General features: G+C 56.0%; 4 protein-coding genes across 4 annotated transcripts in view; 2 read left to right on the forward strand and 2 right to left on the reverse strand.

Annotated features, from left to right (window-relative positions):
• KRT80 (keratin 80) overlaps window positions 1–7,100 on the reverse strand; it is a 14,508-nt gene extending 7,408 nt beyond the window's left edge. Inside the window, exons 1-2 of the mRNA XM_040988846.1 lie at window positions 6,807–7,100; window positions 2,105–2,313 (exon numbers count right to left, since the gene is read on the reverse strand). Coding sequence (XP_040844780.1) covers window positions 2,105–2,313; window positions 6,807–7,100 — 503 coding nt within the window. The remainder of the gene's footprint in view (window positions 1–2,104; window positions 2,314–6,806) is intronic.
• Window positions 7,101–40,209: 33,109 nt separating this feature from the next.
• On the forward strand, window positions 40,210–52,477 carry LOC121162043 (keratin, type II cytoskeletal 7-like). Its single transcript, XM_040988831.1, has 9 exons — window positions 40,210–40,512; window positions 41,533–41,744; window positions 43,703–43,763; window positions 44,642–44,737; window positions 46,765–46,929; window positions 47,844–47,969; window positions 49,738–49,958; window positions 51,962–51,996; window positions 52,221–52,477. Exons 1-9 carry the CDS (start codon window positions 40,210–40,212, stop codon window positions 52,355–52,357), a joined length of 1,356 nt encoding a protein of 451 aa, XP_040844765.1. The 3' UTR covers window positions 52,358–52,477.
• Window positions 52,478–54,138: 1,661 nt separating this feature from the next.
• LOC121154774 (keratin, type II microfibrillar, component 7C-like) lies at window positions 54,139–60,536 on the reverse strand. Its single transcript, XM_040977812.1, has 9 exons — window positions 60,153–60,536; window positions 57,729–57,937; window positions 57,138–57,198; window positions 56,400–56,495; window positions 55,922–56,086; window positions 55,457–55,582; window positions 54,992–55,212; window positions 54,796–54,827; window positions 54,139–54,314 (listed from the first exon to the last, which is right to left on the reverse strand). The coding sequence occupies exons 1-9, from the start codon at window positions 60,534–60,536 to the stop codon at window positions 54,139–54,141; spliced, it is 1,470 nt and encodes a 489-aa protein (XP_040833746.1).
• A 6,490-nt stretch (window positions 60,537–67,026) lies between these two features.
• Window positions 67,027–67,278, forward strand: part of LOC121154783 (keratin, type II cuticular Hb6-like) — a 4,658-nt gene continuing 4,406 nt past the window's right edge. Inside the window, exon 1 of the mRNA XM_040977821.1 lies at window positions 67,027–67,278. This exon is cut by the window's right edge and continues 96 nt beyond it. Within this exon, the coding sequence (XP_040833755.1) occupies window positions 67,027–67,278 (252 nt within the window).

Consider the following 67,278-nt stretch of genomic DNA (forward strand, 5'->3'; position numbering starts at 1 on the left):
CCTGGGTGCCATCTTCTTCTGTCTTCCTGTCTGAACGGCAGAGTCCCACCAAGTGCCCAGCCCCCTCCTCGCCCTTCGCTGTCTGTCCGCTCTGATCTCAGGTTGGCACTCTTCCTGCCTTCCTCATCAGATGCCCTCATTTTTTTACTTGTGTGGGGGCCTGCTGCCCCTTGAAAAGCCTTAGGAGGGGAACCCCTGGCCTGGGACTGGGGCTCCCCACCCCCCTCAACCTGCAGGGGGGGAAGGTGGAGAACAGTGGGGGGGCTGGGCCAGGGTGTGGAACCACAGGACCCCTCACCCCACACCAGCCCCCATCATCACAGCAGCCTGCCCAGGGGTGGTGGTGGGAGTGGGCTGCGGACAGCTAGGCCTTGAACCTCTCTGACCATGCTGTAACTCACTGAATGGCTTGCACAACTGCCAGTGGCATGCCTGAGTCATTTGCTGTGTGACTTTAGGCAAACAGCCTGCCCTGGCTGGGCATCTGTATTGGCCTTGCTCCACTGTGGGGTTAGGCCAGCCCATTCATGGGGTCCCTGCTACCCACACGATGCCCCACCCTTCCAATACCATCCTTGGCTCTGCCAGCTATGGCGGCTACGGGGTACTCCGACAGCCTTGAGGCCTCTTTGGGTTCCTCCAATGCCCTCCCAGGGACTCCCTTCCCCACTTTGTTTATTTCTGGGAGACTGATCTCATCCACCCTCCCTGTGGGGGGCCTGGCAGTCCCTCCTTGGCAGGGCTCCGCCCTGGGGCGTCTCCCAGCCCCTGGGGGGGGCCCAGCTGGGGGCGGTGGTAGGGGAGATGGTGGAGCCTCCAGCCTAGCCAGAGAAGGGGAAGAGGGGAAGAGAGGCCCCCAGCCTCTGGCAAGTGAAGCCAACCAGCAGGCAGGCAGCAAGCCAGGCGAATGGGCGGAGCCAGGTGAGAACAATGTGTGGCATTTGCACAGAGCTAGCAGTGGCAAAGTGATCTGGCTGGGCGGGTGGCTGGCCGAGGAGGTTCGGGGTGGGACGTAGCGTGCCTGGCTGTGTGACTAAGGACCAGCCCTACCCTCTCTGGGCTCGGTTACTTCTCCATAAAAGGACGACCCAGGAGTCCCCGTTCCCCCCCCCCCCCCCGCCCCATTCAGCCCTTTGATGGCCAAAGACCTTTAAGGGATGAGGAATCAGGTGAGCTGACTTGATTTTCCTTGTCCGGGTCATGGTCAGGCACTGGGGAACTTGAGATCAGGGCGGGCAGGGCTCCCAGAGAGGGGATGTGCAAACTGAGCTACGGCCCCAGCCCTCACACACCTGCCCAGCCTGTCCCAGTCAGTGCCGCAAACCTGTGGCAAGGCCCTGCCGTGCGCTGGGAACACCAGTCCTCCAGGGTGGGAGAAGGCTGCTACTTGACATCTCCAGGCCCCGAGCGGGAGCTGCCCACTTTCTCCTTGGAACCCAGCCACCACTGCCCTTCTTGTGGGAGCAGTGCGGACATGAAGCACCTGGTGCAAGGTGTGTGTGAGGGCCAGGACTCAGCCGTATGCTGCCCTTGCCCCCGCCCGCCCCACTTCTCTGCCTGCCCCCCAGAGCTGTCTTTTCCTTTTCTCTTTAATTGCTGGTTCCCTTCATGTCCAGGCATGTGGTCACCTCAAGAGGACACTTCTTTATTCCCATGAAATCTACCTCTTCTGGACCTTCATGGCACCCTGGATGTCTCTCTGCCTTCCAGCTCAATCAAGATGAAAATTGCAAGCCACGTCCCCAGCAAGGATCCTCTGTGTTGTTCCAGCTGCGGTGACATAATTTCCCTGCCAGGCAGGCGTGTGGGCAGGACCCAGCGTGTTTACAAGTTCGCGAGGAAGGGGATGCAGCTTGCAGAGCACGGAGACCGACTGTGCTAAAGGGGTCTCTTGGAGGCTGTGGCCGCGGGTTCATGGCCATGTGCCTTCCACCATGGTGTTGTGCCTGTACGCAGCATCTGGCGTATGCCTAGGTCTTGATAGAATTACTTTGATTGGGCGTCTTTCTTTCTCAGGCTTGGGTGCCTTCTGCCCCAGGACTGCTGGGTGCCCCTGCTTACACCCTCAGGCTCCCAGTCTCGCCCTACCCCCAGATGCCCCTACCTGATTCGAAACTCCTCGACCTTTTCCAGCACCTGCAGCAGATTGGCCTCCAGCTGGACCCGCTCTTGGCTCACCGCACGCAGCTCGTCCTGCAGCCGGCCCTGGTACTCCTCGTAGTGGTGGCCAAGATCGAACGTGGTGGGGTCCTGGCCCTGTAGAAAGCTCCAGCGTGTTTCCAGCAGCTGGTTGCGCTGCTCCAGGGCCTGCACCTGGGAGAGTAGGAGGGCGTTGAGTGGGTCAGATGGGGACCCGCAGGTGTGCCCCGCTGGGGGCCTTCCTGGGAGTGGGCAGCTCATCTGTGCACGTCCACCCGGGACTCTGTGCTGGGAGTGCACCTCCCGTGACACACCGATCCTCTACAGGTGCCAAACTAGCAGAGGCTCTGACAGGCAGAGCCAATCAGCAGGGCTTTCTAGGGGAAGGCCCGGCCTGCGGGCTGAGGGAGGGGGGCCCAGGGTGCAGGAGTGCCTGGCAGGCTCTCCATGGCTCCATGGCTCCACGGCTGTTTGTCTGGGCTGAGTAAGGATGGGGGACTCCAGGGACAAGGGCTGTCGCAGGTGCATCTGCTCGCTTCTGGCCTCAACAAATCTGATCTCGCGCTGCCTTTGGAGAACTCGGGGTCCACTTAGCACTCAAGTGAGGAGTTTTCCTCCCCAAACCCCCGTTTTCACCACTGGAGCCTCAGTTTACATAGCTAGAACAAGCCCTGAAGTCTGTCAGGGGGAAGAACCTGTGAGCTGCTTTGGTGCAGTGACGGTAGGTAGCAAACACTCATGTGACGCCAACTGTGTGCGGGCCTGGCTGTACATGCTTGTCACCTTTAGCTCCAGTCAATCCCTGCAGCCACTCGTGTCAACATCAACCCGTGTTTTATACACGACCAAGTCGCGCGAGCAGCAGCAAAGAACTTGCCCACAGTGGTAAAATTAGCATGAGGCAGAGCCAGGCCTAGGACGCAGGCAACTGGCCCCTGGAATCTGGGGTGCTCCGTGGGCTCCGTATCTGGGGTTGGGCCCCTTGTGGGACTCCCAGTGGCCCAACCTGGGCTTGCTTTGCCTTTTGGGTACTGCCTCTCTCCTGCTCTGTCTCCCCCATACGCCTCTCCTTGTGCAGGGGCTCCTGTGGCAGTCAGGGTCCCCCATGCACCCCAGCCTCCCTCAGCAGTTCTTCCTCACACCATCCCTCTGTCCCCACCTGTAACTCCTAGCACCGCCCGCTATAGGAAGCCCTGTTGGCGCATTCAGAGCCTGAGATTCACCCCCACCTCTTTGGTACCAAGGTGCCCTCTGTGTGTCCCGAGCCACAGACAGGCTGAGTCCTCTGCCCCTTGGCTCCCCAGGCCGTGGTAGCCGCTGCAGTAAGAAGGGAGGGCTGGGGCTTGTCGTTAGGATGCTAGGCCACTGAGCCACAGGTGTTCCCTGCAGCCACAGCGGAGCGATTGCGCCTCTTTCCCGCCCTGGCCAGGCTTCCAGTGGGCATCTGTGCCTGGAGCAGCAGCTGGAATGGCAGCCTTCTGGGCTAGTGCCCTGTGCATTGGCAATGGGGGTGAGTGACACGGTGGGCAGATGACCTGCCCGGGGCCTCCTGCTGGCCAAGCTTCCCACATGGGCCCCTGTTTACTTTGTGCCTCCTCAAGTGGGTGCCGGGAAGGGGGTCTCCCCCCAGATAGGTTGTTGAACCTGGGAAGCCCCCTGTGATATTCATAGCAAGGATGCTGGCATCTGTCTGTGGGCCTGCCAGCCCCCTTAGGGCTTCCTGTTGGCTGCCATCACTTGCAGCCAGGCGGGTTCAGTAGGAAGGGAAGTCCGAAGGAAGGGTGCCCTGCTTTGTGTTCAAGAGGGAGCGTTGCAGGGGGAGGCCTCCGCTCACCCCACCTCGCCCCTGTTTTGACAAGCAGAACCCCATGTTTACACTGAGGGTGGGGTGAGAAGAGAGATGGGAGGTTCCTTCCTCAACTAAGAGCAACAGCAAAGCCTTCACACTGGGAAGTTCTTCCCATAGTCTAACCTCGATTCTGTGTGTGTGTGCTACAGCGCTTAACCTGATGATGTGGCTTTGGGCAGCTGGTCCAGTCGCATGGCACTTATGGTCTTGGGACACTAGGAGCAGCGCCCCCTTCAGGTTCCTCCCTCTTGGAACAAAAACCCAGTGAATCCTGTACCCGGAGAGGTGCAGAATGGTTGCTAAGCTGCCGTTCCTCTCCCCTTCTCCTCCTCTCTGCTCTGGCCGGAGCCCCTGCCTTAGATGCTGCAACCGCCACTGGACGAGGAGCCCATGTCTGCCTCATCTGTCTCCCCATTTTACAGATGAATAAACTGAGGCCTGGAGGCCCAGGACTGACTTGGTGGTATTGGCCTGCCCAGGCCAGAGTCCTGTGGGAGTGACAGAGTTTTTGTAGGACAAACTGAGTGGGCCAAACCGCAACCCCTGGCCACTGAGGCAAGGAGGAAGCCGTCCTTCTGGGAGGGTCCAGGCCCCTAGGTCTCCAGGGCGCCCCTCTGGGCCATGCAAGGTAGATTCCCTGGGGAGGGGCCTCAGCTCCGTTCCCTAGGGAGCCCCCTAGGCTGGCCTGCAAGGGCTGGTGTTTCCCCCCGCCCCCCCCCTCTTCTTCAAGGCTCCCCTGCTACAGTCTGCCCTGCCCCACCTTGTACTGTCCTTCCTCTTGTCAGCCCTGCAGCCGCCCTGGGCACGGCCCTCTCCCAGTCCTGCTTGCCTTCCTTTGCAGTTCCCCATCCCTCACTCCGAGTCCTGGCACCACAGAGCATAGCAGAGTGGTGGAAACCAAGGCACAGAGAGGGTGTCTTGCCCAAGGAGGCACAGCTGCTGGGGGGAGGAACTGCTTCAGAGTCTCCCTCCTCTTGAATCTCTCCCCATGTCCCTTCCTGCGTCTTCCTCCCCTCCTCCTGGGTGTTCCCTGATGTCTCCAAGCCCAGAGGAGGGTATGCTGGAGCTGGGTCACCCTGTCCCTCGGCTCTCTTAGTCCAGAACCCGCTCCCTGCACTGGCCATGCATCTCACACCTGTGCTGTGCGCCCACCCACCAGGGACCTCCCCTCCCAGGTTCCTGCTTGGAGGTGGCTAATGGGGTTTAAGGAGGATTTCCCTGAGTTGCTGTCTAATTATTTTGATGTATTCAGTAGCCAAGGAGTGCCACAAGACACCACAGACCAGCAGTGTCCTAGCTGCTTTTCCCAAACGACCCCATTCCATTCCCACAAGCACATTCCAGCCAAATGTGTTCAGGCCCAGAGAGGTTGGGTGGTTTCCTTGAGGTTGCTCAGCTATGGAGCAGCCATCATGCTGCTGCAGATTTCACATTGGCTGCTGGCTGTCTGCCCGCTCCCCCTTCCCTTCCTGCTCCCCACCTCCTATCCCTTAGGGCTCTCACAGCCTAGATGCAGAGGGATAGGGGCTAACAAAGCCCCCCCCCCCCCATGGAGTTGGGGCTCTGTGGAGCTCCTGGGGCTATGGCCCCTAACAGGCTGGTAACCATGGCTCCCTGAGTCCCGCCCTGAGGGTCTCCTCCCTGTGCCTGCTCCGGGGCCCCAGCACCGGGCCCCAGCACTGGGCCCCAGCACTGGGCCCCAGTACCGTGGCAAGTGGCCCAGACTGATACCAACATTGGCAGCGTAGGGAGCAAAGCCACCCACCACCTGAGCTGGAAGACACGGCAGGTCTCCCTTGGAGTGAATCAAAGCCAGGTGTGTTCTCTGCACACACTCATTTTCCCACTCTGCCTGCCTCCTCCACCCCAGCCTGGGCACCCTCAGCATGGAGACAAAGATTCCCATCTTGGCATAGGCAGAGGGCAGTGTCCACCTCAGAGATGCAAGTTCAGATCCAGACCGTGCTGCTTGCTGGGCGGCTAACCTCTGTGGGCCTGGGTTTTCTCACGTGCACAGGGGTTGGTGGTGGTGGTGGTAGGGGAAGTAAGAGTTATGGCAGTGTTGCCCTGCGGGTTGCTACCTGCCACAGAGGCTAGGGCCTGTTGCCCTCCTCCTCCCACTGCCCTGCATAAGTCTCTCCTCCCCACCCCCTCCAGGAGGAACAGGCACACTGGCTGAGATGCAGGAAGCTGTCTGCTTTCGTAGCAGTGCCTGCATAAGGCTTGGCATGAAGCAGGCAGGCAGCAGCAGTGGCGACCCTTGGTCGGGGAAAGAGATGGACATAGGTGCCCTGTGGCTGGTTGCAGGCCCCGGATAGGAGGGAGTGCAGGACATGTAAGGGTTGGGGTGCCGGGACTCGGTCCCTATGCTTCAAGGGGGAGTTTGAGACAGCCTAACGTGGACCAGAAGCTTCTCCACTCTCCCACCCTCCCTGCCTCCACTGCAGCCCCACACCTCCTGGGGCCCCACTGCGACTTCTGAGCAGGGCTGCTTTGAGTTCCAAACCTTAGCAGGTCATGGGCACACAGGTTCCTCCTTGGTCCTCACATTGGGGGTGGTGGGTGGGCGATCTCCCCCCTCTCACGCCTCCAGCTCACACTGGCGCGTTCTTACCCAAACAGCCTCTGAGGCTGGCCAGTTGCCCCCTGCCTGGCATCTTCACGCTGCCCAGGTTAGCAGCTTTGTCATTGGCTGCGGGCAGGGGCGGGGCCCCCGACTCAAGCTTTGGAAGGCAGAGCCTAGCCACCTGCCTCCGGGGGTGCCAGGCAGCCCTGGGCTGAGGCTCCGGACCCCACTCCAGTCCTTGCTGCAGCTCACCTTGCCAATGAGGGAGGCGAATTTGTCATTAAGCACTTTCATCTCCTCCTTTTCCTGGTTCTTCTGCTGCTGGACGGCTGGGTCGACCTTGAGGTCCAGGGGCACCAGCAGGCTGGGGTTCACGGTCACCTGCGGCATGGTGCCGGTTGGCCAGCAGCCCGTGAGGCTGCGGGAGCTGAACCCCAGCCCGGAGTCCCCGTATCGGCTCCATCCTGAGGTTCCAGGCCGGGGGCTGCCTGCCGAGGTCACCTCACAGTCGCTGTTGAAACCAACGACGCAGGAGCGGCAGGCCATGGCGCACCCCGGCCCGGCAAGCGGCAGGGCCCAGGGGCGAGCGAGCGAGACTCAGACGGGTGGTGGCGGTGGGCTGTGGGCTCCTGTCGCTGCCAGGGCAGGTTGGCGACTGAAAAGCAAACACCTGTCGCACAGTGCTCATTACTGCGGGAGGGCGGGGCGCCTCGCAGCCTGACCAACCTGCTGGATGCTGTGGCGTGCCTGCCCCGCCCCCAGCACCTCGCGGCATCTCCCGCCCCGAAGCTGCCTGCCCCGGGGGAAGCTACCTGTCCAAGGGGGTGCTGGTTGCAAACCCCGACCTCGTCGGGCTGGGCCCAGGGAGGGGGCCTGAGGCTGAGCTGACTGGATGTTTTCGGGGATGGGGAACTCCAAGAAGAAGAGGAGAGCGCGTGAGCGCGTGCCTCTGGCCGCAGACCTTGCCACATACCTGCAAGGTGACGCATCCGGGCTTGCATACTTCTGGAAAAGATGAGGCCAGCCCTGAGCTCTTAGTGTAGGGCAGCTGTTACGGGGCACTGTGCCAGCCTGGCCCTGGAAAACAGCACCTTTATTCTCCCTGCCCGAGTCTCCTTGGCTTATCTCCCCCGACCACACACACACACACACACACACACACACACACACACACACACCCACCTTCTTTTCCCTCTTCCTGACTTCTCGCTGTTGTTTGTTGAGAACCCACTGTGTGTTCCCCTCAGTCTCAGAAGCGGCTGGGAAATGGGTGGTGGAGGCTTGGAGTCCTTGACTTTGGAAAAGAGAGGGGTCCAGGTTCCAGCTTGGCCGATTGTCTCTGGCGTGACCTTGGACAGGCCAGTTGATGTTTCAAAAACATTTTTTATTTATTCTCATTTAAAAAAATATATATATTTTTTAAATTGGAAAGGCAGTTTTACAGAGAGATTTTCCAGTTGCTGGTTCATTTTCCAAGTGGCTGTAATGGCAGAAGCTGAGCCAATCTGAGGCCAGGAGACAGGAGCTTCTTCTGGATCTCCCACATGTGTGCAGGGTCATCCGCTGTTGCTGTCCCAGGTTATAAGCGGGAAGATGGATTGGAAATGGAGCAGCTGGGATTTGAACCAGTGGCCATATGGGACACCAACACCATGGGTGGAAGTTTAACTTGCTACTCCATGGTGCCAATCCTATTTATTTTCATAGTGAAAGGCAGAGAGAGAGAGAGAGAGAGAGAGAGCGAGAGAGAGAGAGAGACACTGTCCATCTGGTGGTTTACTTCCCAAATGACTGCAGTGGCCAGGGCTGCTCAGACCAGAGCCAGGAACCAGGAGCTTCATTTGGGTCTCCCCTACTGGTGGCAGAAGCCCTCGGGCCATCTTCTGCTGTTTTCCCAGGTGCCTGGCAGGAGGTTGGGTGGGAAGTGGAGCAGCTGGGACTGGAAACAGCACTGTATTTGATATCACAGGTGGTGGCTTAACCTGTAACACCTCGTGCCAGTCCGACCTAGGTGACTTGACTTTTGTGTTACAAAGTGGGGGTGAGAAGGCTTCACTCACAGGAGGAGGTGTATGGGAAGTCGCTGCGGGTGGGCTGAGGGCAGCTGGCCCAGGGGCGGGGCCTGCAGCGGAGCTGTCAGCATCCCCTCAGCTCTGTGGCTTGGAGACCATCCCCGCTGCCTTCTGCCTACCTCCTACTCCTCCTTTTACTGGTACCCCTGGATCTCTTGAGTGCCAGTAGGCAGTTTCCCTACCTGAGGTACTTCCAGTTGACCCCCAGCTTTCCAGGTGGAGCCCCTGGGGTCTAACTGCTCTGTGTATTCTTTCTTTTTTTTTAATTTTTTTTAATTGGAAAGGCGGATATACAGAGAGGAGAGACAGAGAGGAAGATCTTCCGTCCGATGATTCACTCCCCAAGTGAGCGCAATGGCCGATGCTATGCCGATCCGAAGCCAGGAGCCTCTTCCAGGTCTCCCACGTGGGTGCAGGGTCCCAAAGCTTTGGGCCGTCCTCCACTGCTTTCCTGGGCCACAGGCAGGGAGCTGGAAGGGAAGCGGGGCTGCCGGGATAGAACCGGCGCCCATATGGGATCCCGGGCATGCAAGGCGAGGACCTTAACCACTGTGCCACCGCGCCGGGCCCGCTCTGTGTATTCTTGTGGTCTGAGATGGAAGGGACCAGGGAAGAGAGATCTGAGAGTGGTCTCTTGCTATCCACATTGTCCATCCTTCCCACACACTGGTCATTCAGGACCACTGGGACTCAGGGCCCTAGTGAGGCCTCAGGAGCCCAGAGCTGCCACTGCTGCCCTCCTCTGCTCTACACCAGCTGCCCGACCCACCTTGCCTCCTGGCTTGGTATCTGGATGGTGTACGGTCAGACCTGGCACTCTGATCTCCCCTGTGCCAGTCAGCGTTGGGGGCATCCCCAGTGCCCAAGCAGAGAGAGAGGACGATATCCCCTGTGTTATTGAAAGATGCACCCCCTTTCTCTTCGCCACAAGCTTAGGTGAGGGGATTACACAGCAGGAAGCTGGGGGGGCTGCGGGCCTGGCCTCAGGCCCCATGATCCGTGTAACAGAAGTGGACTTGCCCCAACACTTGGAATGCCAGTTCTTCCTGTTATCTTAGTCCCTGAGTTTTAAATTATTATTATATTAAAACAGATTTATTTATTTATTTATTTAAAGGGCAGAGAGAGAGAAACTTCCATCTGCTGGTTCACTCCCCAAATGGCCCTGGTGGCTAGGGAGGGGCCAGGCTGAAGCCAGGAGCCAGAAGCTTCCTCCAGGTCTCCCATGAGGGTGGCCGGGACCCCTGCTGCTCTCCAGGGTACGCATGAGCAGGAAGCTAAGATGGAAGCAGAGTGGAGACTAGATATTTCCCTATGGGGTGCAGAGGTGCCAAGCAGCAAATGTGCTAAGTGCTTGCTCCAGGCTTGAGGTCTGGGCCAGCCAAGGAGGCTGCTTAGGGTGGTCGCTCGGCCCGGTTCCCATAAGTGCTCCTGCTGGACTTCTTGCTGGAGCTGCCGGATAGCTTGCAGTGAATTGCTGAATCCTGGGCACCCAGGCCAGGCTTGAGGGTTTGTTTCTGAGCCCTGAGCACCCACCCGGATGGCTTTTCCTGTGGGAGGAATGGAGACTTGCTGCCCTGGGGTTCCAGCCGGGGTGGGGCTGTGAGGCTCCCACCCCCCGGTGGTGGAGGCTCCCCAGGGTGCAGTTGGTGGAGATGGCTGTCAGCTCCAGCTGCCGAACTGGAACAGCAGCAGAAAAGCCCAAAATAAACAAAACTGCTCCCCGCCCAGCCCTGCCTCCTCCTGCCTCCTCCTGCCTCCCCTGCCTCCCTTGCCTCAGCCCTCTGCTCCTCCCCTCCCTAACTCCTCCAGGTCTCCCTTCACCCCTTGGCAGGACAGGGTGGGAGGGGGTACTGTGGGGGGTTCATGAGGCTCTCCACTCTCCCCCAGGACATGCTTTCTGGCAAAGAACCCCAACCCACCTAGGGTTTCAGCTCCTAGGGAAGCTGGGGGTTAGGGCCTCTCTGGGGATGTTCAGGCTGGGGGCAGGGGATAACCTGCAGTTACTAACACACAGCCTGCTGGGCCGAGGCCTGCAGGTGGATCTGGGAGACTGTAGCTGGAGATGGCTTTTGGGCATCTCATCCTGTCTGTGTTGTTCTTTCTGTGGCTAGGGGCTGAACCTTCCCCAGTCAACCCGGCTTCCCTGATCAAAAGGCAGAGGCTAGGGGGCTTGGATGAGGGGTGGTCCTTGTGCAACGGGCGCCTGCTCCTCTTTCCTCCATGTCTTCTTCTGCATCAACCCCTCCTGGTGTGTGTCTCCCTTGCCTCCTCAGCCCCCTTCTTGCTCCATGCTTTCCGCTCTCTGGGCTGTAGCTCTCAGAGTCTCCTGCCCACACAGGCAGACCTGGCTCCGTCAGCCCTGGGGGAGGAGAGAAGAGGTGTCTGGGTCACCACCCCCCCAACTACCTGGTGATGGCCTTATGGGAATGGCATCCCAGTGTCACAGTTTCATCGCCTCCTCTCCGCCCTGTTCCCCGTTTGGCTGGTGGAGCGGCAGGTCCCCCAGGCCATGGTGGTGATGGTGGCAAGACATAGCTGCTGGATGAATGTTCCAGTTGGCACATCCTGGCTAGACTCAACTTTTCTTGGGGAGAATACAGCTCTGCAGGGAGAATCTCAGCCCTGGGGCCACTCCTCCAGGAAGTCTTCCTGGAGATCTGGCTCAAGTCCCTGGTCCCCTCTCACCTTCTCTCCCGAATGCCTAACCAGCTTCCCTTGCTGGTGAGGCTAGAGGCTCCCACACTGTTTTTTTTTTCTAGATTTTCCTCATGAGCAGGGCTGTGCTGAGGAGCCAGGTCTAGGGAGACATGCTGTACTTGCGGGCTGTGTGGTAGGAGGCTTTTCGGGACGGGGGTTGGGGGCTTGAACAAGGTCAAGGTCAAGAACAAGGGAGCTAATGAGAAGGAGGACTCAGGCTTTCTCCCCTCTCCCCCACACCCAGGGAGGCCCCTTTGATGTTGATCCCTTGTTCCGGGGCCACAGGACATATCCTCATTGTCATAGGTAGAGGAGGGCTAAGGGATGAGGGCTGGGCAGAGGCAAGGCCTGGGGAGGGTAGAGCAGGTTGCAGCACTGACCCCACGACAGTCCACCTTTCCAGCACTGGGCAGTGAGTGAAGAAACTCAGAGAGAGGGTGGGAGGGTGGTGATTTGTCTAGGTTGGGGAGGGGATGGCATTCTGGAGGTGGGGGTGGAGTGGTGTCAGGAGCTGGGTTGTGTGAGTCAGGGATGATGCTGATGAGGGTGGGAGTAAGAGCAGGTGCATCAGGGCGGGAGGGGCTTGGCGCTCAGAAGTGCAATGTCTTCTGGGGGGCAATGGATGCTGTGTTCAAGACTTCTTCTGGCCGAGTGGCTCATGGGATCAATGTTTGCTGGCAAAGTCCAACCAGATCCTTTGCTCCGCACCCTCTGGCCTCCCGTCTTCATGCCTAGCATGGCACTGGGACCATGAGCTGTGAGTTGCTGCAGGCTGGGAGCTATCTAAGAGAACCTAGAGGGCAGCCTGGTGTGGTGGTCCATGCCCTGAATCTGCAGCCAGATGCCTGCTGTGTGGCTTGGGGCCAAATACGTGGGTTCTCTGGGCAAAAAGGTCTGTAAAATTGGGATGTGCTGGGTGACCACTGTTTCCACGCTCCCTTCCACCCCTCACCTCGGTCCCTCAGTCTGTTGCTAGGCCTGGTGCTTGGCTTCCAGTGTGATGGACAGGAACAGCTGTTCTCTAATGAGGCCAGGCCTCTGGGGCCGGGAGAGGAAGTGCAGGTTAATTACACTTTCCTGTCTCTAAGCACTTAGCCCAATTTGTAATTATTTGTTGTTGGTTGTTTACCTGTGTGTGTCAACCTCCCTGGACAGGCTCTGGGTACTTGTGGGGTGTCCTAGTGCCTGATGCACAATAGGGGTGCCTGGTGACTGCGTCCTGCTGGGATGAACAGAAGGCCACTCTTGCACCAGGGCCTCTGCTACGTTAGATTGCGACACAGGGACACATCAAGAGCTTGGGAGGTGTGGCAGGGAGAGACTGGCTCATGGGATGTAGTTGTCCCCTTGCCAGACGTGGATCCCAGGATGGTCACCTTCTCAGAGGCAGGCAGTGAGTGAAGCTCAGAGACAGAGGGGACAGCTGTCCAGGTTAGGGGAACAGATGGTATTCTGGGGGTGGGAGTGGGGTAGTGCAAGGAGCTGGGTTGTGTGGGTCAGGGGTGATGATGAAAGTGGGAATATAAGCAGGTGCAGTGGGTAGGCGGGGGGAGCTGGGAGTTCAGCAACTTCTGGGGCCACGGATGCTGCGGTCAAGCCTCCACTTGTATCCTCTGCCTGCTTTTTTTTAAAGAAAAGATTTATTTTTATTGGAAAGGCAGATTTAAAGAGAAGAGAGACAGAGAAACATCTTCCATCTGCTGGTTCATTCCTCAGATGGGTGCAACAGCCAGAGCTGAGCCAATCCTAAACCTGGAGCAAGGAGTCTCCTCCAGGTCTCCCATGTGGGTGCAGGGTCCCAAGGCTTTGGACCACCCTCCACTGCTTTCCCAGGCTGTAAGTAGGAAGCTGGATGGGAAGTGGAACAGCTGGGACACAAACTGGTGCTCATATAGGATGTTGGCGCTTGGAGGTGGAGGATGAGCTTGTTGAGCCACAGGGCTGATTCCCCTCCACCTGCTCTTTCCTGCTCCGTGTCAGTGCTTTCAAACTATCTTGGAGGGGTGAGATGGACAGAAAAGCAGAGGAAGCCTGTCCCCCAACACTTGCAGGGCTGGAGTTTGCTCTCATGTGCCCCTAGGGGCTGAGCGGGGACCCTACTACAGGCTCCCCGTAGTCCTGGCTACCTGGGGAGCACCAACCCCTGCCAGGCCGTGTGGGTGCTGCAGTTATGCCAGGTGCCTTTTGGCACAGTCGCCTGGCCTGCTTCTGGGTGGAGAGGAGCAGGAAGAAGGATTGCACAAAGGGAAACTGGCAGGCGCTTTCCTGTGGCCGCCCCATGCCTCCCAGGGAGGGCTGGGGACAGCGGGGCTGCCTGGGTGCTCTGAGAAATTCCTCATCCTCTCCTCCACTTCCTCTCTTAGGAGGCAAGGCCAGGTTCAAGCCCAGGATGCCATTTGGGCTCATGCCCTGGGCCACCCACCTCACCTGGTGCTCATAGCCATCATTGCTCATGTGCCAGACAAACCCGTGAGCTCGCTTGCTTTCTTTCTTTCTCTTTCTCTGTCCTGGAGCCTTCCCCCCAGCCTTCCCTGCAGAAGGAGGAGCCCTCCTCACTCGTCCTTTTGCAAGGGAAACTTTCAGAAGCAGCCTCACCATGGCAGGGATGTTCTTTCAAAAAAGATTGATTAGGGGCAAGTGTGGTGGCTCAACAGGCTAATCCTTCATCCTGCAGTACCTTCATCCCACATGGGCACTGGTTCTAGTCTTGACTGCTTCACTTCCCATCCAGCTCCTTGTTAATGGCCCGAGAAAGCAATGGAGGGTGGCTTAAGTCCTTGGGCCCCACTGCCTATGTGGGAGACCCAGAAGAAGCTCCTGGCTCCTGGCTTTAAATCAGCTTAGCTCTGGCCACTGAGGAGTGAACCAGCACATGAAAGATCTTTCCCTCTGTCTCCCCTTCTGTCTGTAAAATCTGCCTTTCAAATAATAAACAAATTTTTTAAAATAAAAGATTGATGGATGGATGGATCTGTTGATGTGAAAAAGTGGCAGAATGAGAGAAAGAGGAATTTTCCATATATTAGTTCCATCCCCAAGTGGCTGCAACTGTCAGGGGCTGGACCGAGCTAAAGCCAGGGGTCAGGGACTTCATCCAGACCTCCCACATGAGTGTAGGATCCCAAGTTCTGGAGCTGTCATCTGGTGCCTTTCCAGGCTCCTTAGCAGGGAGATGGATCAGAAATGGAGTAGCAAGGACTGGAATGAGCACTGTGGTCCAGGATGTCAGTGTCACAAGTGGTTGCCATGCTAACATTGTTCCGCTCATGTAACAGATGTGCAACAAACAAGGGTTCAGTTAGTGCACACTGGGCCTTCTGTTAGCCTGGGCACCTGTTGCTCACTCGGGCAAGGTTTCTTTCTTTCCTCTCCCCATTGGAGAGTCTGGGGACTCTGCCCTCCCTCTTGGTCCCCCTAATGCCTGGAAGCTGGGTCCCAGGAAAATCTCCCCCTACCTTCTCCAGCCCTACTGTCTGGGCGCTTGTGTTCTCCCCCCCCCCCCCCCCCCCCGCGCCTTGTACTGAGCAGTGGGGCAGTGCAGAGATGCTAAAGCAGGGTGGGAGTTGGGCTCTTACCCTGCTCTCCCCTCGCCCCTCCAATTCCAGGTCCCTTCTACCTCCCAAGATAGAATGTTCCGAGCACAGGAAAGCTCTCTAGCCAGCCCCAGCCCGTCTGGTTCCAATTTCCTGGCCCTGCCCTTCTGGGTCACCACAGCACACAGGCATCACTTAAGAGGTGTCCCCCCCTCCCTCCAGCTGCTTTCAGAGAGGAACAAAGAGGCTCAGGAAGGAAGGCCGGGCAGCTGACTGGGCCCAGGGGAGTGGTGTGGCACGGGGAGACACTTGTTTGTGAGCCTGATCGTGCCCTGGCACAGCAGCCGCTGCCTTTATCTGTTCTGATAATAGACCGAAACCACCACCGTCTGCTCCCTGTCGAGTGGCCCAGGAGCATGCTGGGGTGGCAGCGGGCCCGGGGTGGCGCTGGGCAAGGCTCCAGATGACACAGGCCAGTCAGTGCTGGGAAGCTGCAGCCAGCCAGAGAGTCACATGGGGATGGTCCACTTGTCTGCGGGGTGTGGCGGGGCGGGGGGAGAAGGTGTCCCCAAGACCCAGACAGAAGGGAAGGCCCTGGTCAGTGACTGGCTTGCAGCAGGAACACAGTGTGTGAACTTGAGACATTGAGCCTGTGTTTGTTGAGGATTTACTGCATGCAGGCAGCTGTGTTTTCCCTCCCCCTGCCATCCTAACTCTGCTGTGGCGAGCTGGGGGCACGGTCCCCGAAACATCAGCCTGCACGTCAGGGAGAAAGTGGGGGGAGACGGGTGCTTGTATCCCAAGTGCTCACACTGAGGGGAGGGAACTGGTATGTTTGAGTGCTGAGTCCCATGTGCTAGGTCGTCTTGCACCCAAATGCCTCTGTACTGCCACTTGGCCAAGAGTGGGGTGTGGCCCTGGTCTCCTACTTCATACCTTGGGCTGCAGCCCAAGTTCCCTGTGCTTTCTTGGGGTCTGAGTTCCTGGAGAAAGCTTCTGGGAGGCAGGGGAGGGTGTGGGGTGCCAGCAGGTGCAGTGCCAGGTCCCCAGCCTGCGATGCTGAGTGGAGCAGAAGTAGCCGGTAGGGAATCCGACAACCTCAGCTCCTTCCTTTCTGAGGTGCCCTGGGCTGCCCCTGATGGGCATGCAGGGCTGGGCACAACCGGGGATTAATGAATGTTTTCCAGTGGGCTGTTCCTCTATGTGAGATGGCATATCTTGTCCGGTCATCGCTCTATCATTTACACTTGCCAGGGTAATAGTAGGCTGGTCAGGAGCCTCCTGCCCGCACGCTGGCCCCTAGGACCCGCCTAACTGATGCACAGATGGCAGCAGGTGCCAGAGAGGCAGGCAGGGGAACAAACAGGAGTGATGTCCCCACCCTGCCCTGCCTCGAGTCCCGGGTCACGCAGGTGTGGGTGCTCTTGGTGGTAGGGTGGCTCCACTCGTCACCGCCAAGAGCTGCGAAGTCCCCTTGCAGACATCTGCCTGCCTCCCCAGGCCTCTCCCCACTGTCCCAAAGACTCCCCAACCCATTCCCCACATTTACATGGCTTCCTAAGTCCCCCTGAACTCTGTGGTGCAGCTGAGGGGTGTCTGGCCCAAGTGAGAAGCAGAGCGATGACCCCTCTCCTCCCCGCTCTCCATAGCCGTCCCTGTCCCAGAGCCTGTGGATCTGTTCCCTGATGCGGCTGCAGGGGCTTTGCCTGTGTGAGTCCTGAGCTGGAGGGATGCCCCCAGAACCCCCACCGGGTGTGCAGGCAGCCCTTTGAAAGTGGAAGAAGGGGTGGGAGATAGGGGTGGGGTGAGGAAAACACTCTCTCTTGCCTCTTATCTCCTGGCATAGCTACCCTGGCATGAGCACTGGGGACCCTGGCATGAGGCGACCTCAGGAAACTGGAAGAGGCTGGGAGATGGGGGTTCCCCCAAGCTTCTGCAGGACGCAGCCCTGCAGTCCCCCATACTCTGTCCTGCAGCCACTCTCTGAATCAGGGGGTGGGGAGCTCGGCCTCTGCTCTGCCCACGTTTCCCGAGGCAAGTTGGGCTCACAGCTCGGAGGGCCCGTGCCAAGGAGGGCAGGAGAGAACACTTGGGGTTGGGCAGCGCTTGGGTCTCCCTTCTCTCCCTCCTCCTCCTCTTCCTCTGAGCCTCCCCTGCCAGCCCTGCCCAGCTTCCCCTGGTGTGTGTGGGCTGTGTTACCATGTGCGCTGTGTTACTGTGTCTAAGTGTATGAACATGTGTGTGTGCTGTTACTGTGTGTGAATACATGTGTGTTGTGCTACTGTGTACAATGCAGGTCTGCTGAGGTACCCTGTGTGTAAGGGTGTGAACATGTGTGTGTATTGTTACCATGTGAGTGTGTGAACATGTGCCATTTTAGAAAGATTTATCTATTTTTATTGGAAAGTCAGATATACAGAGAGGAGGAAAGACAGAGAGGAAGATCTTCCATCCGATGATTCACTCCCCAAATGGCAGCAACAGGTAGAGCTGAGCCAATCCGAAGCCAGGTGCCAGGAGCTCTTCCGGGTCTCCCACACGGGTGCAGGGTCCCAAGGCTTTGGGCCGTCCTCTGCTGCTCTCCCAGGCCACAAGCAGGGAGCTGGATGGGAAGTGGAGCTGCCGGGATTGGAACTGGCGTCCATATGGGATGCTGGCACATGCAAGGTGAGGACTTTAGCCACTAGGTTACTGCACTGGGCCCGAACATGAGCATTTTCAAGCATGTAAACAAGTGTGGCTGCTGTGTTGTTGTGTGAATGTACAAATGTGTGATTACCAGTGTGTTTTTGAACGCATGTATGAACACGTGTATACTGTTATCATGTACGTGCATGTGAACGTAAGTGTGCTGTTACTGCGTATGTGAGAACATGTGCATACATGCGGTGTGAACATCGTACAGCAAGTGTGTGAACATGTGTGTCATCACCGTGTGCATGTGAACATGCATGTGATCGCCAGGTGACCATGCGGACATGTGTACATGGTGGTACTATGTAAACATGAACATTCATGTCGTCACAGTGTGAACATGTGTGCGCTGCGGTATTCTGTAGGTGTGTGAACACGTGTGTGTGTGCTGTGGTACTGTAGTGTGTGAACATGTGGGTGTGTGATGTGTTACTGTGTGAATATGTTGTTGCCAGTGAGTGTATGAACATGTGTGCGCACTGTGGTACTGCGTAGGTGTGTGAACATGGGTTGGTGTGTGAACCAGTGTGTGGCCACGTGTGGGCCTTCCACAAACACCTCCGTGCAAGCAGGTGCATCTTCTGGCCCCTTGTTCATGGCTGGGTGCCAGTGTGTGAATGTGTGCAGTGGCAAGAGTGCCTGCTTGACCCCCGTGCCAGCACATCTCCTGTGCTCCTGGGCGTGCTCCCCTCCTTGCCAGCAGGCTGGCTGCGCCTCACCCCGTGACACAGCCGCTAATGACTGTTTGCCATTGTCTCTGTGCGGTGGCATCACCTGCAGTAATGACAGTCTGCCTGCCTAATGACCCAGCCCCAGCCCCATCATTCCGCAGCCCCACGGGGAGCGCTGGTCCCAGAGATGTTGACGAGCTCAACACATTTCCTGCTGGGGTGTCAGTGGGGGTGGGGAGCAGGCCTGGGGTGCCGCGTGGGCTGGGGATTTCAGCTGCTGATGGCATGCCAGGGTGGGAAGGCCGGAGTCTGGTCCCGCCCTCTGCTTTGGCTAGGGCCTGGCAGCCACTCCCTGGACCTGGGAATGCTCCCTGCTGTCCTTCCCCTCCAGGGGCCTCTGGGGACCCCAGCGGTCAGGCCGGCATCAGTCCACCCTCCACCGGACAGGGGTCTGCCCGGTCTGGTGGAGACTCCTCTTGAGCTGGGATCACAGTGGGGAGAAAGGGGACCTGCCTCTGCATGGGCAGGTGGTGGAGCACTCTCTGGTTTTGCCTCCTCTGCTCTACCAAGAGGCCCACACTGAGTGTTCCCATGTCCGGAGCTGGGAGGGCTTGACCCTGGCTGGAGGCACGTACCTTCCTCCCGCAATCACCCCTCTCACTGCTTGGGTCAGGTCCAAGCTTGATCCACAGGATTTACAGGCTGGAGGGGCTGCTGTATGTGTCTTCTGGGTACGCTTCCCTTACAGCGTGCGGCCATGGTTGAGCCAAGCTGGACCTCGGCTCTGGACACCATGCAGGCGTTGTGGTGCAGGGGGTTAAGCTGCCCGTGGATCACCTCCATGCCGTATTGGAGCACTTTGAATCCCGGCTGCTCTACTACTTCTCCAGCTCCCTGCTAAGGCGTCTGGGATGGCAGAGGACAACGGCCCAGGGACTTGGGTCCCTGTCTCTGGAGTTTAGGGCTCCTGGTTTTAGCTGAGCCTAGTCCCAGCTGTTAGAGGCATTTAGGGGAATGAAGCAGCAGGCAGGTGAGTGATGGCTTTCTGCCACTGTGTGGCTCTGCTTTTCAAACACACCAATCAACAAACAAATCTTTACAAATAAAAGAGAGGTCACTTGTCATCCCATACGGGAGTATCAGAGTTTTCTCTGCTTCAGATCCGGCTCCTTGCTGCTGCACCTGGGAAGGCTGTGGAGAATGGCCAGAGCACGTGGGCTGGCCTCTGTCCACCACAAGGGAGGCCAGGATGGCATTCCTGGGTTGTGGCTGTGGCTCGGCCAGGCCTGGCTGTTGTAGCCATTTGAGGAGTGAACCGGTGGATGGAAAATCTCATTCTCTATTTGTCACACTGCCTTTCTACTAAATACTTAATTTTTAAAAATTTTAAATGATATTTATTTATTTGTATTGCAAAGTCAGACGTACAGGGAGGAGGAGAGATGAAGAGGAAGATCTTTCGTTCGACGATTCACTCCCTAAGTGGCTGCAACAGTTGGTGCTGCGCCGAGCCAAAGCCAGGATCCAGGAGCCTCCTCCGGGTCTCCCATGCAGGTGCAGGGTCCCAATGCCCTTGGCCTTCCCCGACTGCCTTTCCAGGCCACAAGCAAGGAGCTGTATGGGAAGTGACATTGCTGGGATCAGAAGTGGCTACCATATGGGATTCTGGTACGCTCAAGGCGAGGACCCCAGCCACTAGGCTGCTGCTCCAGGCCCCCTAATAAATACTTTTTTTAAAAGGGAAAGAAAATGCTCCCCTAAGTGCTCATTGGTTGAGGGGAGCACTGATGAAAGATCACTCTCTCCTTTGGGGGTTGATGCTGTGACACAGCTTGCCAAGCTTCTGTCTGCAGCACCGGCATCCCTTTGCTGGGTTCACCACTTCCGATCCAGCCCCTTGCTAATCTTTGTGGGAAAGCAGCAGTGGGTGGCCTAAATCTTTGGGCCCCTGTACGCATATGGGAGATCCAGAAGAAGCTCCTGGCTCCTGGCTTCAGAATGGCCCAGTTCTGGCCATTGTGGCCATTTGGGGAGTGAACTAACAGATCTCTTTCTCTTTGTATGTCTTTCCTCTCTCTCTCTGTAAATCTGCCTCTCAAATAAAAATAAAATAAATCTTAAAAAAATAAATCCTAGCCCTTCACCACTCCCCTGACTCCCTAGCCTCGTTCTCTTTTGCAATTTTCCCAAGAGCCTTCTGCAGCCCCTGGAAACAAAGCCTTCACTTGCCCGGGAGCTGATTGTGTCCAGCATGGCTCAGATCACTCGGGCAGACCCAGTCCCACTTCTGTTCCCCTCTCCAAGGTGTCCTGTTATAGAATTCCTTTTCCAGGCAGCAAGATTCAGGTCCAGAGCGGCTAAGTCCACGCCGCTCAGGGTGGTCAGCATTAAACGGAGACTCCGGCCCAGGGGGCTTCCCCAGTACCCTGCAACCTGCTGTGGCCTCTGAGGGAGCTACCCACGTGTGGCCCTGGGGATGCCGTGGCAGCACCCAGTACCTGGTCCTGGGAGGGTCTGCAGGATACAGCAGCGAGCAGCCTCCGCTCCCCCCTCGCCCCTCAGAGGAGAAACTGGCCTCATCCCCTGAGATGCCTGCCCCAATGTGACCTGATCTGGGGCCTCCCTGCCAAGAAACTGGGCAAGGGGAGAAGCTGCTTATTGTGGGCAATTTCATCAGCGAGATTGCTTGATTGTCGAGAGGAAAACATTGCAGAGAGGAGAGAGAGAAGCGCCTTAGCTTCTCGAGTCTTCCTCGACACTCCCTAAGGGCAGGGACTAATCCCCTGGTAACAGGGGCCTCATTAATGCTGGGGCCTCTTGCAGGAGTGACTCTCGGGGAAGGTGTAGCTTTGTGAGAATGTTTGTAAAGCAGCGCACACACACACACACACACACACACACACACACACACACACACGGCCAAAGGCATGTGGGCAGCCTCGGGTATAAGTGGCCAGGGAGTGTGGAACCAGCTGGGGCCAAGAGTCAGTTTCTGAGAATAGTATGGATTGGGGAGGTACAGGGCTGCCCTTAGGGTGGGAGCTGGTACCCTAGCACCCTTGTTCTAGAAGTGGCCAGATCCCAGATGTGTATGTGTGTGTGCAACCTATAGTACCAGTCAGAGATGCTGCCTAGAATTCCAGGAGTGTCTTGGAGGTGGGGATATCCTGGGCCGTGGTCCTGGGGTGGGGGTAGGGCTGGGGGAGCAGCAGGTGTACCTTGGGCACTGGAATGGCACTGAGGGAGGAAGAGAGTGGTAGAGAGCTGTGCCCTTGCAGGAGGAGCATGCATGGCTGGGAAGGCCATGGGAGGGCCCAGGCCCAGCTCCGTGGTGGAGAGAAGGTGATGTGTGCAGAAAACCTGGAAGCCATGGGATGTTGGGGGGCAGTGCTCCACTCACGCTGAGGCCTCCACCTGGAAGGGGAGGCCGTGGTGGTCCAGCAGGTTGTGAGAGGTCTATTGGGCTTTGGGCTTTCATCCCCATGTCCTTGTGTGGGCTTGGGAGCTGCAGTTTGCCTGGCCAGCTCCATGGAGGGGCTTCCATCTCAGGGGTAGATTTGGGGATGGGTGGAGGGAGCTGTTTGGGGTAGGGATACTCCAGGCATTGGTTGAGGAGGGAGGAGTCATGGGAGACGTGTGGGGTTGTAAATGCCCCCAAATTAGGACAGAGGTATCTGTGTGGGAACTCACTTATTCCTTTATGCCTGGCATTTAGGTGCATGCCTGCAGTGGCCTGTGGAATGATGGTATCTGGCCACCACCCTCTCTGGTCTGGGAAACTCTCCATGCTGTGACACAGGGGCCACAGAAAGAGAGAGAGATAGGGTCAGGGGTGGAGAGAGAGAGATGGGTTTGTTTGCTGGGGATAGAGCCGTGCTTGGGCAGCACACAATGGCCCAAGAAGAGCTGGTGGGTCATTGGCCAGAAGCCATGCATGGAGGCCAAAGGGGCATCATATTCTGTGGGGACGATGCTAGCCTGTTGTCCGCTCCCAGCAGCCTTCCCGCCTTCCCGTCCTTGGGCACTGTGCCCAAGCCCTGCTGTCAGCACCTGCTCTCTGAGCCAGGGCCTGGCAAATGCAGCCATGAGGTCATGGGGCGGAGTACGTTGGCAGGGCTGCCGATTTCCCGGGAGCTGTGGCAGGTGCATGTCACGGCCTTGGGCCCGGCGCCTCTGTAATCTCCCTCCTTTGCAGGGAGGTGGCTCCTCCAACCAGCCAGTTCAGCTCCCTCCACCTGAGTCCTCAAGGCTCCGGGAAAGCTGGACTAGGGGCTCATGCCAGGACATGAAGGCTGGAGATTAGACTGCAAGAAGGACTTCCCACTCCAAAGAGGGGGTGGTGGAGTATGGGTGAGGTGAGTCAGCATTCAGAACAAAGGAGCACAAGTGTAGCATCATCACTCAGGGCTCCTTAGCCAACCCGGGGGACTCGAATGCTAAGGCTGAGCTCTCAGCAAGTGGGGGCCTGGTCACATAGCCGAGCTCCCGGCTCTGAGATAGATGGGAAGAGCCTGGACACATCTGAGCACACACTCACTTCTGTCCTGCTTAACACTCATGGCGCCTAAGACAGGGGGTTGTCGAGGGCTGAAGAGACCCTCACTGGAGGCAGCAAATTATGGAGGGTGGGAGTCAGCCATGCCCAGGTGGGTGGGCTCCTTTCCGTTGGACACCTCTTGAGGTAGCAAGCATGTGTGTTGGAGCTGCAGCAAGAGGGAGCAAGGTGAGACAGCAAGCTGAGTGCCCCTCCCGGCCACCTGTCATTGGCAGGCAGGGTGGTACACGTCCCCTGGCTGGGCAGAGTTAGCTGAGAGCTAGGACTGCAGCTGGTGGTGGTGGGCAGCCCAAGGGGGAGGGTGTGTGTGTGCATATCTGTGGTTCCAGGTCTGGTGACTGTACCTACAGAACCCTGGAGGACCCCAAGACCATCTAGACTTACCTATTCTTCATTTATTTACACGTGGGCATCCCGAGACAGGGTAGAGATTTGTCCAAGGTCACACAGCAACTTGAGGGCTGCAGACACAGCTGAATCTCTTGTGCCTCCTCCTCAGCCATTTCTACCACACCACACTGTTCCCCTAATTGGGGCCAGCCCCACTGTCCCCCTATCCCCTCCTTTGCTCTTGCCTTCACCCGTACAGACCCCACCCACTTCTCCAGGCCTCGCCTCTTGGGTTCTGGAACTTCCCAACACCATTAGCAGCTTGTCCTGCTAATTCCATCCCCTAATTGTCTGTAACACCAGTGAATGCTTTATTGCTCCATGCTCTAATAACCCGCCTTCTACCCAGGCTCAGTGGCTGCCCGGCCGCGTGACCTTGGGCTAACTCCTTTATTTCCTGAATCCTCTGTCTTGTGCATCTTGTACAGTAGGGCCGGCTTTGGTGCTTGAGTCAACAATGGCCAAGGCTCACGGGGGGGCGGGGGTCCACCTGGCAGGTGGCTAGGCAGAAACTGGGGTGTAGAAGGTGTGGGTGGGGCTGATGGTGGAATGGCAGGCAGGGGTCCCATGGGAGGGGCATCCATGGAAGAGGGGTCTTTCTGTTGGCAGTGAGGATTCCCAGGAGTGTATTTGGAGTGTCTGGAGTGGCAGGGGACAGAAAGGCATGGGTCCGGATTGCTTACACCCCAGCTGTACCCTAAGCTCTTGGGAACCCTTTTGCAGTCTGCAGTCAGCCTTCTGCATGTCCCACAGAGTCACACCAAAGAGTAAAGAAGAAGACACCTTCAACATCTTGGCTTGGAATCTTGAGTTTAGAAGGTGCATAATGAGGGATGGCTGTTCTCAGAGCTGGCATCGTTCCACTGTGCAATCCACCTGCCTCCCATGTCAGCCCTGTGCCCAGGTCTCTCTTGGCCCGAAGTGTCAGGTTTCTTTCTGATGTCCCAGCCTGGAAACTTTCCCAGCGCAGGCCTCACCCCTGGCTGCTGCTGAGAAATGGCAGCAGTGGTGTCCTCCTTTGGGGCACCTTAGGGGGTTCTGTGGAGACCGCAGGATCTGTAGGCAGGCTAGGCTGGGGTAACTTGGGTTGCCTTAGCCAGCCATTAGCCTTGCACACTTCTAGGAGCTTGGGGCCCACAGGGTGTGTGCGCACGCCTGCTGCCAGGCTGTGCAGCCACCTCACTGCCCTCCTGCTAGGCCAGGTCATTGGGGCTGTAGCCAGCGGTGGACCTGTGGCTGCTTGCAAACCCCACAGAACAGCAGCAGGCCTGGAATGCAGAGCCAGACATACACTGTCCAGGAAATCATTAGTTGGAGTCTAATAATTATTAGGCAAACTTTATATAAAATACGTATGGGGTGCTGACAGGTGTGTAAGGTGGTGAGCATAAACCTTGAACAAGGCAGGTTGGGTTCCCTACCTGCAGACAGGTTTCGCTTCAGAGCTCCCAAACCTCAGGAAAAATCAGTGTCCACGGCCTGCAGGCCACCAACCCTCTGTCCCATGCTTGGTGATCTGCAGCGCTCTGAGCATGGTTCAGAGGGCCCGAGGGCCAGGGGGAGGCCCAGAAGGGGTCCTGGGTTGGAAGCTTCCTTCCCCCAGGACTCTGTGTTGTGTGAAGGTCTCTGAGTCATTGCCAGAGCTGGATAGGAGGGGTTCAGGCTCAGCCTCAGGGTCCCAGCTTTCTTGGCACCCTGGGGAGTTGCCAGGCCAGTGGATGGGGAGGACTCTCTCCCCATCGCTTCCCAGGACCTGGCCTCTCAGAGCTCCTTAGTCTGATGCCTTGGGCTTGCTGGACTTTGTTGTCCCTGTGTGGGTGGTGGGCAGGAGGCAGACGGGGCGGGCAAGGTGTTGAGACAGCGTGGGCGTCCCACTGGGCAGGGCTTGCTGCAAGTGAGGGTAGGGGGTGACAGGAGAGGAGAAAGTGAACCCCTGTCTACCTGCTTTGTGGCAGTGGACTTGTCTGTCTCACCCCCAGCCTGGTTGCTTTTGATGCACATGGGTTGGGGGCGTCCTGGCCCTGGGTGTCTGATGGGTGGGGGGGGGTGCAGTGATGCTTCTGTATGCTCAGAGGCTCTGCCCTTCACCCCATGCCCTCCATGCTTGACCCCCAGCATCCTTCATCCCTTTTCTTCTCTCTCTGCCTCATCCTTTTCCCACCCTACTCCTCCCCCTGTTTTTGAGTTCCAGATGCCTGTTTGGGCAGGCAGTCACCCAACGCCCTCCAGGAGCCCTGCAGTCCCTGCCGAGGCCGCTGGGGGTGTCCCTTTCTTTCTCCTCTTCCTCCGGGTACCCCTTATGGTGCCACCTGCTGCCCCAGGCTAATTGCAGAGCCCAGCATCGGGGCCATGGTGCTGGCAGCGGCCCCAAGAGGAGAGACTGGGGATTGCAGCTTCCTGCCATCCCTTCCCAGCTGCCGTTCTTATCCTGGGCAGGAAGTATGTGTGAGTGTGCGCGAATGCTGTGTGGATGCTTGCCTATCGTAAGTGGCTCATGCACTGGGAGGATGTGAGATGTGAGTGTGTCCAGATGCTGGGTGTCCGAGCCTGCGTCTGTGTGAGTGTCCAGTGCACATGTGAGCATGCAGGTATGTGCCTGGAACGCGGGCTCCTGCAGACACTGCACGCTTGCACATGTGCACATACAGTGGGACACGGGCATAGGTTGCTGTGGGTGTGCAGAGCAGTGTGGGGCCCTGCCAAAAGTGAGCTCATCTGTGCCTGGGGACAGCAGGGAGCCGTGTGAAGGCTGCTCTGTGAGGGGCTGGGTGCTGGCAGATGCATTCTCATGGAGCATGCTCTGTGCCCCAGGGGCTGAATTAGGCTTATGAGCACACATGTGCTCTCATGCATATGCATGTGATGTGGCACCTGCCCCCCTCCCCGGCTGCCTAGGAGGGTCTGTGACACCCCAACAGCGAGGAGACAGAGAGAGGCTGTTGTGTGGGCCTGTGCAGACACATCCTCTGAGTCCTGGGTGGGGCCTGGGCTGAAAGGGGAAGTACTTAGTGATTTATAAGGTTTTAAAGAAATGTTCCAGCCCTGATGGAGTTGGGCTCCACACACAGCGAGTCTCCGACCGCGATGCTCAGGCCTGACATCAGCCAGACATCTGAAACCACAGGAATGAGGGGAGGCCACCTCCACGCCCAGCCACTGCTGGGCTGAGCCCAGGGCACTGTAGGGTGCCCTTACCTGGTTCTCAGAGCCTGCTGCCAAGCCGACAAATGCCCTGTCCAGGCCAGAGGCTGGTGAGGGGCTGGACCTTGGCTGAGAAAGGTGATAGGTCCTCTGCTAGTGCCGGCTGGGAGTGGGCATTGGTAGAATGAAGAGGAGGTGCTCCTGGGTCAGTGTGGGTGGGAGGAGTGGAGGGGCAAGGGGCAGTGTGCAGGCATGGTGTTAGCTGCCCCAGAAAGTCCACTGAGGGAGACAGGGCAGCTGTGCCTGGTGCAGGGAGGCTGGCAATGGAGTTTACCTCTGCACAGCCTTCTCCGAGTCTCACTGTCCTCCCTTCCAGATTATCAGCCCAACAACTGGGGTGATGTACCTGAAGCCTGGCTCATAGCAGGTGCTCAGGAAATGACAGGTGCCATCTCTGAGAGCAGGAAGCTGCCCCAAGCCCCTTCCATATATTATATATATATATATATATATAATATATATATATATATATTCCTGGATCCTGGCCATGAGTCATCCCTGGTTGGGCAGCAAGAATCCTCCAGCTCCCATTCAGGAAATGTGAGTCAGGGCCCAGGTCAAGGAGGCAGGAGGTCACATGGGGGTCAGAGGTTGGACTCCTGGCAGCAGCAGGCACACCCCTGGTGGCCACCTTAGCATGATGTCCATTGCTAGCATCTTGATCTCAGGAGTGGAGAAAGGCCTGGAAGGCATTGCTTTCATGGGGCAGAGCTCTGGCTCTGGCCTGAGCTGCCCTCCCTCCACACTGAGTTCCTGAGTCCAGCTCTTTGTGTAGGTGCCTTAGTTCTCCTGCCAGGCTTGGAACGTTTTTCCACAAGGCTTTAGTGAATGTCTTCGCAGTGGAGATTCCAGCAACTTGGCTCTGAGCAGGGTCTTGGTATGGCTGTCACTGCAAACTATGGCTGCTGATGCAACAAACAGTTCTATATATTCACGAAGGGGAAGTGGTGGGTGTCTCCCACCTCTGTTAGCCTATACGTGAGCCTCCCTCTGTCCCTACTGCCAGCATTGTCTCCCATACGAGCCACTGCTTCCCCTGTGGGCCAGGCCTGCACTGTCTCCTGGTGAGATTGGCTCACCCGTCCATCCAGCCATCTGTCCATTCTGCGGGCTGTGCACCAGCTGCCCCCTGCCTGCCACTCCTGGGGAGACAACCAGGTGCATGGCACAGAGGTCTGGGGATGACAGGGTGTGGTGACTAGAAGAAAATAAATCCAACGCACGGTTCTTGTACATGTGAGGTAACAAGACCAGCAGTCAGAGACTGTCCTTTTGTTCCTCCCTCCCTCTCCCCTTCCCTGTCCCCAGCAGAAGGCTCCTGCTTCTGGTGGAAGGGCCTTCATGCAAAGACCTTGGAGCACCTCGGAGGTGGGAAGAAGCAGAAACCAGATGTGTTCCTCCTCCAGTGCTAGAGGCTTTAAGTTCCTGATCCAGTCCTTGAGAGTTTTCAGCTAAGGCTACTCAACTGAGCTCTGGCACTGAACTTCCATGTTGTCCTCCGCTGCCCAGCCTCAGGGCTGAACCTCCGGACAGGGCCCTGTGTGCTAGGCCCACACTTGGAGGTCAGGACGAACAGGTTTGGCCGCCTGAGCTGCCTGCTGCCTGTGAGCTGCAGCTGAGATAAAGTCGGAGCTTTGGGCTGGGCGGAAGTGAATGAGCTGGACTCTGACTTTCCTCTGGAAAGCATTTCTAACTCGCGGACAGAGTGCAGGAAAAGTACAAAGAACCTTGCTGCGCCCTGCCCCACCCCTGCTCCCAAACCATGGCCAATGGGTCCAGAACCTGAATGCACATATTCTACAAACGTAATCACATGAAGCCATCAAAATCAAGCTTTTAATATTTAGCTGTCTGTCTAATCCTCAGGCCCCGTTCCAATCTGGCCAACTTTTCTTACAATAAAAGGACCAGGTTCAGGGTCAGGTGCTGTTGTACTTAACTAGTGGTCACAGGTTACACAGACTTCTCCCCTCTCTAGCGGTTCTTCAGTCTCCATCTGCTGGTTCACTTCCTAGATGCCTGCAACACTCAGGGCTGGGCTGGGATGGAGCCGGGAGCTGGTGTTCAACCTGGACCTGCTACATGGGTGGTGGCAGGGACTCAGGTCCTTGAGCCACCACTTACTGTCTCCCAGGTGAGCATAAGCACGTAGTTGAGATCAGAAGCCATGGTGAGGGGTGAGTCAGGTGTGGGTGTCCCAAGGGGCCTTGCCATTGCCTTCCCCAAAGCCTGGCCCTTTAGCTCCTGTGATGGGGGCAGCCGGGACTTTGTAAGTGGCCCTCAGTCTGGGTGTGTGCTATGTTTTGTCTGGATGGGCTGTGGTCGTGCATTTTTGGTTGAGGGTGTGTGTTTGCCGTTGTGGAGTGGGTGCTTCTGGCCTTGCAGCAGTGGCTATTAGCTTTGTTCACTTGATTAAGTTGGTGTCTAAGAGGCTCCTCTGCTAAGAGTTACATTTTTCTTCTTTGCAACTTGAAGGCACTGTGTAGAGAGAGACTTTGAAACTCGGCCACCGTCCGGATCCTCCTCCTCCCACTCCTTCTGCCATGGCTGATGGTTTCCTGGCTTAATTGTTACTGTGACAGCTGCTAAGTCCATTATTACTGTCATGTTTATTAGTTGGCATCACTGTCTCTTCTCCAGAGCCGTATATTTGCATCGGTAGACTGGATTTCTACCCATGCTGATGCTGACAGAAGCCTGTGTTCTCTGATCACTCACTCGTTTCCAGAATGAAGCGTCCTGCGCTTACCTTCTCCTTTCCCTTGCCCAGCCCTGGAATTAATCCTCTCCCTAAGGAACATTAGTTCTCTCTACCTTAAAAAAAAAGATATATCTACTTTTATTGGAAAGGAAGATTTACAGATTCAGAAGGAAAGACAGAGTAGGTCTTCCATCCACTGGTTTACTCCGCAACAGCAACAACGGCTGGAGCTGAGCCAATCTGAAGCCAGGAGCCAGAAATTTCTTTCAGGTCTCCCATGTGCGCTCGGGGGCGCAAGGGTTTGGGCCATTCTTTGCTGCTCTCCCAGGCCACAAGCAGGGAGCTGGATGGGAAATGGAGTAGCCATGACTTGAACCAGCACTCCAATACAGGTCGCTGGTGTTACCAGTGGCAGCTTTACCTGCTGTGCCCCAATGCCGGTCCTTGCGTCTTCAGGTATGTGGGTCTCCACTGATCTGTCCAGTACCAGGCCCACTTCAGGGGGTTCCATCAGTTTCCCCTTGCTCATCCTTCAACTCCTTTCTCCTGCCTCCCATTGTAAGTGGGTGCACAGCTAATCTCTTCTGGCAGCTACTGTTCCCAGCACAGCCAAGTTCTTCTGTGTGGGACAAGTATCTCCTCTGGCCAGGAGCCTCCTTCCTGGCCACTGTCTCTCTGTCTGGGCACTGGATGATGCAGGTGGGCAGGTGGGCAAAGTAGGCAGGTGCAGGGTAGGCAGGTGCGAGCTTTCTGTTGACTGATGTGCATGCTTCTTGCTCATCCTTGGTATGTTGTAACCAAGGTTTGTGTTTAAAACTGACATGTGAGGCATCTTCCAAAAGTCCTTAGAAACACATTTTATCATAAAGCTCTGCAGGGATTTAAAATTGTTTTGCACCCAAATGCACTTCATTAAAAAACATTTATTTAATTTTATTGGAAAGACAGAAAAACAGAGAGGAAGAGAGACAAAGATCTTCCATCCACTGGTTCACCCCCATGTGGCCTCAATGGCCAGAGCTGAGCCGCTCCGCAGCCAGGAGCTAGGAGTGTCTTCTGGGTTTCACACGCGGGGCAGGGTCCCAAGGCATTGGGCCCTTCTCTACTGCTTTCTCAGGCCAAAAACAGTGAGCTGGAAGGGAAGTGGAGCAGACAGGACAAAAACTGGTACCCGTATGGGATGCTGGCACATGCAAGGCGAGGACTTTAGCCCCTAGACTACCATTCTAGGTCGAATGCAACTTCGTTTTAATTATATTTTCCTACAAACCTTTTGAACCACCCTAGTCTGGTTCACCATTATCAAAGTGCCAATGTAGACAATGGGTATTTGTAAGGAAAAATGGTTTCCCCATTTTCCCTATCTCTGGCATCAAATGTGTGGCTTTTCTACATTGAGCAATTCTCTAGTTTTCTAGGTATGTGTGTGTGGGGAAATTCTGATAATTTCAGTTCTTTTTCCTCCTAAATATCTGCTTATTTATATAAAAGGCAGAATTACAGATAGGGAGTGAGAGAGATCTGACATCTGTGGGGTCAAATGCCTGAAACTTTCAGGATTTCAGATTTGGGAAAGCCCCAAATCAGAAGCCTGGAGATACATCCAGGTCTCCCAAGTGTGTTCAGGGGCCCAAGCACTTGGGCCATCCTCCGCTGCTTTCTCAGGCTCTTTAGCAGGGAACTTGACTGGGAGTGAAGTAGGCTGGATTTGAACTGGTATCCATTTGGGATGCTGATATGCAGGTAGTGGTTTAACCTGCTGGATTACAACGCTGGCTCCAATTTGATTCACTTTTGGCACCTGCTGTCTGCAGTTAGCAGTGAGCCCCAGGCTACGAGCTCTATCATGTAAGACCACCTTTCCCCTTCAGATGCTAGTTAGAGTTTGAGCTCACGGTATACCCACACTATTCTCCAACCTGGCTATATAGAGTGGGCGTCCCCACGGCCCTGTCTACAGCTTTGATAATTTGTGTTGATGGCTTTGAGAAGCACTTTGCTGGTGTTTGCCTCCTGATCAGACATGCAAATGAGCAGTTGGAGGAGAAAGTGCAGAGGGTGGGGTCCACAAGGGGCCTGAGCTAGAATCTTGAGTCCCAGTGGGATTGGGGTCCTGGCATGTGGGATAATGGGGACTAACTCAGGCCAAAGTCCCCTGCCATCCCTAGGGGATGGAGGCAGGGATGAAATTTACAAGCTTCTAAAGGTGACTGCCAGGTCCCCATGATACCCAAGCCACTCAGGAGCCCACAGGAATCTTCTGAGGAGAAATTGCAGGGGACTAGGAGCCCTGGGGGCAGAGACCACAGAGGCCTTTTATGACATTGCAGTTTGGGAAGCAGAGAGAGGCTTGAGTTACTGGCCACGTCACCCCTGAATGCAACCACAGTTTGGCCTGTAAGTGAATTCCCTTCCTCATTTTTTTCCTACCAGCGCATCTGTTTTAAGCACAATCCTACGTGTGATGTTGCTACATCTTGCCATTCTGTGTGTTTATGTAAGATGAGCAAAACATCAGCTGCTTATGAAATGCTGGGACACTGCGCCGGCTGGTGTGGCTGTGTCCTCTCTCTTTTTCCTAATCCTCCATCTGACCTTGCAAAGCAGGCATCTTGCTAATAGTAATACATGCTGAGACCGATAAAGTGGTGAGGCTGGGTGGGAAGCCAGGCTGACAGCTGCTACTCTACAATGCGTGTTCTTTGCCCTGACATAATCAGCTTCTCCCAGAGTTGTTTTTGTAGTACAGCGCTGTTCCCAAGGCTGACGGGAAATGCAGGCATGTTTTGCTCACTGGGATTGCTTCCTAATGTATGCACAGCTCTTTACTGTAGATTGTGTGGGTCTCTCTGTAAACAACAGATCAATGTGGGGCTGCTGAGGTGGCGTAGTAAGCTTATAGTATTGACATCTCATATGGGTGCCGGTTCGAGTCTGGGCTGCTCTACTTCTGACCCAGCTCTCTGCTTATGGCCAGGAGGACAGTCCAAAGCCTTGGGCGTATGCACCCATGAGAGAGACCCAGAAGGAACTCCTGGCTCCTGGGTTTGGATCGGTTCAGCTCTGGTTGTTGCAGCCATTTGTAGAATGAATAAGCAGAAGGAAGATCTCTCTTTCTCTGTCTCTCCTTCTCTCTTTAACTCCGCTTTGTCAAATGAATAAAATTTAAAAAATGTATTTAAAAAACAACACAGGCCCAACATGGTGGCCTAGAGGCCAAAGTCCTTGCCTTGAATGCTCCAGGATCTCAATATGGGCGCTGGTTCTGATCCTGGTGGCCCTGCTTCCCATCCAGCTCCCTGCTCGTGGCCTGGAAAAGCAGTGGAAGACGGCCCAAATCTTGGGACCCTGCACCCACATGGGAGACCCAGAGGAGGCTCCTGGTTCCTGGTTTCGTATTGGCACAGCTCCAACCGTTGTGGTCACTTGGGGAGTGACTCATCGGATGGAAGATCTTCCTCTCTGTCTCTCTTCCTCTCTCTCTATATATATCTGACTCTGCAATAAAAATAAAATAAATCTTAAAACAAACAAACAAATTGCAGAGCCACCTACAGAGTGCAAGATCCAGGAGAGGGAGTAAGCCCAGTAGGAAAACGGTGGGCACCTCCCTCTTGCCCACTTTGATTGGTGAGCATGAAAACCAGGAGTGGGGCAGGCATGGCTAGACAGAGAGTGACACTCGCTGGCACATGTGTGGGTTAGGTAGTGGGGCTGGTTGGGTTGAATTAGGCTTCAATGCCCATTGACATGTATGAGAGCTGAATGGGAGGTGGGACAGACTGGACCAGTCTGCTGTACATACTGGCAAGTGTGTAACCAGTGCAGGGGTGGGCCTGGTGGGGGTTTTTGCAGGTCGCTTCATCTAAGCGGCCACTCTAACTGGATTACATGAAGGATGAGTGGGTGGTGGGCAGGATCAGACTGGGCTGTAACACCCATTGGTTTGTGTAGAAAACAGGGCTGGAGACAGAACGGACCCAGCAATTGCAACCACCAGCATGTGCATAAGCTGATTGGGGCGATGGACTGTGCAGGACCCTGTATCAATATGCACACGCAAGAATCAGGTCTGGGATCACCTCAGATGAAGTTTCTTTGGGAATCCCCCCAACTGAATTGCTGGACTCAGGACCCCAACCATGAAGAGAATTGCAGGTTCCATGGTCTGACCATGGAGTGCATGTGTCAGAGCTGGGCCTCCTCAGTGGCTCAGACGGAGCAGAGGACAGCATATCCAGGTGCACATGGAGGAGATGGCAGTCCATTGGAGTTTGCAGAGGACACCTGGTACCACAACAGAAGATGGAGGAAAGAACAGATAATAATAATAAATGAGAAAAAATGGAATGAATGAAGTCTGTTTAACAGAACAGTGGGTGGGAAATCCAGAGGGTGTGCATAACGAACACTAGAGAAGATTGAACATGATTTGCTCTCCAGCAGGACTTGAGGCTGCTAAAGCATCAGTCCATGACAGAGTGGACACTTGAGCCTGTAGTAGTGTTTGGAGGTGGCATCTCTTCAAGGACTGGTGGGTCATTGGGAGGGCCTGTGGAGGTCACTTCCCACCAGAGGGTTGCTCTAAGCACCCCAGTTTGAGTCGTCTTCCAGCTTCATGTCTCTGCTTGAGTCCTTTCCTCTGTGAGCCATCCACCACCCTCCCAGGGAGGCTGTCCGACATTGACCCTGAATCTCTAAAACCACGGCATCAATTTGCCCCTTTATGAAGTCAGTGTCAGGTGTTTCCCTCCAGGGACAAAGAGTTGACCAATGCTGGGGCACACCCGCCTGCCTGTGAAGTTGCTTTTGGGTCTTGGCTGCTCTATTTCCGCTCCAGCTCTCTGCTCACGTGCCTGGAAAAGCAGTGGAGGATGACTCAGGTGTCTGGGCTCCTGTATCCACGAGGGAGACCTGGATGTTCCTGGGTTTGGTTCGGCCCAGCCCTGGACTGTGGCAGCCATTTTTAGGGAGTGAACCAGCACATGGAAGATTTTTGTTTTTTTTGTCTCTCTCTGTGTTGCTCTGCCTTTCAAAGAAATAAGTAGATCTGAAAAACAAATACACAAGCACAAACAGAAACAACAACAACAACAACAACAAAATAAACATGAAAGGGCCAGAAACTAAGTGGGGAGATGGAAATAAAAACGTATCCATTTTATTAATAAGAGGGCATCTTCACCATGTTCATGGAAAACATATTTACCAAAAAAAAAAAAAAAACCAAAAAAACAAAAAAACCAAAGATGTCACAAACATTTTCTGCAGCAAGAGAAGCTTATGTTTTAATTCTGTTTTTCACAAACTTTAAAATATTCTTTTATTTGAAAGGTGGTGAGATAGAGAGCTCCCATCTACCCATCTATTGTTTGATTCCTCAAACACCTGCAGCAGGCTGAACTGAGAGCTGAGTGGCCAGAATGGGGAGCCCGAGTGGCCAGAACGGGGAGCCCAGAGCTCCATCTTGGTCTCCCATGTGGGTGGTGGGGAGCCCAGCATTTGCGCCATCTTCTGTGCCACTCCCAAGGTGTGCATTGGCAGAAAGCTAGAATCGGGAGCAGAGCTAGGGCCCAAATTCAGGAATTTCAGTATGGGTTGTGGGCATTCCAACCCTTGTCTTATCTGGTTGGCCAAATGCCCACCCCTGAATGTGTCTTTTGATTCCATTTTACCCAAAACTGTGAGAAGTGCATTCTTCAGTGATGCTGAGAGAAGTGGATTCTATAGGGCCTTGCATCCTCCCCACCCTGTGGGTCTGGCATCTCTCCTTCCCATGACCTGCTAGTTTTTCCTACCACCTTCTCTCTCTCTGGCCCTCTGTACCCTGGAATTTCCCACAAGTCTGCTAAACTTTCTGGGTGTGATACACTGGTGCAAGTTATCTCACTTCATAGTAAAGTTCACAGTGATATACGATGAACAGGTGACAATCACGAAGTGCGAGCTCTTCAGCAACCTGCAGGCATTTGCTGGCCCCTCTGGGAAGCTGTCCCTGCTGGAGGTGGGCTGTGGTACTGAGGTCAACTTCCAGTTCAGCCTACCTGGGTGCAGGGTGATCTGTGTGGACCCCCACCCCAACTTTGAGAAGTTCTTGATCAAAAGCCTTGCTGAGAACTGACCTGTGCAGTTCCAGCAGTTGGTGGTGGCGGCTGGGATACGCACGCAGCAGGTGGCTCGTGGATGTGGTGGTCTGTACCCTAGTGCTGGGCTCCACTGGTCTCTGCCAGGCGTGCTGAGGCCTGGGGTCACTGTGTATTAAGCTGGACAGAGCATTAAGAGCATCAGGCTGCCTCAGGATGCCCACAGACAGGCACGGTTCCTCCACGGATTCACCTCCTCATGGTTTACTAGACAGGCATTCCAAGAGCATGATTTGCAAAGGCTCAACGTGTATTTTGGGGGATGATAACACGAGTCCTAGAGCGCTTCAGTTCACAAAGAGGCAAGCTCACTGAAGAGGCAGAGATGAAACTGAAACCCAGATGTTCGAACCTCACACACACTGTGGTTTCCCGGCCGGTGCCGTCGTCTCGTCCCGTCACCCATCCCAAGTTTGTGCGAGTCCCCTGCGGGGCGTGCTAGAACAGAGCCCAGCTTCAGCAGAGAGGAACATGTAAGCCTGTGAGCATGGGAGATAAGCATCTTTGCGCTCCCTTGGAGCCCTGCGGAGATTTCCACACACTGCCTGGACAGTGACAGCCACCGCTCATGGTTTCCCCACAAAGGGGGCATGGGCATGCTGGGGAAGCTGGCCAGCCTGCGATGGAGGGAGGCAGTCTTTCCAAGGCAACTGCCCGCAGCACCACCAACTCCCTAGGAGTTCAGTCAGTGAAGCGTCACGGTTAACACAAATTCAGAACTTACAGAGGAACTCAGAGGGAAAACATCCAAGTTCTCTCGCTTTTCCCCTAAACTCTCCCCCACTTACCAGTCCAACCAGGTGCTACTCCTGTCTCCGCTCTCTGGCAGGTGGAAGTTCTCCTGTCCATCTCCAACGTGCAAGTGATCACGTTCACCCCTCAGGGTTATGTGAGCCTGTGTCACTGTCAGGACAGAGAAGTGCCAGGACGGGCCCCCGACTCAGCCCAGACCGCTCAGATCTCCCTCAGCCCCGCAGCCCGTCCAGCCCAAATTCTGTAAGTTTAGTTCCAAAATATTGCTAAAGAATTTTTTTCCTCCTTTCTGTCCTGTTCCAAAATTCCCTCTCTTTTTAAAAAGATTTTATTTATTATTTATTGCAAAGTCAGACATACAGAGAGGAGGAGAGACAGAGAGGAAGATCTTCTGTCCGACGATTCACTCCCCAAGTGACTACAATGGCCCGTGCTGCGCTGATCTGGAGCCAGGAGCTTGGAGCTTCCACGTGGGTGCAGGGTCCCAAAGCTTTGGGCCGTCCTCGACTGCTTTCCCAGGCCACAAGCAGGGAGTTGGATGGGAAGTGGAGCTGCCAGGATTAGAATCAGCGCTCATATGGGATCCCAGAGCATTTAAGGCGAGGACTTCAGCCACTAGGCTACAGCATCTGGCTGGAAATGTCTGTCTTCTAGTCTCATGCTTGAGGTTCATGTTTGTCAGCAGTCTTGGTCAGGAGTTCTCAAAGGTGAGTTTGGTTTGTTGGGCTTTCCAAGTCATCAAAGATGTCTACACTGCCACTTGATCCTCTTTGCCTTTCAGGTAACCAATTTTGTTGTCGGTTATTTGTTGTTTTTATGTTCCTTGTTTATTAATTTATTTGCGAGGCCGAGAGACAGAGATGGACATACAGGGAGTGCTCATGCATGGTTCACTCCCGACGTGTGCAGGGCGGGAGCTGGCGAGCCAGGAACTTCACCCAGATCTCCCAACTGGGGGCCAGGAACCCAAGGCCTTGAATCATCCCAGTTACCTCTGGAGTGTCTGATGGTTACCGTGGTTACAGGAAGTGGGTGGACACCGCAGTGACCTCAGCCAGAGGTCTGGCACACCCTGAAGGCAGCCAAAGCCATGTACGGTGTGTTCAAGGCGAGGACTTTAGCTGCTAGGCCACGCCGCCGGGCCCTAGAAATATATTTTTTTAAATGTTATTTTTTTATCGGAAAATCATATTTACAGAGACAAGGAGAGACAGAGAGAAAGATTTTATATTGCTGGTTCACTCCCCAAGTAGCCGCAAAGGCCACGTGGTATCCTGGCGCATGCAGGGCGGGGACTTTAGCCACCAGGCTACTGCACTGGGCCTTGCTAATAGAAATGCCAACCACTAGGCCAACTACACACTGCGGTTGTTTTCAAGTCTACCATTTTTGTTCCCCCAGAATTTTCACTTTTTCTTTGAAATTTATAAATTTCACCAGATCTGATGTGTATTTTTTTAAAAAAATTAATGCTCGCTGAGTATTCAGAGAGACTCTTTCCTTTAGGTCAATTGAAATGTTCTTCTATCACTTCTTCATTCAGGAAAAAAAAATGTGTCTGGGGTAGAGGAGGCAGACACAAAGGCTCAGCTGGCTGACCCTTCACCTGCTAGTGCTGGCGTCCCCTATGGGTGCCGGTTCGTATCCCGGCTGCTCCACTTTTGATTCAGCTCCCTGCCTGTGGCCGGGGAGAGCAGCGGAGGATGGCTCCTTCCCTGCCCCTGGAGTTGGTTTAGCTCAAGCTGTTGCGACCATTTGGGGGAGTAAATCAGTGGATGGAAGATCTTTCTGTCTTTCTTTCTATAAATGTATCTTTTCAATAACAATAAATCAATCTTTTAAAAATGTCTTTGGAAGGCAGAGTGAATACCTCCCTGTGGGTCTCCCAGATGGGTGGGCTGTTGTCTGCTGCCTCCGAGGTGTATGAGAAACAAACTAGATTGTAAACAGAGGTGGAACTTGATTCTAAGCACTCGATCTGATATGGGATGTGGGTTCAGGGCAGCAGCCTAACCCACGATGCCACAACACCTATACCCCAAATAGTGCTTTAACTGCCGTATGTGTCTGGCCTAGGGTCGCTGCCTTTCAAACAGATGAAAGATCAATGCCACAGAATAGAAATGAGAAGATTTTGCGGGGGGAGCTGGTCAGGCAGTAGTAGTGAAGCCAGTGGGGTGGATGAGCCTCCAGTCTGCGGACTGCTGCGGCCCAGGAATTTGACCCGAGGCCTCACGGGCCGGAGGCTCCCCAGGAAGCCCTCCCCCCAGGGGAGGGGTGGTGTTTGTATGCACTGCCTGGCACAGACAGGGTACCCGAGTGAGCACAGACAGGAGGAGGCTGGTGAGGGCTGGAGCCAGCCCGCGGGAGGGAGAGGCCGTGGGGAGGGGAGGGGACTGGGCAGGCTCTGGAATGGGGAAATGTTTCTCGGAGCACGAACTGTCCCAAGCGCTTTCCTGCTCTGACCCTGCCTCAGGGCCCGGAAGCGGGATTTCACTGCTGGCTGGCCCGGAGAAAGTGCCACTTGGGAGAGGCTGAGACGCCCCGGGGGCGCGGTCAAGGGCGGCAGCCCTGCCATGGTGTGTGTGTGTGTGTGTGTGTGTGTGTGTGTGTGTGTATGTGTGGTGGGGTGGGGAGAGGTGGACAGAGGAGGTGCGGTTGCCATGCTGGAGATCGGATCCTGTGGGGACTGGAGGTGGCCCGGGGTGGGAGGGGTCAGCAGGGGAACACTGGTGGTGCCTGGCCTGGGGTTGGAGTGGCAGAAAATGAGCACTAAAGCTGAGACTGCAATGTATCTGTGTACGTGTGCTGTGAGCACGCATGTGTATGCAGATAGCTATGTGTGTTGCGTGTACACGCATATATGTATGTGTAAGGGCCTGCATATATAGGCATGCGCAAATGTGTGTATGCGTGTACGTGCATCTGCATATGTAAATGTGTGCATGTGTATATGTGTGCCTATGTTTACGGTGTGTGTGTGTGTGTTGAACCATCCAGCTGTCTTGCCTGCCGAGGGGGTTTCTAACTGTCGACCATCCAGGAGGGATGTTGTCCCCTCACCATCCTCGCAGGGCTCCCCCACAGGCTTGGTCTGCGGTGACAACTTGGCCAGCTCATCGGGTGGGGCCACAGGTTTGGGCCAAAGGCTGGGGAGAAACGAGCCGGGATCCATCTGTGTGTGGAGGGTGTGGCAGGTGCGGCTGGAGGCTCCTGGGCAGGGGTGGCCTGTGTCCAGGTAGATCTCGGCGCCCAGCACTCCCGACTCCAGCACAGCACTCTCATTGGCTAGAATCCCTCCATCCCTTGGTGGGGGGAGATGCTAAGAATGGGGGGAACCTAAGACAGAAATGTGGGGGCGGGGCGTGGAGTGGGGGGGGAGGGAATGCTAACAGGAGCCCTTGCACACCGACGCGCACACGCGCTGGCGCAGCCACCCCCTGAGAGGAGGCTCACAGACCCGCAGTACATCTGTGTGCGGGTGTGGCCGTGGGCGTGTGCACCCGCAGTGTGCTGACAGCTGCAGGCACCTCTTTTCTCCACAGACGTGTAACAGAAGCCGGCAGGCATGTGAGTGGGGGTGAGTGGGGAGGGTCCTGGCCCAGGCTCAGCCCCAGGGACATGGCCCTTCTGAGGTCCAGGAAAGCGGGGCGTGGAAATGGGGTCATTCTTCCGTTCATTTCCTTCCTACCCAAACATAAGGGAGAGGAGTGGCCAAACGTCCTCAGAGGGGTCAAATTCTCCAGAATTCAGCCTTTTTCTCTAACAGTAGGCTTACCTCAGAGGATTCTTGGGTGTCTGTGTATGCTTCCACCCTTTCTAGGCTAAGACTAGAAGATTTCGCCTGTTGGCCACAGGAACGCGGATATTCAATCCTTCTCTAAGCCGCCTCCGGGAAGCCTTCCCAGACTGTCTCCCTAGATGGTCTCCGCGAGGCCAGCACACCTCCACCACCCCCGCCCCAGGCTGTTGCCTTCCGCTGTTTTCCGTGGCCGCCCCCCTTGCTTGCTTGCGCTCGGCCTGCCCGCCCTGAACCGTCTGGCGCCAAGGGGAGGAAACGCGGCCCCGCGAGGGGGGCCTGGCCGAACTGGGCGGCCAGCGGCCAGCTCCGCCCCTACCTGTGTTGGCCCAGCCGCCCCGCGCCCGCGAGCCTGCAAATAAAAGGGGCTCAGAGGCTCGAGGTCAGCGAGTTCGCTCTCCGCCTGGCGCGCCCTCAGAGTCCCGCCGCTGGGTCCCCACACCATGTCCTTCCACCTCGGCTCTCAGGCGTTCAGCTCGCGCTCGGCCGCAGCCGCCCCGGGCCGAGGCGCGCAGGTGCGCCTGAGCTCGCGGCGCCTGCTCGGCCTGGGCGCATCGCGGCCACGGGTGACCCTGAACTTGGCCTCTGCAGGCCCAGCGGGAGGCGGCATCCGCGAGGTAACCCTCAACCAGAGCCTGCTGGCCCCGCTGCAACTGGACATCGACCCCTCCCTCCAGCAGGTGCGCCAAGAGGAGCATGAACAAATCAAGACCCTCAACGACAAGTTTGCTTCCTTTATCGACAAGGTGAGGCTGCCGGGTACCCTGCCTGGGAGAGTGGGGAGCTGCGTTCGCGTGGCAGGGAAGGCGGTTCCTTGGTCTCTTCCCCTTCCCATCACCCTGCGGCTGTCCCCCACCCCAGCGCCAAGCCCTGATTTCCAGCCAGCTGCCCAGTCCTCCCCCCGCCCCCGCTTCAGGAATGTGTGCCCAGGTTCCGTCCGGCTGCCCTGGCTGACTTCCGCTCTCTCTGGGGCCAGCTTTGTCACCAGTGTCAGGGTGTGAGCCTGAGGCCCTCTTTCCCAGAGAAGGGGCTGAGTGGAGTCAGGGATTGGTGGTGGCGGTAGGGAGCCCTGGGCTCCTTCAGCTGCTGTGGGTCCTGAACGAAGGCTGGAGGCAAAGGGCGGGCGGCCGCCCAGCTGAAGTGGTGCACCTGCCCTTAGGAGTTGCCAGCTGGGGCAGGGAGTGGCATGGAGGGACCGTGTGGGAGAGGTTTTTCCTTTCTGTGTTGCGCTGGACTCTGGCTGGGATTAGGGCTTTGGGGGGGGGGGAATGGGGAGAGAGTACAGGTGGGGCTGGACCCAGGTAAAAGGACGCTGATATGCTGGACTGCAGGAGACCTCTTTTGTCTTCCACCACGGAGGGGGAGGGGCTCAGAGAATCCCTGGGACCCTAACACTCAGCATACCATAGGTGCTTATTTCGCCCTGGGTAAGGCACAGTGCCTGGGCCGGGCTTGGAGAGCAGGGGATGGAGAGATAGGCTACTGAAGGAGGAAGAGAAGAGGCCCCAGGCTGGGGCAGCAAGGGGCAAGTGCGGGGCAGATCCCCACAGACTGTTCAACAGGTGATATGGAGCATTTGTGGACAGTCCATTGGGGATGTGCGGGACGCACGATGAACCTGCTGCTGGCATCACACTCCTGACTTCAGATGGCTCTCCAGAGGAGAGGGGCCAGGGTGGCCAGGGTCAGCTTGCTCGGGGCGGAGAGGGGGAGTGGACAGTGCTGTTGGGGGCCCCTCCTGATCTCCTCTTCCCTGGCCTCTCCAGGTGCGCTTCCTGGAGCAGCAGAACCAGATGCTGGAGACCAAATGGGCGTTGCTGCAGGAGCAGGGCGCTGCCAAGAACAGCCGCCTGCCCAGCATCTTGGAGGCCCAGGTTGCTGGGCTGAGGGGGCAGCTGGAGGCGCTGCAAATGGATAGCGGCCGCTTGGAGGCAGAGCTGCGCAGCATGCAGGAGGCGGTGGAAGACTTCAAGAATAAGTAATGTCCCCAGTGTGTCCCTGGTACTCTGCAAGTCCCTGCTCTGTGGTTCAGGGGTCAGAGCGTGCAGCTGCTCAGGGCCGGGACTCCTGGAAGCTGCCATCTCTAAGCTAGCACATTCCCTTCCTGTCTTCTGCCTCTGCCTCCTCTGGGGCTTGTTTCCAAGGCGTTCTTTGCTCCTCATTGGGTCTCAAGTAAAGCATCTCAGCCCAGTTCAGACTGGCACAAGAGAATGTGGTTAGAAGGTGTCTGTGGCAGGGTGTGCTTTGGACACCCCCTTACCCTCTCAGATCATTCTAGAACAGCTCTCTTGTTTGGGTGGGGTGTGAGAGACCAGCGAGGCTCAAGCACTAGCACTGTGAGAGCTGGGGACTTCAAATTTTTGGCCACCCATTCCCAGGAGGAGAATGGGAATCAAAGTGGGAAGGAAAAATGCAGGAAGGAAGGAGGGACACTGCGGGCATGTTGGGCGGGAGGGCTGGGGGTCAGATGGGAGCTTGAGGGCAGGCAGGGAAGGGCCAGGAAGATTAGGCCGTGGAGGACAGGTCTCTGGGACTCAGTGAAAGCAAACCTAAGCCTGAGGCTTGACACACCTGCACAGGAGCCACTGGGCACGCTCTGTCCTCTGCCCATGGCTGTGGGACTCAGTGGGAACAGAGGCACAGGCTCTGACTGGAGCAGAGCACACAGGGCCTCTGTGTGGAGTATCGCCCCTTCTCCCCCACCCCTCACCTCTCTCTCTGCCCCTCACCTCCCTCCCTGACTTCTCTTGGGGTAAGAGTCAACAGGATTCATCTCATAGCAGGTGCAATCAAACAGGTCCGGGCAGTGGGAGGCTTGGGGGTAGCCAGCCAGCCCCTATGGTCAGGAACTCATGCCTGCGTGTGTGTGCAACCTCCGTGCCCTGACTGCTTCATCTCTCCCAGAGCCCCCACCCCGCCTCCCCTAGGAGTCAGGTTGAGCTCCAGGCTGAGGCTGAAGGAGGAGCTGGATTGGGATGATGGGGAGTGGCCTGGTGCATGGTACAGCTCTGAGCTGTGCACCCTCTCGGTGCCACTGTGCAGCACTGAGCTCGGGGCGGGCAGGGTACTGAGTACAGCCTCTCAGATGGTTCTCTGGATTCCACAGAGTGTGAGGGGTTGGGTGGGGATCCTGGAGGAGCTTGGGCGCTCTGGGCACATTGCTTCCCACCGGAGTTGCTTGAGGATGCTGCTGCTGCTGGGACTGCTGCTCTGACTCTAACACTGTTCATGTTCTTGCCCACACACTTTTTGGGTCCCCCTCAGTGAACCCCGACTTGGGCTAAGGTGCTCTGACCCCTGTGTCTTGCCTGTTGAGGGCCTCCTGAGAGTCAGGGGAGCTGGCTCCTGGGGAGACTGGGGAATGGGAGTGAGGCACTGCAGGAGCAGGTGGAGCCATCTGGCAGGGATGCTGGGTTCACCCTGGATTTCATGTCTCCCTGCAGACATGTCTCCTGCCTTGCAGACACCTTCTCCCTTTGTAGGGGGCGCTGGTTAGCTGTTGTGGTTAGATGTGAGCTCTGGAGTCAACTGCCAGGGTTCAGGTGTGGACTCTGACTTGTAGCAGCGATGGTGGCTTGGACTGATGGCTTAGTCTCTCCTCCCTTTCCTCTTCTTTTTCAACAAGGTGTTTTTTTTGAAAAGTGAGTTATAGAGCGACACAGAGAGATCTTTCATTTGTTGGTCCATGACCCAAATGGCTGTAAAAGTTAGGGGTAGGAGCCAGGCTGAAGCCAGGAGCCTGGAACTCTATTTGGGTCTCCCACATAAGTGTCAGGGCCCAAGTACTTGGGCCATCCTGACAATTAGCAGGAAGCTAGATCTGAAGCTGTCCAGGTGTGTCATGGAGAAGGGGGTGAGAGCAGATGTCACACCTGGGTGGGAGGGGCCTTGAGTCCAGCAGCCCTGACATGGCGTCCTGCCCCTCATCAACTGCAGGTACGAAGATGAAATTAACCAGCGCACAGCTGCTGAGAATGAGTTTGTGATGCTGAAGAAGGTAAGGGGGCAGACAGGCTGGGAGAGGCGGCCCTGTCAACTGAGCAGCCAGTGAGACCTGCAGCCGGAACATGGCCTGGACTGTGACAAGAAGGGAGAGCCACAGGAAGGACCTGAGTGTGTATGTGTGACTGGATGGTGCCTAGACCTCCACTGGGAACTAAGGTTAAAGAACCAGGTTGGATGCAGAAAATGCCCCGTTGCTGTTAGAACAGTTCATGCTACACAACAGGTGCATGTGATCAACTTCAGATGCTTAGCAAAGGCGTTGCAACAAGCCACCTTCATGCATAATGAACTCTCTGTGCACACTGAGGTTGGGGACCTGAGGGCTCTTAGCGGGCTTTGAGTGACACACCCTATTGCTTCAAGGCTTACCCACAAAGGATGGATTGGCATTGTGGGCCCATCTGTGGGCATATAGCCACCGGGGATGGGTCAAAGAGGACCCCAAATCCCCTAGTTTTAATCCTAGGGCAGTGCAGCTGGAAGGAGTCCCTTCCTTCCAGGATTGGCTGCCATCTGTCCCAGATGGGCTGAGCTGGTCAACTCTGGGAACCTGCACGGTTTTCCACTCCCCTGCTGACTGACTGGAAGTTGAGGTTTACTCGAGTTGAAATGGTTTGCCCCTGACCACACAGCTCATAGCTGGCAGGGTCAGGGAGGGACGTGCCCAGACCATCCATGCCTTCTGGAGCTGTCCAGGTGGCCTCGGCTGCTCTGCGAGCTAGCAGTGTAGAGAAAGCGCCTGGGTCCTGGCCGCCTGGACAAACCATGTGTCTTGGGAGCAGTGCCGTGTTGAATTGGGTGGGTTCTGCAGGGCTGGCTTGTTTTCTCAGCTACTAAATCAGTGCTGAGGCCATGTCTGCCCCTCCCCAGGACGTGGACGCTGCCTACATGAACAAGGTGGAGTTGGAGACCAAGGCCAACGCCCTCAACGATGAGATCAACTTCCTGAAGACCCTCAATGAGCTGGTGAGAAGCTTGGGGGTGTGTGACCTGTTCTAACCAGGGAGCTGTGCGGATGCAGTGCTTGTCCTTAAGCTGGTCCATCTTCCTCTCTGGGCTCAGGGGCTCAGTGGGGGCCGGAGCGGTAGAGCATGTGAGGTCTCCAAGGGACCTTCCAAGGGCATACGATGACTGTATCCTTGGTTGTGTTGGTTTGGGGTGGGAACCAGGAAAGGGTCAGGGGATTCCAGGCTGAGGTGTACTGGGTGTCAGGGGGCAGGGGTGCTCAAGACGGGAAGATGGAGGGCTGGGTGGCCACTCCTTTGTGTGCCCCCTTCTCACTCTCTCCCTCCCACCTGTCTGGCCTGGGCTCCCAGCTTCTTCCCCTTAGGCCACACGAAAGCCCGCCCCTTCCCTCCCTCCTCCCCGGCCAACCATTCCCAACTGGGTGAAACTTTGGCCTCAGATGGGAGGTGAGGTCCAACCATCTGGCAAAGGCTGGGCCAGTTGGAGGCTCATTACAGACTCATCCTTGTGCCCTGGTCCAGGCTTTGCCCAAACATCCATGCGTGGATGTTTCAGGGCTGTCCCCTTGGGCTTTCCCTAGCCATCCAGTCTCTGCATGGGGTCTTCCTCTGTCATGTGAACACTTTGAAAAAGTTGGTGGACAAACAGAGGGGCAGGTGTTTGGCCTGGTAGTGCCTGGTTTTGAGTCCTGACTTTAGCTTCTTGCACCCCTGCACCCTGTGAGGTTGGAGGGAAGGGAGGGCATAGCAGGTGATAACTCAAGGGGTTGAGTTCCTGCCTCCCGCCTGGGAGACCCAGATGGAGCTCCTGGAACAAGATGGAATCGCCACAGCCACCATGACCATCGTTGCTTCTACGTTTTTCAGGTGTTTTCTGTGTGTGTATGACACAGCGGGGCCTATTTTATTTATTTTTTTTGTCTTCTAAAAATTTATTTATTTAATTGAAAAGTCATATATACAGAGAGGAGGAGAGACAGAGAGGAAGATTTTTCTGTTTGCTGATTCACTCTCTAAGTGGCTGCAATGGCCAGAGCTGAGCCGACCCGAAGTCAGGAGCCAGGAGGTTCTTCCTGGTCTCCCACGTGGGTGCAGGGTCCCAAGACTTTGGGCTGTCTTCTGCTGCTTTCCCAGGCCACAAGCAGGGAGCTGGATGGGAAACGGGGCCACTGGGATTAGAACTGGCACCTATATGGGATCCTGGCATATGCAATGTGAGGACTTTATTTACTAGGCTATTTTTTTAAACAGATGTATTTATTTAATTTGAAAGGCAAAGTTACAGAGAGAGAGAGAGAAAGAGAGAGAGAGAGAGAGAGAGAGAGAGAGAGAGAGATCTTCTATTCACTTGTTCATATCTCAGATGGTCACAATGGCCAACATGGGCCAGGCAGAAGCCAGGAGCCACAAATCAGGAACTGGGAGCTGGGAGTCAGGGACCAGGAGGATCCAGGAGGATTCAGGAGCCTGGAACTTCCAAGTCTTCTATGTGGTCGCAGGGGCACCAGCACTTGGGTCACCTTCGACTGCTTTTCCCAGATAGAATAACAGGGAGCTGGATCAGAAGTGGAGCAGCCAGGATACGAACTGGCGCTCATAAGGGATGCTGGCACCACAGGTGACGACTTTACCTGACTTACCACTGTGCCAGCCCCAGGAATATCTGTTTTGGAGAAGAACAGACCCATGCCTCTCAGCACGCAGTAGTGGGTGGTGGGCACTGCTCCTGTGGCACTGGCAGGAAGGCTGCCTGGCAGTCCAGGGTAGAGTGGGACGATTCTCTTCACCACCACCTTCAAGTTGGGCTCATGCTGGAACTAGGAGCTGGCACAGGGCACCACACAGTGGCACAGTCATTTGCCTTGTCCCCTGTCCTCCTGCAGACTCTGCTGGGAAACTGGGACTGATGGGGAAGCTGGGGGGTCTGTGTCCTATACTGCCGCCAGGCGATCAGGCCTGCTGCAAGGAAGGACCTTGGGGCAGGGCGGGGGTGTGGGCACAGGGATGAGTCATGCTTGGTTCCCACAGGAACTGACGGAACTGCAGGCTCAGATTTCCGACACGTCCGTGGTGCTGTCCATGGACAACAACCGGCACCTGGACCTGGACAGCATCATCGCCGAGGTCCGTGCCCAGTACGAGGACATCGCCCAGAGAAGCCGAGCCGAGGCCGAGGCGCTGTACCAGACCAAGGTGTGAGGCTACTTGGGGCATTTCCCCTCCTCCATCAGGCCTTTTGTGGCTGTAGCAGCTTGCCTTCCTCCTTGTCTCTAGCCTTGAGCCTGGAGTCTCACAGTTTGGCAGGTGCCGTGGCTGGGCACCCTGGTGCTTGAGGAGGGAGGAGAGAATGAGCAGGTCAGAGGGCAGCCCCAGGGTGACCCCAACCTGCAGGGACTGGCCGAGGGAAGGGAAAGCGGAGTGGAGGACATGAACTTAGGCTGAGAGTTAGTACTGTTGGAGTTCTCGTGTGGTGCCTAGGCAGTGTGCCCACTGTTTTCCCCTGTATGGACACGGACACATTGGCTCCATAGCACAGCTCTGTAAGGTCAGCACCATGATGGTTCCCATTTTAAGGACGGGAAAATTGAGGCACAGAGATGTTACACGCTTCATCTAATTCCACTCAGCTAGAACACGAGTGAGAACTAGATCCTGAGTCCCAGGGCTTTAGACTGTTGCCATGGAGATAGATAGCCAATGGTACAGGTGGTGAAGGTGTAGGAGGGGGCACTGGGTAAAGCAGGGGAGGAGGGTGCTTTAAGCAAGAGGTGTGTGCAAAGGTGGAGGGTGGCCCGTGGTTGTGGGCGAGAGCACAGGTGTGCAGAGAAGGACCCCTGGGTCCAGGCCCTCCTTAAGCCCTTGTGACTCGCTGTGTGGTCTCTGGCCAGTGGGACTCAAGTCTTCATCTGTGAAGTAGGTGGTGCTGGCAAGGGGGCTACCGGGCAGGCGAGGGTCTCAGCCTTCTAGCAACTGTGTGGTACAAGGGCAGGGTGGCAGGTGGTCAGTGGCACCTGCCGCCCAGTGGCCTGGTGTCAGTGAAGCTGGCTGGGAGAGGGGCAGGCCACCTGTCATTGGTGTGGCTCACCTCCGTGTGTCTGACTCTGCAGTTTGAGAACCTCCAGGCCCAGGCGGGGAAACACGGGGGTGATCTACGCAGCACCCGGAGCGAGATCGCCGAGCTGAACCGCGCCATACAGAGGCTGCAGGCTGAGATCGACGGGGTCAAGAACCAGGTGTGCATGAGTCCGCCTCCTCGCTGCTCCCGCCGTGGTGGGGGTGCACAGGAGAGGCTGCTGGCCTATGCCGTGCTGGGCTCTGGATGGAGGAGCAGAGGCTGGACCCAGGGGAGAGTCGCCTAGGGACACAGGGAGGGGTAGAGCCGTATCAGATACCAGCATCCTGCTTGCACCTGAAAGCACCCAGATTCCAGGGGAATCTGAGGCCAGTAGAGACTGTAACCCTCATGAGGCCCTGTCTCCCTCCCCTGACCCCCAACCCCGCTTCCTTCACTCTGTCCACCCCGCCAGTAACCAGCTTCCAGAATCTTGCTGTTCATTGTCAATTATGTTCATTCTCCAAGACTTGGGCACCTGTTGTCTCCTTGACCCGGAACATGGACCCCCATGGCCACTCCTGACCCAGTGCTGGGGTTTCAGATGAACAAAACAAAACAAAAAACCACAATGCCTCTTGGAGGTGGCTTCCTCAGATGCCCAGCCACCATGGCAGCTGCCCAACTGCCGTTCTCAGAAGCCCCTTTCCCTCTCTGAGGTTTTCTGTCTTAGCATAAGTTCTGCACTATGCCTACCTACACTTAATATACCACAAGTGCCCCTAGAGCAGCCTGTGGTTCACTGCTTCTGCCTGTGCACCTGCCCCACAGTATTGGGGCAGGGCAAGTCTCAAAGACTTTATGGGAGGGGGCTGCACTTTGCTGGAAGCTCAGCTTGGAGGTATTGAGGAGACCCTGCCTTGGGGCCCTGCTGGCTTGTTTACCAGCTGGCTGAGATGCAGGGCTGTGAGTCACCCGGTGAGGTGGGCCATCTTCCAGGCCCCCAGGGAGATACAGAATCATGAGTTCCAGGACTGGCACGCCCTTTCCCGTACAGGTGCAGAGCCAGGCCCCAGAGTTGGGGTGTCTGCCACAAGGAGGACCCCCTTGGAGATGCAACAGGAGGGAGAGATTTCTAGGGGAAGCGGTGTGGGGGGGTGATCCTGGCTCAGGGGTACCAGTGTTGACAGGGCCAGGTCAAAGGGCAGAGGTCAGTGGAGAGTGAGGTGAGCTAGGAGGGCTGGAAAGGAAGGCAGGTTCTGAGTTAAGAGGGAGGAGGAGTCCTGGGCTGGAAGGCTGCTGACGGCAGCTCTCTGGGCTAAATTGCATAGGGCATGGGATAGGAGAGCCCCAAGGCAGTGAGTGAGTGGCTGATACTCAAGGCTGTCACGGGTGCAGGTCCGTGGATCGTGGATCCTGTCTCTGTGATGTCTGAAACAGGTGCAAAGGAGCAGGGTTCCTCTGCTCTGTGGGTCCTGTCCCGAGTGTGTCCCTAACTGGCTTCCGTTTGCAAGGTGACTTCTGGTCCTGGCATGGTGCCAGGCATTTGGAGACTCAGCTAGAAGCTAATGGCACTGGAGCACTTGTAGCCTGGAGCTGGGAGACTGGGCGTCCGTACATTCTAATAGCATCTATTAAGCATTTGCTGTGTGCTGAGCCCTGTGGCAAGCTCATTTCATTCTTGCTTTATTCCTATGAGATAGACACGGTGACTGTTACCCTTTTAGAAAAGAAGAGATTTTGGTTTGGAAGAATTAACTCATCCAGGGTAAGAAGGTCAGAAAGTGGGTGAGCCAGGATCAGGATGGAGGCATCGGCTGTCCAAACCTGTGTGAATGTCCTGGGTTTCCCTGGTGCCAGTGAAGCCCGCTAAAGGATGGCCAGGCACGAAGAAGGTAGAGTAAGCTGAGCCCTGCCCCGCTGGCTTACAGTGTCACCCACTCCTACAGCGTGCCAAGCTGGAAGCCGCCATTGCTGAGGCCGAGGAGCATGGGGAGACTGCCCTCAAGGATGCCCGTGCCAAGCAGGAGGAGCTGGAGGCCGCCCTGCAGCGGGCCAAGCAGGACATGGCACGGCAGCTGCGTGAGTACCAGGAGCTGATGAGCGTGAAGCTGGCCCTGGACATGGAGATTGCCACCTACCGCAAGCTGCTGGAGGGCGAGGAGAGCAGGTGCAGGGAGCTGGGAAAGGCATCCTGGGGTTGGGTTTGGGGTGGAGCCCGGGTTTGCTGGTCATTCAATCTCTATGCGCCTCTCCTGCTGTGATGGGCACCAGGGTGGGCGGTGCTGGGAACATAGAGCTGACACCTGCTGATTTGTCCTTTCTGAGGTGATCTACTAGAAGGACAGATGCGTGGTATAGACATTAGTGGGGGAAGGGGGAAGGATGGCATCCCCTCCTGGTGCATGGCTGTTAGCAGGGTCACCTGACTTGGTCCTCAGAGCACACTCAGGCAAGCAAGTCAGGTGTTACTGGTCTACCTCGCAAGCCAGGGCCTGGGTGAGCTGCTCCCTGAGCCTGGCCTCTTCCACGATGCCATAGAGGTGTCCAATGTCCCCGAGGGGTGAATGACACTGCGTTGAACCGAGGGTAGGTTCAAGGTTTGTGGTCCAAAACTCAGACAATAGGGGAGGCCAACTTTAAGAGGGCAAGGTGATCAGTATAAACATAAGCACACAACACACACACATAAAATACAAAACAAAACAAAAACCCACTGAGAATGAGAAGAAAAGAAGTGCAGGAATCATTAGAGCTTTGGGTACTCATATCTTCTCCTTCTTGGTTCTTTAGATGTATCAGAATTTTTAAAAAGATGTATTTGTGTGAAAGGCAGAGAGAGTGCGCATGCACCAGGAGCCAGGCACTTCTCTGGGTGTTTCTCCTGCGTGCAGAAGCCCCAGCACTTGAACCATCTTCCGCTGCCTTTCCCAGGCATATCAGCAGGCTGCTTGGTTGAAAGTGGAGTAGCTAGAATTTGAGTTGGCTCTCACATAATGCTGGTGTCACAAGTGGACAAGTGGTGGCTTCCGCTGTTGCCTTACAGTGCTGGCCCCTTACAGTGCATTTGGTTATACAGCTGCTGCCTGACAGCAGCCGACATACTATCTCCTCTGCTCCCACTCACTTCTCCACCCCCAACTGCTGGCAGCTCCCAGCACTTGCAGAACCCATTTGAACAAGCAGCCTGGAAACTTCCAGCAAATGAGTCCCTTGCCCTTGGGCTCTGCTCCACCCTCTGGACTTGGGTCTGTTGAGGTGAGCAACGGGCCCCTCCAGCCAAGAGCTTAGTGGCAAACAGGGCTGAGTCACAAAACAAACATGGTCGCCCTCGCAGACGGAGAGTTTGTCTTCCTCGCTGGGGTGGGGGCCCACACACTGGGGCCATCTTCCACTGCTTTCCCAGGTACATCAGCAGGAAGTTGGCTCAGAAGTGGAAAGGTTGGGACTTGCATTGGTGCTCACCTGGGGTATGGGCATCGTAGGCACCAGCTTAACGTGCTGCACCACAACGCCAGCGCCTGGGACAGAGTTGTTTCCGTGGCATGTCTGTTTCTGACCTTGATCTGCTCCGAGCTACCCCACCTAGCCCCTCTCCTAAGTCCACTGGAGCTGCGTTCAATTGGTCAACAGCTCGCTCATTGTGTCAAAATGTGCCATAGCCCACCGGGCCTGGAGCTAGGGACTGGAGATACAGCGATGACTCACTCTTAGGTTATTACCAACCTGGAAGGGAAGGCAGACTGCTGCACATGCCTGAGGGGACTCAGGAAAGTTTATGAAAAGTGTAGTGAAAGATGAATGTGTTTGGGTGTGGAGAATGTTGCATTCCATGCCCAGTTTTTCCCAATATGTACTTTCCATGAACTTTCCTGTGTAACACATGTGGCAGGCATTTGTCAAGTCCTTGTATGCCCAGGGCCTTGGGTATATTACGTTATTTACCCCTCATGAACAAGCTCATGACCTTGGACCTGTGGTCAGGCTCAATTTGCAGCTGGGATGTGGCAGGACTGAGGCCAAGGTCCTGTGGCCAGTGGGTAGAAGGGCTCCAAGGAGCCCAGCTTTCCTTGGCTTCCTTTGCTGAAGGTTGCCTGGAGGGACTGGGATAGGAAGGAAGGTGGAAAGGGTGCGAGGGAGAGCTGCTTTCACAGTTCTGTCCTCTGTCCCCAGGATGCAGGGAGATGGAGCAGGAGCCTTGAACATCTGTAAGTCCTTGGCTGCAGCCCAGCCTCTGGTCCCCGGGTTATCCTCATGGGGATAAGTGTTGAGAAGGGCAGCTGGGTGTTGTGGGTGGGTGGGGTTGGGAGGTTCTTCTTGGGTGGGCCTGGGAGTGAGAGGTGGAGTAGAGAATGGAGGGCTGGAGCAAAGGGGGAGGGTCCCTGGTGGAAGCATGGCACTTACAGAGTTCTGTTCCCATCTCTCTCCCCAGCCCTGCTGAATGCCACTGGTGGTGGTGGCCACGGGAGCGGGCTGACCTTCAGGGGAACCATGGGCAGCAATGCCCTGAGCTTCTCCAGTGCTGGGGGACCCGGAACCCTTAAGGCCCGCAGAAACATCTACAACTGAGCCTAGCTCTGCAGAGACGCATGTCCCCTTTGTCCCACCTCCCAGCCCCAGGACTGTGGGATGGTTCTAACAAGAGTGTGGGTGTTGGAGAGACTTCCAATAAAGCTGCCACTTCCTGAAGCCTGGAGCATCCATGCCTGTGTCTGTGCTTTGTTAGGATGAGTGAAGTGGGGTGGGACAGGAGAAGGGGACTCCCACGGTTGGGGCTGGCCTCATGTGTGGGAGGTGACAAGGGCCACTGCTCCAAGGCTGTCATGCACACTGGGCAGTTGCAGGCCTCTTCTTGTTCCCACTCCCTGGTCCGGTTCTGTGCTGCCAGGTGCCTCCCTCATGGGGTGAGAAGACCACTGACACTCAGCTGACCTGGGCCGGGCCTCTGTGGCCTGGCCGGTTCCCACCCCAGCGGCCCTGGGTCCTTCCTGCTGCTGCATCTGCCTGGCTTTCTACCAGGCTGGGCCCTGGGGTCTAGGACACTGGCTAGTATGTGTGTGTCTGGGCGGGAGAGGAAATGTGTGTGTGCACTTGTGTGTGTGTGTGTGTGTGTGTGCATGTGCTGGTGTGTGTATATGTGTGTACACATCTGTAGGTGTTTGTGGATGTGTCTGAGTGTGTGTCTGCATGTGTGCGAACATGCGTGTACGTGTATATTCATGTATCCATGGTAGTATGTGCATGTCTGCACATGTGTGCATTTGTGTGTCTGCAAGTACATACGTATGCATGTATGCTTCTATGCACATGTCTGATGTGTGTACCTGTGTGTGTGTGTGTGTGTGTGTGTGTGTGTGTGTTTCACATCTAAGTCTCAGGCAGGGCAGGGTACTGGGCTGTCGCTCTGGATCCCTATGGGTGGGGATGCATCTGTGTGTTAAGCTCAGACTTCAGTGGGCTTCACGTGTCAGGGCCTGCTATGGAGGACCCAGTATTGGGCGTTTGGTGCCAGGGCCTGACCATGGCAGCACATGTAATGGGTGCTGGGCAGGAGGTGGCTGTGGCAAGCAGGGGTATGTTGATTTCCTGTGGTGAAGAGAGAGAGCCGGACATTTGCCTATACTGGTGGAGGTGAGAGGAGAGGATCTGGTTGCCAACAGCTGGCCAGGAGTCAGGGTGACATCGGCAGCCCTTCTCCTGCTGGCTTGCCACGTTCCTCTTCCGACCCCGTGTGTCTGGGTTGGGGACGGTCCACAGCCCATCCCTTGCATCCTTCAGGATGGGATGAGAGGGACCTCTTTTGTGGATCTTCAGCCAGGTTGGGCCTGGGCAGAAAGGCCAGGAAAGCACGACAAAGGTGAGAAGATCAGAGCACAGTAGGAGCTTTATTGGAAATGTGGAGTCCTAGCAGGGGTAGGCACCCCCCTCCAGGAAGAATGTATGAGGGGAGCGGCACCACCAGCACCAAAGCTGGGCTTCTAAAGCAGAGGAGTCACACCGGGCGATGCGCCCACACATCCTGGAGTTCTGGACCGGTTTGTCCGTTGGAAGCCAGGGGCCTCCAGATACCTAGAGCAGCCCTGGTGGGGACTGAAATCTCCAGGGAACTGTCAAGTTTGAGGGCTTCCTCGGCCATCAGGGGCGAAATGTTACAGCAGGGAGAGAGGCAAGACTGCATGGCAGGCGGGACCGCAGCCAGGTGCACGGAGTGGCGTTGGGGGGGCTCTTCCTCTTCAAGCCTGGGTGGGGGACGGTCCTTTGGAGGTCTGCGATGCCGCAGGCAGACAGACACACACACACTGGCACGCAGGGGCGGGGACTGCGAGCTCGCGGGAGGCAGGGTGGGGGCATTATGCGAAGCGCACCGAGCGGCCACTGCCGCAGCTCTGACCGCAGGGCGCGCACAGGCCGGTGCTCACGGCCACGTTCCCGGTGCAGGGGGCGCTGCACACGCTGCCTGTCACTGGCCGGGAGCCCGACACGCACAGGTCCCCGCATACGACCCCACCTCGGGAGCTGCTGACACCTGCGGAGGGAGGGGGAAGGGGAAGGCAAGGCTCAGTTACGTGCCAGGTGCAGCCCCTCCTTGCCGGCTAGAGCCCCCGCCACCCTTTCCTGGCATCCCATTTCCCCCTGTCCAGCATACACAGCGCTTGGGCTCTTCTTCTCGCGGTCATCCCAGAGTGTGCTGAGTGCCCATAGCTCAGGTTCTCCCTAGAATGATGGTGCTAGCAAAGCACTTTCCCATAACCGTGCCTGTGCCTCCTTTATCGGTGGGCTGGCTTTGGCTGCTGCATGCTGCTTGGGACTCAGGGGCACCTGCTGTGTTAATTTCAAAACTGCCTTGCTGCCTTGGCTCCATTCATAGGACAAGGGCAGAGCTGCAGTGGTGTGGACAGAGCTCACATGGCCTGCACATTTGGACCATTTCCCATCTGACCATTGAAGTCCACATGTGTCCATCCCAGATCCCATGAGGTCCAAGGACCACAGGGGCAACTACTTACAGACATTGATGGCTCCGACGCCCTCACACAACCTTGGGCAGAACAAAGAGACAAGAATTAGTTGCAGGGAGCACATGGGTGGGGAAAGCTTGATGCAAATTAGATGTAAATAACAAGCATATTGTCCTGGAGTTTCCAAGCGTGCAATACAACCTGGGGAGCACATTAGAGACCCTTACACAGGTAAGGCTCTCACCTGTGCTCCTCGCCCTCCAGCAGGCGGCGGTAGGTGGCAATCTCAATGTCCAGGCCCAGCTTGGAGTTCATCACCTCCTGGTACTCCTTGAGCAGGCAGGCCATGTCCTGCTTGGCCTTCTGCAGGGCCTCCTCTAGCCCTGCCAGCTTGCAGCGGGCGTCGCTCAGGGCCGCCTCGCCCTGCTGCTCAGACTGGCTCACAGCAGCCTCCAGCTTGGTGTTCTGGGAATCCAGGAGAAAACAGGGTAGGTTCTGACCCCTGGGACTCTCCCTCTATGTCCTACATGGGTCCAGGCTCCCCCACTTGGCCAGGGACACCTACCACCCAGGCCCCTGAGTGATCAGGAACTGGGACTCCAGTCTTGCAAACTGGCCAGACAACACAATGGACTCCCCTAGGGCACAGGTGTCCTGTGTGACACTGGGGTGGCCCATCACTCTGGCCCTGGTACACACTGAGCCTTACCTGGCACTTGGCGTTCTCCACCTCGGCCGTCAGCCTCTGGATCATGCGGTTCAGCTCGTTGATCTCCTCCTTGGTGCGGCGCAGGGTCTCCCCGTGCCGGATCACCGTGGCCTTCATCTCCTCACACTGAGGGGAAGAGCAGGAGCCCCCAAGGCTCAGCACATTGCCAGGGTGACTCAGAAGGAACAGCGCTCAGCAGGTACACCCATATGAAGCAGGTGCACCCACACACTCAGCAGGTACACCCACAAACTCAGCAGGTACACCCACACACTCAGCAGGTGCACTCACCCACACTCAGCAGGTGCACTCACCCACACACTCAGCAGGTGCACTCACCCACACACTCAGCAGGTACACTGATGCACAGCAGCCCTGCCCTGCTGAAGGCCATCAGCCTCCTCAGGGACCAGAACCCCAGCCTTTCTCCTTGTCCCTCCCACTGTCACATCCTGTGCTGCTCACCTTGCTGCGGTACCAGGACTCAGCCTCAGCCCGGCTGCGGGTGGCAATGTCGTCATACTGAGCCTTGATCTCAGCGATGACACAGTCCATGTTGAGGTCCCGGCTGTTGTCCATCTTGACCACAACCGAGGTGTCTGAGATGTGGGCATGGAGGACGCGGATCTCCTGCAGGGGGCGGGGGACACAGCGCCATCTTTTGTGGCCTCTCTCATAACCCTTCCCTGCCCCTTTCTCCTTCCTCAGACAACGCTGCCACCTACAGTTCTCCCCACCCCAATACTGAGCTGCAGAACCACCAGGATGCTTGGAGTTCCCTGGGGGAGCAGAACAAGCCCCTGGCTGCCTGCCTGCCTAAAGTCTCTTTCTCTCTCTCTCTTTCAGCTCTGCACGCTCTCCCTCCCACCTTGCTGTGGGGGTCAGAAGCCGTGAGGTTGACATGTCCCTTCCAATGTCCATGTCCACCTCATGTCCTCCTCACCTCCTCATACAGTCGCCGCAGGAAGTCGATCTCCTGGGTCAGCGCCTCCACGTTGGCCTCCAGGTCCGAGCGGCGGAGGTAGGCGCAGTCCACGTCCTGCAGGATGGAGGGGTGGGTAGCTCGCATGTGACACTTGGGCAGGGAACTTCATTTTTGCCATCTGGGAGCAGGCCACCCCATCTGGCTGAACCAACAGTTGCCCCTGGGACCCCTCTTGGGGTTTATCCCAGTGCTTCGCGGGGTGGCTTTCTTATAGCAGGGTGAGGCACAGGTTTGGGAGAGGGAGGGAAGGGGGAGGGGGATTAGTGGTTTCCGGTTTCCAGATCCTTCTCCAGGATGGTCCTTCTAGAAGCTGCGCCTTGCATGCTCTTCAGGACTTAGCTTGATGCCAGTGGTACCCTTCCTCCTCTACCCGGGCATCTCATGGTACGAAACCTGCAGCAGTGGTCAGCTGAGGTTCAGGCCTTGACTCTGGCCCTTGAGCCCTGGGTCTCCTTCCTTCACAATAGCCTTGGCCTTCACCTCAGCGGGCCATGGGCCCCTGTTCTTGCTGTTCCCACCTGCACATTCCAGCAAGCAGTCATGGGTGCTCACCCTGGTGATAGGGAACACCTAGGGGTGGGGTGTGGTAGGTGGAGCTTGGGGCAGACTTGGCAGTGCTCGCTCTGGGGGGTGGGTCCCCAGCAAGCCAGGCTAGGTCTTGGTGGGAGGAGGGATGAAGACGCCAGGGTCCCTTACCTTCTTCAGTGCCACGAATTCATTCTCAGCGGTGGCCCTGAGTGCCACCTCTTCTTCGTACCTGGGGACGGAGCACATGAGATTGAGCTTTGAGAAGGAGCAAGGGAAAGAAGCCCATGTGGACACCTGCCAGTAACTGCATGCCTCGGAGTGTGTGTGTGTGTGTGTGTGTGTGTGTGTGTGTGTGTGTGTGTGTGTGTCAGGGTCACACAGTCAGAAGAAGTTGTGCTGGGAGGGACTGAGGCACCTCTTACCTCTGATGGCTCACACAGACCCTGGCTTCTGACATAGGTGGGGGGGGGGCGGCCCAAGGTCCTTCTCTGGGTTGGAAGTCTCTGGGGCCCCGAAGCTGTGTCTTAGCTTTGAGGACCAACCCCCCAACCTTCTTCCTCCTTCATTTCCCCCTTGCTCCATGTTTGTTGAATGAATGCAATAACCACACGATGATGTGACTCTCCAAACGCCCTGCCCCAGGCTTCCTGTCACCACCTTCTTCCTGTCAGGAAGTTCTTCTTGTGGTCTGACCCGAATCTACCCTGCTGTTCAACTCTATATCTTGGCTCTCCAAACCCTGCTCCAAGCTGCACTCACTTCTTCTTGTAGCCCTCCAGTGCCTCCTGCACGTGGTTGAGTTCTGAGGACAGCCGCCCGCTGTCGGCCTCCACACACTCGGCCTCCCGCCGCAGGGTCTCGATGTAACCGCTGAACAGCGGCTCCAGGTTGCTCTCACAGCATTTGCGGTTCTGGTAGAACTGCCACTTGGTCTCCAGGAGCTTGTTCTGCTGCTCCAGGAAGCGCACCTGCCAGGGGGTGGAGCAAGGAGGAGAATCAGCGAGAAGGACTGGCAGCCTGGTCTTCCCTAGAACAGAGCTTAGGGGCATTACAAGAATTGGCAGTGAGATGCATAGCAACTGGGGGAATGGCACCTGCTAGCCTCTTCTGGCCTGACGGTGCATGGGCAGAGCTCTGTCTATCTTGTGGCCTGCAATGGCTGAATGAGAAACAGAGGCTCTGGGCTGTGGAGGGGTTAGTGGCAGTCAGGGAGGGCTTCCTGTAGGAAGGACATCAGCAGCACCCACCTTGGGGCCTTGGTGATGGGTGGTCAGGGCTAAAGGGGCTTCTTAGGCTGCTACAGCCCTGAAAAGGGCTGGGAACATTACAGGTTATCCTGAGTGGCCCACATCTACATGCTGGACACAGTGTCCCAAGCCCCAGTGGAGGTTTAAGAGCATAGTGAGGCCCACAGGGGTCGAGGTGTGCCAGCCTGACCTGGGAGTCACTCCGGCAATGGCGTGATACACTGTGCAGGAAGGATGTTGCCCCCATCCCCTTCCCCAGCAAGATCAGGCTCCCTGACCTCCATTTCTCAATTTGCACATGTTCTAGCTGCAGTGGACAGGGCTCCCAGTTAGCTCTGGGGTCCTTGGCATCCTTGGGCGCACCCAAGATATGGCTTACTGAAGTGGAATCTAGGGCCTGGCTCAGTAGCTAAATCCCCTCTTGCATGCACTGGGATCCCATATGGGCACTGGTTCATGTCCTGGCTGTCCTCTTCCCATCCAGCTCCCTGCCTGTGGCCTGGGAAAGCAGTCGAGGATGACCCAAAGCCTTGGGACCCTGTGGCCTGGGAGACCCGGAAGCGGCTCCTGACTCTTGGCTCAGCTCAGCTCTGGCCACTGTGGCCACTTGGAGAGTGAACCAGCAGATGAAAGATTTATCTCTCTGTCTCTCCTTCTCATTATGCATATCTGCCGCTCCAATAAAAAACGAATAAGTCTTAAAAAAAAAAAAAGTGGAGTCTGTGTGTGGGTCTCAGCTGGTGTCTTGCTTGCCCGGGTCTCAAGGTGCCTTGGCCTCCATCTTCCTTTTCAAGGTGATGGTCAGCTCTTACACTGGGTCACACACAGGAGGAGAAGTCACCGCCCAGGGTCTCTGTGGAGGAGCTGGCCATGGCACCTGCTAATGGACCAGGCCCTTCCAAGCTTCACTCCTCAGTCACTTTTCCAGGGTGTGGTTGGTGCCTGCCGAGGAGGGCCTGCCTTGGAAGGGAGTAGTGCAGCCAGGACCCTGGGCGGGGGGGAGGGAGGGCTCATGAGAGCCCAGATACCCAGCTCTGCTCTGCCATCTGCTCTCTGTGGTCCTTGGGCAGGTGCTTGGCCACCCCTGGCCTGCCTCGTCTTCTGCATGCACTCAAAGGAACAGACTGGCAACAGCGGTTCTCAACAGCCTCCCTTCTGAGCTCAGGGTTGTACTTGTGGCTTATCTAACAGACAGATGTGGTCATCACTTCAGCCTGTGGTTAAAGGGATAGCTTTGCATTGCCACCACAGCTGTGAAACCAGCATCCCTTGGCATACGTAAGGAAAAGTCACGAAACATTACATTCTAGGAGAAAATGTCTGAGCAGCCTTGAACCTCGGCTGTAATCTTTTTACGCACAATGCGACAGGTGCAAGCTTAGCCTAGTGGACTAGATGTTGGCTGTGGCGCCCTACCACCTATGTGGCATTGCTGGGCTGGGTTCAAGACCTGGCTCCAGCTTTCTGCTCATGTGGACTCTGGGAAGTCATGGGGAGGGACCAAGTGACGGGCTCCTGCCATGCACACAGGAGACCTGGACTGAGTTCCTGGCTGCTGGTTTTGAATTGACCGGGTCCCGGCCCCAATCCTGGCCCTTTGTAGTTATTTCAGCAGTGGACCAGGACAGGAGCTCGTTCTGTATCTCAAATAAATACATATTTTTATAAAGTGGGAGATTAGAGCAATGCTAGAGAGGTTGGTACCCAGTGGAATTTTCTCCACCCAAGGGTGAGGATGGAAGCTGACACAAAAGGGGATGACTTTTCTCACCAAAGGGATCATCCGTTATTTAACGCTAAGGGACCTCGCCAGCTAAAATGATCAGATCAAGCATCAGGGGTCCCCATGTCCTTTTGTTTCACCAGCCTAGGAAATCCCATCTCTACCCTGGGCACAGAGTGTGGGCGCAGGCAGGGCGCGCTCCAGGACACCGACCTTGTCGATGAAGGCAGCGAACTTGCTGTTGAGACACTTGATCTGCTCCTTCTCCTCGTGCTTGACGCACTGCGCGTTGGGGTCGATCTCCAGGTTGAGGGGCGTCAGCAGGCTCTCATTGACAGACACTGTGGTGATGCAGGGCGCGCTGGGCCCGCACACGCCGCCCGAGCGGTAGCCGAAGCTGCGCCCACAGGAGCCGGCGCGGAAGCCCCCGCACACGCTGCGGCTGCCGAAGCCCCCGGTGAGGCCGCGGTAGCAGGAGATGCCGCGGTAGGGGGCGGCGGTGATGCAGCAGCGTCCGGGCCGGGGTCCGCAGGCCGAGGCGCAGCTGAAGGCGCGGACGCCGCAGGCGGAACTCTGGCGGGACGAGAAGCAGGACATGGTGGTGGCGGCGGCGAGGGCAGCGGCAGGCTGGAGTCCCCACGTCGCCCCGTGCCTTATATGTCGGCCCGCGGAGCCGGGGAGGGAGCTGGCGGCCCAGGCGTTTACGAGCTTGGAGGGCTCGGCCCTCGCGCCTCGCCGAGCCCGGGAATCAAAGCGGGCCCCCATAAAACGGCGTTCGAGCGCCGCCCTCCTGCGCTTTATGGGGCCGGGAAGCGCCTGGTCAGCTCGGCCGCCGCTCAGCCTGGGCGGCGCTGCTGGACACACCAGGTCCCACTCGCGGTCCAGCGCATCGCCCTGCAGCCCTTCTGTCCCCGGGCACCGGCCGTGGGTGCCCATGCCTGCTCCGGGCGAGGACTCACAGCACGACTTGGGCCTCCTTTTCTTTTCTTTTCTTTTCTTTTCTTTTCTTTTCTTTTCTTTTCTTTTCTTTTCTTTTCTTTTCTTTTCTTTTCTTTTCTTTTCTTTTCTTTTCTTTTCTTTTCTTTTCTTCTCTTCTCTTCTCTTCTCTTTTCTTTTTCTTTTCTTTTCTTTCTTTTTTCTTTTCTTTTCCTTTTTTTCTTTTCCTTTCTTTTCTTTTTTCCCCTTTCCTTTTCTTCTCTCTTCTCTTTTCTCCTTCCTTCCTTCCCTCCGTTCTTTCCTTTATTTCTTTTTTTTCTTCCTTCCACTTTATTTTTTTTAAATGTTATTGATTTTTATTTGAAATGCTGAGTTACACAGAGAGAAGGAGAGACACATAGATCTTTGAACAACTACTTGGCCTCAATGGCCAGAGTTGAGCCAATCGTGAGCCGAGAGCCAGGCGCCAGGAGTCAGGAACTTTTTCCTGGTACAGGGACCCAAGGACCTAGGCCATCCTCCACTGCTTTCCCAGGCACACCAGCAGGGAGCTGGATTGGAGGTGGAGCAGGCGGGACTTCCACTGTACCTATATGGGACGCTTAACCTACTGTATACCACAGTGCCAGCCCTGGCCTCTGTATTCTGGCCTGTGAAATGGAGTCATGATTGTTCCCCAGCTGAGGGGGCTGGGGGTCTGACGGAGCAAGGGGCCCTACCTGCCACTTCACAGGAGGCTCATGTGTGTGTTTGTTTATTTGCTCTGCTTATTCTGCTGTTTGTTTATTTGTTATCCAACTTTCTCCTTTTCAGAACTCCACTCCCATCTTCTCACCCAGCAAGTGGCTCCCCTCATCCCAGGACGGGCTTCCTGATCCCCTCCCTGTGCTCTGCATGGGGGAAGGGCAGGGGCCGTTACTTAAGGAGAACAGAAAGCATGCCTAGTACTGCCTGGTATTGTGCTAGGTTAAACATTTATTTATTTATTTTAAGGTCAAAATTAGGGGAAAGAGAGAGCGGGAGAAAAGAGAGAGAGAGAGAGAGAGAATCTGCTATCTCCTGATTCACTCCCCAAATGGTTGTACTGGCTAGAACTGGGCTGGTCAGAAGCCAGGAGCAAGGAGCTTCTTCCAGGTCTTCCCATTGGTGCAAGAGCCCAAGAATTTGGATGATTCTCCAATGCTTTCCCAAGCATATTAAAGGAGAGCTGGCTAGGAAGTGGAGTGGCTGGGACTTGAACCAGCACCCATATGGGATGTTGCCACTGCAGGCAGCAGGTTAACCCTGAACACTGAGGTCTTCAGTGGGTTGTGTCATCTTACTTCCAGGGCCTTCCAAGCTGGGTACTATGGACCCACTTGTCTGATTGGGAAGATGAGTTCTGAGTGTCCACTGCCATCGTTCAGGTCATCCTGGGAACACTGGAGAGAGGCGAAGTCAGACTCAGAGAGCAGACCCCCCGCTGTCCCCAACACTGGCCTCTCTGGGGTGGGGGAGCAAGAACCCTGGGTTCTTGCTGGTGATCAGAACCCAGACCCGCAGGTTCTGGACTCTATGAGAAACCAGCTTGCTCCAAAGCCTTTCCCTCCAATAGTGCTTGGTCATGGCCATCAACTCTGGGAAGGCCGTAACCCGTCATCAAGGAAGTTAATTACGTGTCCAGTTATTGGCAGAGGACACCAGGGTGTGCAGTCAGCAGCCAGAATTAAAGAGAAGCAGGCAAGTCACCTCGAGCTTCCTTTGCTTTTAAATAGGAATTACTGTGGTACACACAGTAATTAAATCTTGGCACACCGGAGGAGAGACAGGCGGCGCTGGCTTTGGGCCACTGCCATCTTACTCTCAGCGCACAACCTGTGGCCACACACTCCTGTGGGCTTGGCGGGATTTCCTTGGTTCAGATTTGGTCTGTTTTACACCAACCTTAGCTCATGTGCTGTGGGAGATGGAGCCCCTCTCTGCTTTGGGGTCTTCTGCTTCCACCCCACGCCCTCACCGTGCAAGCAGCAGTAGAAGGCACCTGCTGTGGGACAGTGAACCCAGAGCTTGGTTTCGGAGTGATGTATTTCTATTCCAGTGTACTAGGATAGTAACATGGGGGGAGTCTGCCTTGGTTGAGCCCCCTCCAAGAGGAAATGGACCCAGCCTGAAGCAGGGAGGGTTGAACCTAGGGCTTGGGGAGAGGCATACCTGTTTCTTCCTTGGATCTTTTTTGGGTCTGGGTGAGTGAGTGGAACTCCTCTGCTATTCCAGTCCCTGAGGGTTACCGCTCAGCCTTTGTCCACACACACACAGTCAAACGTATTTTTAAAGAAGGTTTATTTTATTTTGATCTGAAAGTCAGAGTTAACAGAGAGAGGAGGAGAGGCAGTCAGAGAGCTCTTCCATCTGCTGGTTCACTCCCCAAATGGATGCAATGGCCAGGACTGACCCAGTCTGAAATTGGGAAACAGCAGCTTCTTCCGGGTCTGCCACATGTATGCAGCGGCCTAAAGACTTGAGCCATCCTCTGCTGCTTTCCTAGGCCATAACCAGGGAGCTGAATGAGAAGTGGAATAGCCAGGACATGAACTGGTGTAAAGAATGCCACTGTCGCAGATGGAAGCTTAGCTTGCTATGCCACAATGCTGACCCCGGTCAGGTACATTTTAAATCCAGGGGCACAGGAGAGCTGAGGTTGAGTTGTGCCATTTGAGAGCACAACTTGAAGGAGGTGGGGTTGGGAAGCTTGTCTTCTAGACTGCAATGGGGCCCTGTGACGGTGGCAGCTGATGCCTAGTCCAGTCTCAGGGGCACAACTTCTCTTTGCTGTTTGTGGAATTCAGGGGGCAGAGATGGGCTGAAGGAAGGACAGGCAGCCATTTCAGACACGATCAAGGGCAGACTTCCCCAAAGGGAGGGTTATTTAGTGCCAGGTGCTGGGCAAGTGGAGGCGTTGCCCATTCGTGACTGGATCTTGAAGAAGCTGCTTCCCCTTGCATCTTAGCTCTGGTCTACCTATTTGTTGGGAAAAGCAGCTAGTAGCTGTCATGTCTTACCAGGCCCAGGAGTCAAGTTTTAAGAGATTTGTTTTAATTGGGAAGGCAGATTTACAGAGAGGAGAGACTGAAAGATCTTCTATCTGTTGGTTCACTCCCTAAATGGCCACAATGGTTGGAGCTGAGCAAATTGAAGCCAGGATCTAGGAACTTCTTCTGGGTCTCACACAAGTGTACAAGACTTTGGGCTGTCCTTGACTGCTTTCTCAGGTCACAAGCAGGGAGCTGGATGGGAAGTAGAGCAGCCAGGACAGGAACCGACACCCATGTAGGATGTTGGCATCACCGCAGGTGGAGGCTTAACTTGCTATGCCACAGTTCCAGCCCTTCAACTTGGCATTCCAGGTCTTCTCAGTGTGTCCTCCATGTCTGCCCTCTGGCCTCAGCCCTGCCTCCTTCCTATGGCCCACAAAACAGCCCCTATCTTTCAGGCCAAGCGAGCACCCTGCCATTCCCCTCACATCCTCCAGCCTCCCTTGCTGTGTTTACTCATGCCCTTGGCTCTCTTCCTCCCCTCTCTCTCATCTCACCAACCTGTCTATCCAGCCCTCCCCCTCCCTCACCACCCTCGGGAGACACCTGCTCCCCTGAGAGGTTTCTCCGTACCTGAGGCCCACTACGCTGCGCTGGACCTGGCTCTTGGTGGGTGCTCCCTGCCTTAACTGATTCCTGGTGGAGGTAGGGGAGATGGGGTTTTGTCAGTGCTGTGGCTCCACGGGCTAATCCACCATCTGTGAGCACCAGCATCCCATATGGGCACTTGTTTGTGCTTCTCAGCCAGCTTCCTGCTTATGGTCTGAGAAAGCAATGTAAGCACAAGGCCTTAAGGGTTTTGGTCACCCTTTTCAAAGCAGCAAAGAATGGCCCAAAGTCTTGGGACCTTGCATCCATGTGTGAGATCCAGAAGAAGCTCCTGGTTCCTGGCTTCAGCTCAGCTCTGACCATTGTGGCCATTTGGGAAGTGAATCAGTGGAAGGAAGATCTTTCTCTCTGTTTTACATATAAAGAATGCCAAGCTGAGTGCTGGAGAACCTTGGAGAAAGCCACGCTCAGAGGTGGGCGATTAAGATAACGTATGTGGAGTATAACATATGTGGCATGTATATATTTGGTCACCTCATTGTGCAGCATCAATGTGCCTACTTTGGAAATCTCTTTCTTGGACTGGCGTTGTGATAGTGCAGGCTGAGCCACTGCTGGGATTCCCACATCCCATGTTGGAGTGCTGGTTGCAGTCCCAGTTGCACTGTTTGCAATCCAGCTCCCTGCTAGAGCACCTGGCAAAGCAGTAGGAAGCAGCCCCAGTAGTCAGGACTCTGCTGCTCATGCAGGAGACCTCAGCTGTTGGCTTTGGTCTGACCCAGGCCTGGCTGCTGTGACCATCTGGGGAGTGAGCCAGTGGACGGATAATTTCTGCGTCTCATTCCTCTCTGTGTTTCTGTGCCTTTTAAATAAAATGAAAGTAAAAAAAGAAAGTCTGGACTATCAAGCAGTCATGCTATCTTAGGAAAAAAGAAAAATGGAATCTCTTTCTTCACTGTCATCATCAGAGTCACAGAATGAGTCTATGGTTTCAGACATGGTTGAGCTCTGCCCCTTACAGATTAGGACAAGAACTTATATATGTCCTCTCAAAAGCTCAGCTCCTTTGGGCCTAGACTGCAGATTGTAAAAATTACATGTAGAGAGTTGGGCCTCGTGGCACAGTGGGTTCATCTTCTGCCAGAGAAGCCCCACCAGTATTGGAGTGCCTGGGATGGAGGGCCATCCCTGCTTATAGTCAAGCTCCCTGTTAGTGCTCACGCTGGGAGGCAGCAGAAATCACAACACAAGGGCTTAGGGCTGTGCCAGCCACATGGGAGGCCCGGATGGGGCCCTGGGCTCCCGGCTTTTCCATTCAGCCCAGCCCTGGCTGCCTGGCTGTTGAGGTTGTGGTTAGAGTGAACCTGGAATGAGAGATGGAGGATCTCTCTATCTCTTTTTCGGTCTCTACCACTTTCTCGGTCACTCTGCCTTTCAAATAAATAATCTTAACAAACCTGCTTTGTGGAGTGAGGTCTGAGTGGAAACCACCAGTATTACACCTGCTGCGAAGCCACAGGGCAGTAAGCTGTAAGCTGCTATAGTTGCTGTAGTCTTCTTCCTTGCCTACTGTTCACTCTAGGTGCCTGCTCTGGGAGCCATCCAGAGCCCCCTACCCCGTGGCTGTCCTTCTGGGTCTGGGATCTTGGGCCTCCTGTCCACGCACACTGGCTGGGGTACCACAGGCTTATCCCTCAGTTCAGGCTCTGGGCGGGGTGTGGGACAGTGCAATCTCAGAGCTCACTCCTATAGGGCACCCCAAGTGAGAGGGAAATCCTGGAGAACGTGGCCCTGTATATGTGTGTGTGACTGGGTTGTGGTGACCCCAGTTATGGGCATCCAGGAAGGGCTGGAGATGGCAGGTAAGGACTTTGAGACCCTCAGAGTAGACACTACAAGAGGACCCCTCTCACTAATGTCATGGGGGAGGCAGAGCTAACAAGCAGCCTTCCTGCTCTGTGCTCTTCCAACACTCAGTGTGGGGGAGACACACACCTTCAGCCATGTCTGGGTTAAGCATATGCAGGTTGCTGTGAGGACTGGGCCCCTTGGGGTGCCTCTGCCTGGGAAGGTTATCCTCTAGAAGCTTCCAGAATACACCTACTGGGCTGTGCATCCTTCTAGATCAGAGTGCCTTCTATGGCCAAAACAAGGTGTGAGCCCAGTGGAAAACGGCGCAAAGCCCCCTGGGCCTGAGCTGACGTGGGCTGCTTGGGAGAAATGTCACCAACAAGTCAGAACTGCAGGAGCATAAGATTTTCCAAAGCCGCATGGTAATGCTGTTGTCGCAGCAGAGAGGAGAAATGACCATGACATTCCCCAAGCCCATAAAGGTGACCAAATGGCCACACAACGGACAGGTCAGCAGAGCCGGGGTGTCTGGCCTTATAAAAGGGGCCAGCTGCGAGCGAGTTGTCAGAATCCTCTTCTTCCTCCCTCCTAGAGCCACCATGACTTGCCGATCATCTTGCCTGAGCTCCCGCAGTGGATCCCATATGTCCCGCTGTTGTGTGTCCGGCCAGGGACGCAGCATGGGTCGCACCTTCAGCTGCGCCTCGGCCTGCGGACCCCGGCCCGGACGCTGCTGCATCACCGCCGCCCCCTACCGCGGCATCTCCTGCTACCGCGGCCTCACCGGGGGCTTCGGCAGCCACAGCGTGTGCGGGGGCTTCCGCGCCGGCTCCTGTGGGCGCAGCTTCGGCTACCGCTCGGGCGGCGTGTGCGGGCCCAGCGCGCCCTGCATCACCACAGTGTCTGTCAATGAGAGCCTGCTGACGCCCCTC

The sequence above is a fragment of the Ochotona curzoniae genome, unplaced genomic scaffold (assembly GCF_017591425.1).
Source record: "Ochotona curzoniae isolate NIBS_2020 unplaced genomic scaffold, NIBS_Ocur_1.0 contig_1014, whole genome shotgun sequence".
NCBI classification, from domain to species: Eukaryota; Metazoa; Chordata; class Mammalia; order Lagomorpha; family Ochotonidae; genus Ochotona; species Ochotona curzoniae.

Coding starts and splice junctions, on each gene's coding strand:
- LOC121162043 (XM_040988831.1), top strand. CDS start 40,210: ATGTCCTTCCACCTCGGCTCTCAGGCGTTCAGCTCGCGCTCGGCCGCA. Junction 46,930..47,843: donor AGGCGCTGTACCAGACCAAG/GTGTGAGGCTAC, acceptor CTGACTCTGCAG/TTTGAGAACCTCCAGGCCCA. Junction 49,959..51,961: donor CTGGAGGGCGAGGAGAGCAG/GTGCAGGGAGCT, acceptor CTCTGTCCCCAG/GATGCAGGGAGATGGAGCAG.
- LOC121154774 (XM_040977812.1), bottom strand. CDS start 60,536: ATGTCCTGCTTCTCGTCCCGCCAGAGTTCCGCCTGCGGCGTCCGCGCC. Junction 56,087..56,399: donor TGCGGCGACTGTATGAGGAG/GTGAGGAGGACA, acceptor CGCCCCCTGCAG/GAGATCCGCGTCCTCCATGC. Junction 54,315..54,795: donor CGTCGGAGCCATCAATGTCT/GTAAGTAGTTGC, acceptor CTCCCTCCGCAG/GTGTCAGCAGCTCCCGAGGT.